Source organism: Microcebus murinus, chromosome 7 (assembly GCF_040939455.1).
Source record: "Microcebus murinus isolate Inina chromosome 7, M.murinus_Inina_mat1.0, whole genome shotgun sequence".
NCBI classification, from domain to species: domain Eukaryota; kingdom Metazoa; phylum Chordata; class Mammalia; order Primates; family Cheirogaleidae; genus Microcebus; species Microcebus murinus.
In genome coordinates, this window is record NC_134110.1 from 4,748,350 (window position 1) to 4,814,469 (window position 66,120).

Genomic DNA, 66,120 nt, shown 5'->3' on the forward strand with positions numbered 1-66,120 from the left:
CCCAGCAGGGCCTGGCCACGGTGAGCAGTTATGGCCACAAACTGATAGCAAGAGCACAGTAAGGTCCCTCCCTACCCCCACCAGCAACTCTTGGTGGTCCCTGAGGTCAGATAGATACGGGTTCAAATTCTGACTCCTACCCCTTCCTAAACATGTGACCTTGAGCACCTTATTGAAGCGCTCTAAGACTAAATGTTCTTATCTGTAACATGGGTAGTGCTTATTTTACAGGGTTGTTGGGAAGATTCTATAAGGCCTTGCACATAAAGCATTTAGCTTGGTGCTAGCGCATAGCAAGTTAGCCATGACAGTCACTCTCATTATCATTACTCTCAGCTTGACCACCTTACAAGTTATTGTTGACACAGGATTTCACTGCCCAAGTTTGCATTTGTGTTTATGATTGTGTTGGCATCAAGCAGTCCTTTTTAATTGCTGCTGGCTAACAAGAAAGGAACAGAGGCGGATTTAATGCGTAAATGATGCGTTGAAGCCAAGTGAAGGCCAAATGATGTAACAGCCCACTGTGCAAACAGAAGTATTGCAGTAATTCAAACAGAGAAAAGTGGGGGAGAATTGAGTCACTCCCTGCACATGGCAGCATCATACGTGTATCAAACTCATTGGAGATCCGATTTCACTGGTCAGCCCCATGGTGCTAAAAGCTGCAGTTTGGTTCCAAACTGCATCATCCTTCCCATTAAACTGATCTTGTTACTTTGAATTTCACTGGGTTTGTAGTTTTCTTAGTTTTGTTTATATTTATTATTACAGTTTTCTGATGTATAGATGTATTGCTAAGTGAAGAAAATTTTAATGTTATCTTTTGATAAAGGGAGTATAAAAATAGAGAAAAATGTCTGTGTGTGTGTATATATATATATATTTGCAAAAAAAAATGGAAGGATAAATCAGATCCTATAAAAGTTGGTACTTGGGTGTGGAAGAGACTACACAGAAGGGACAGAGGCAGATGCGAGATTGCTTTATGTGTACTTTTCTATGTAGTTTTACTCTTTTAATCCTGTGTTACCTGTTATCATCTTGGATTGATGATTGCATAGGCGCAATAAGAAGGAATATATACATAACAACACAAAAGTAACTCACATCAGCATTGGGGTGGGGGCTGCAGAGTCTGTTTCCCGTAAAAGGAATGTATGTGGCGCTGGCCGGGTGCGGTGGCTCACACCTGTAATGCTAGCTCTCTGGGAGGCTGAGGAGGGCGGATTGCTCAAGGTCAGGAGTTCGAAACCAGCCTGAGCAAGAGCGAGACCCCATCTCTACTAAAAATAGAAAAGAAATTAATTGGCCAACTAAAAATATATATACAAAAATTTAGCCGGGCATGGTGGCGCATGCCTGTAGTCCCAGCTACTCGGGAGGCTGAGGCAGGAGGATCACTTGAGCCCAGGAGTTTGAGGTTGCTGTGAGCTAGGCTGATGCCACGGCACTCACTCTAGCCTGGACAACAAAGTGAGACTCTTGTCTCAAAAAAAAAAAAACAAAAAAACCAGGAATGTACGTGGCTCTAATTAGAAGCCTACTGTCACTGTCACACGAGACAGAGCCCCATTGCTTCCCGGGAAAATGGTCTTCCTAGAACACTCTCTGGAAATTATTCCTTCCCTCCAAAAACGAGAAGTTCCCGAAGGTCGGTCGTGCCAGGACCCTGCGAGGATAGAACTCAGCAAGCACAATGAGGGGACCTTCGGAGGGAGGCAGCACAGCCACCTGTCCCCCATGTGGCTCGGCCACCAGGGGCCCCTTAGAGCGCACTGCCCACTCGCATGCCTGGAATGGGTTCTAGGTCCCCTCGGCCCCAAGCAGGCGCCAGGGCCCAGGGGCGCTGCAGCCGGCAAGGCCTGGCCAGCCTCGGTCAGCCTGGTCCGCTTGCCCCAGGAGGCCGCCCACACGTGTGTGTCATGATGCCAACAAGTCGGAAGTACCGCCTCAGAGAACTGTTTGCTGACCTCTGACCTCAGGGGAAAGAGGTCAAAGGAGCAGGCAGCTTGCAAAGTGGATACAAGGCCACGCCAAAGGCTGCACTGAGCGGGGACAGCCATGCAAGGAGCCTGGCGGCTCTCCCGCCTGGGAAAATCACCTAACAGCACCAAACAAAGAGCTGCAGTTAGAGCGGACACTCAGCCATGAAATTAGCCCCGAGTAGAGGGTCAGAGAGCCTCTCGGGCCAGCCAACTGCAAGGGCGTTCCTGCCTCAGGAGGAAGGAGGGTGTGACAGTCGCTGCCGCCGCGCCCGCGGGCCCCGCTATCACCCGGTGCGCCGGGCGCCGTCCTTACTCCACGTCTCGGAGGAAGCCCTGGGAGATTAAGGACTTTTCCCAGGGGCCTCCGAGAGGCTTTCAGAGCTGGATTTGAATCCGGGCCTGGGAGGGCCACCAGCCTGTGCCGCGCCCGGACACGTTTGTGAGGGGGAGGGCAGTCCAGTGCTTCGGCGGCACGAACGTTGCAGAACACCTCAGCAGGTGCCACTGCGAGAACGCAGGTGAAATAGCCTCGCGCAGGACAGAGCCAGATGTGAATCGCAGTGAGCCGCCCCGTGCCTGAGTGAGCCGGCATCCGGATCGGCCTCGCCCTCTCTCAGAGGCAGACAGCAGGGTGGTTTTAGCGTCTAGGCTTTCTACTCCCATGCCCCTGGTTCAAGTCCTGGGTTGTCTTCTTCCTGACTGACTTTGAGCAAGCTCTCTAGGCCTCAGTTCCCTAATCCATGAAATGGGGATGATAACAGTACCTGCCCCGGGGGTTGTCGTGAGCAGTAAACGAGGCGACCACTGGAAGGCACAGTGCCTGACCCCGTGAAGCCAACCAGCATTCTGGGAGTTTTTGCTATGAATTCAGAGCACCCTTTTGCTGCCAACCCCCTACTAAAGATGCCCACAGGGTGTGGTTTAGGGACAAGCTCCTGTACCCGCTTAAGTGGTTGGGTTGTGGGATTCCCAGGCCCGGCTGCACCCCAGCTCTTGTCCAGCGGGGTCACCCACCTCCCAGGCCTATGTGTGGTTCCCCGCCCCGCCCCCATCCCGCCTTCCCAGGCCTGCGCAGGAGCCCACAGACCTGCTCCCTGGTTTATGAAAGTCACCTGACTCGCTCAAGCCAGTCCCCCAACATGTCCCGCCAGGAGGGTCACCGGTGGTGCCTCCTGTGCAGGGCTGTGGGGGCTCCCACACTTACCCCTACATCTCTTGTTCCCGCGGTAATCAGAAGGACCTTTATTTATTTATTTATTTATTTTGGAGACAGAGAAGGACCTTTAGAAAGGGTAAATCAGTAAAGTCTCCAAAAACTGCCCATTGCACTGAGACTGGAACTCAACTTCCAGGCCCAGCCTGCCAAATGCTCCCTGATCTCGCCCTGACCCGCCCCCCCCCCCCCCCCCCCCCCCCGCCCTCTAGTCAACCTCCACCACCAAGGTTTTTCTTTTCTCCTATAACTTATCCCTGTGGACACCTCTCCCTGTGCTCACCTGCCTCGCTCAGGGGCATCTCGGGCTCCCTCCCTCCAGGCGCAGTGTGGGGCATGAGCCTGTCACCTGCGGCCTGGTCCTGCTCGGGCTCTGGTAGCGCTAGGCTCTCTGCTCCCAGGTGGACCCAGCGCCCTTTGGGGGACAGCACTGCACCTCCTCCAGGTATTAACTGACTTGTTCCCCAGCAATGTTTGTTTTAGGGATTAAAGGCAGTGAAGGGGACTATAATTCCCAGAATCATCTGTTCCTTTCCTGGCAGCCAGCACGACATTTGTTATTTTATTTCCCCAGCCCAGTGATGCTGTTCCAGACATGTTGGTTCGATGGCATCATCCAACGGAAGGGCTCTCTGGTGGCTATAGGACAGGCTCTCCCAGCTTCACAGACGAGGCCTCATCCCACCTTAACCCTCCGACCCCCCATCTCTACTAGAAATAGAAAAATTAGCAGGGCATGGTGGCGCATGCCTATAGTGCCAGGTCCTTGGGAGGCTGAGGCAGGAGGATCGCTTGAGCCCAGAAGTTTGAGGTTGTAGTAAGCTGTGATGATGCCACTGCACCCTACCCGTAGTGACAGAGTGAGACTCTGTCTCAAAAGAAAAAGAAATGGGCTACCCCATGCTATGGAAATTTTCAAAATAATGTTGTGCAAGCACTAAAGCCTTAAACAAATATATTTTTAAAATAGGCCGGTCGAGGTGGCTCACGCCTGTAATCCTAGCACTCTGGGAGGCCGAGGCGGGCGGATCACTCGAGGTCAGGAGTTCAAAACCAGCCTGAGCAAGAGCGAGACCCTGTCTCTACTATAAATAGAAAAGAAATTGATTGGCCCACTAATATATAGAGAAAAAAATTAGCCGGGCATAGTGGCACATGCCTGTAGTCACAGCTACTCGGGAGGCTGAGGCAGCAGGATTGCTTGAGCACAGGAGTTTGAGGTTGCTGTGAGCTAGGCTGACGCCACGTCACTCACTTTAGCCTGGGCAACAAAGTGAGACTCTGTTTAAAAAAAAAAAAAATAGCCTTATGAAAGTATCATTGCCACACTATAAACTGCGTGGACTTATTTATTTATTTATTTTTGAGACAGAGTCTCACTCTGTTGCCCAGGCTAGAGTGAGTGCCAGGGCGTCAGCCCAGCTCACAGCAACCTCAAACTCCTGGGCTCAAGCGATCCTCCTGCCTCAGCCTCCTGAGTGGCTGGGACTACAGGCATGCGCCACCATGCCCGGCTAATATTTTTCTATATATTTTTAGTTGGCCAATTAATTTCTATTTTTTTTAGTAGAGACGGGGTCTCACTCTTGATCAGGCTGGTTTCGAACTCCTGACCTTGAGCGATCCTCCCGCCTCGGCCTCCCAGAGTGCTAGGATTACAGGCGTGAGCCACCACGCCCAGCCTATTATTAACATTTCTGGTAGAGATGTCATCCAGTGTCATGAAGAGGCAGGATATGGTTGGCCCTGAACACTAACCGGCCCCACGGCTGCACGGCCGAGCTGGGCGTTTCAGGTTCAGGAGTCGTCTCCCTCCCTGCCAGCTGTCTCAGCGCAGAGTTCCCGGGGGACAACTCCGCCAGCCACCTCACACAGCAGCCACCGCTCCGTGACACCGCTCACCCTGCATCAGCAGTTCTCAATTAGGAGTGCTGCTGTCCCCCAAGGGACATTTGGCAGTGTCCGGAGATCTTTCTGGTTGTCATCGTGGGAGTGAGGGTGCTACTGGCATCTAGTGTTCAGAGCCTAGGGACGTGGCCGAACATCCCACAATACTCAGGGCGGTCCCCACAACACAGAAGTATCTGTCCCAAGCTGTCAATAGCGCTTAGGTTGAGAAACCCTGTTCCGGATGACAAACCGTTTGAAAAACTCCAGAAGTTAGGATGATTGGCTGTTTTTACTTTTCTGGATCAAGAGGAGAAGGAAGGGCAGCAGCGTATTGGAGCTGCAAGGCCACGGAGGTCACTAACTTGGGGAGATGCTGGTGGGCCTCAAGTATGAATACCTCCTTGTAGCGCTACCAGGCGTGTCTCTGGCTTCCTGCAGACGGGCTCTAAGGGGCGCAGCGTCCAGGAGCTGCTCAGTGACCGTCTGCCAGCCTAGACTGCACCCAGAGCATTTATTAGGTGCCTAATTGTGGGTGGCACCGGCTGGGCATGGAAGGCAAGGCAGAAGACACAGAGCTGGAGCTTGCAGAAGGAGGCCATTAAGCCAACAAGTGACTGCGAAGTGGCAAAGCCAGGTGGTAAAAGGTAAATGCAGACCCACCCCAATAAATGGGGAAGATGGGAAAGGCTGGCCATGCTGGGAGTTAGTCCCAGCGTGACCAGATATGTCACCACCAAATCACTTCTAGCTCCTCCCCCCACCCACAGACACCCTGTTTGCCCATCATATAAAGAAGGTTTTTCCAAAGTGGCTTAGCCAGAACTGGAAGGGCCCTGCCCTGTGATGGGATAGGAGCCCGGCTGTCGCGCCGGCAGCCGGCAGGGACGAAGCAGCGGTCAGGATGGACCCCAGGTGCTCTGGAGCTGGACGGTGAAGTACAGGTGTGCCTTATTTGATTCTGCTTGACTTACAGGTTGAATTATTTTATTACAAGAGTTATTGTAGACATTCCTGGAAAATGGAGGTAAGCAAAAAAAAAAAAAAAAATGGAAACAAATGGCTTTCAAATCTGACCCTTTCACAGAAAACACCAAGTAAATTCTGTTGTGCACCCTTCTATGCAAGTATGCATGTTGTGTAGACACTGAGTAAAACCAGGTGTGGTGCTGCTGCTGCAGGCTTTGAGATGCCTGAGGTGGCATGGAGCTCTGAGACGTCGGAGCACCCCAGGGGACGGTACAAGCGCCTGGGGGGGGGTGACCCCAAGGACCGTGGCTATTTGCAGGAGCCTTCTGGATTAGCCTCCAATCCAAGGGCAAAGAGAGGCCTGGAGGGCCGGACCCTCCTCCCGGAGCCCCGCTGGGTGGGTGGGACCCCCGTCCCAGGCCCTCCGCTCCCATCCACTGCCAGCCTCCTGTGACATGCCCACGTCCTACCAACTACTGCAGCAAGGTGATAAAGTGGGACTGCAGAGGACCTTGGGGGCTCCAAGGGCCCCAAGTCCTGAGGCCCGGGCTCCGGGGACAGCCTGGCGGTTGGAGCACCAAGAGGGGACCTGCCACAGGCCTCGCTGCACGAGATGAAGGCAGAGTCAGCGGCTGTGGCAAAATGGGCTTCTCTCCACGGGGCTCTCATGGAGGGTGGCTTCCAAGTTCTTTTTAGCAGAATCTTTATTTAAAATACAATCTTATATGAAACCCCACATAGGAAAGGGACGAAAGTTGAGAGGCGCTGGGTGAAGCAAGGACAGGAGCTCACCTGCCCAATCCCCCCGTTCCTCCCTGTCAGTGAGGCGCCTCTGAGCACACTGGGCTGGAGGGGCAAAGCTGCTCCAAAGGAAGAAACCGGAAAGTTCCTCTGGGTCTCGCTGGGTGACAGCTGTCTGGGAGGGCTTGCCCCTCCCCCGCCGAGGCCCGCTGAGGCCCCCCTTGGGGCCAGCCTCCAGGATGGGCGGGGGCCCCCCAGGCAGCTCTATTGCTTTTTGTCTGGGCTGACCTTTCTTCTAGGACAGAGGACATGTGGGAATGGCACTGGGGCCAGCCCTGTCCCTGTTTCCCCTCAATGGGGTTCTCTTGCTCACAGCCTGAGGAAGAGCTGTGACTCACTTCCTGCCTCAGTCTGACTTACAGGAGTGTCATTTCCCAACGTGGCTGGCACCGGTGGGGGCTGCCCCAGAGTGGCCCCTGCAACCTTAGCTCCCCGTGGGGGCAAGTCCCCTCTCAAGGAGGGGCCCACCAGACTTATCTCCCAGTTCAACTTTGAGGACCCCACATTGTTCCTCCAGTTTCCAGTTTCGCAGTGTTTGCAAGGGTGCCCAACAGTCCCCGATCCCATCTGCTGAAGACTGTCTCCATTTCACAGAGGGGCTCATTGAGGCTCTGAGAAATTAAGGGACTTGTTTAAGGTGGCACAGTTCAAAATATGGCCACAGGGATTTGAGCCTGTTTGCTGACTGACTTTTCACATGAGTTACCTCAGAAATATTATTTATGGCCGGGGGCGGTGGCTCACGCCTGTAATCCTAGCACTCTGGGAGGCCGAGGCGGGTGGATTGCTCCAGGTTAGGAGTTCGAAACCAGCCTGAGCAAGAGCGAGACCCCCGTCTCTACTATAAATAGAAAGAAATTAATTGGCCAACTAATATATATAGAAAAAATTAGCCGGGCATGATGGTGCATGCCTGTAGTCCCAGCTACTCGGGAGTCTGAGGCAGGAGGATGGCTTGAGCCCAGGAATTTGAGGTTGCTGTGAGTGAGGCTGGCGCCATGGCACACACTCTAGCCTGGGCAACAAAGTGAGACTCTGTGTCAAATATATATATATATATATATTATTTAACTTCCCTGGACCTCAGTTTCCTCCTCTGTAAGTTGCAGAGTAGTGCAGAAAAAGCACCCGAAGGAAAATGTACAGAACCCCCCCCTGGGGCTTGTGGTGAGGACGAAATGAGCTAACGCATGGAAAGAGCATGGAAAGAGTTTAGAGCGGTGCCTGGCTTATAAGAAGCCTTCAGTGGCGTTTCTGTTTTCGCTACCCGGGAACCTGGGTGTGACGGAGCCCGCAGACTTAGCCGCAAGATAACCCCGTGCTGCCGGGTCCTCTCTCCAGGAGCGGTGAGCGCTGGGCAGAGGTGGCTCTGCGACCTTGGAACAACCCAGCCTGGGAAGCTCTTGGCCACATTTCCCCTCTTCTCTTTCTCAGCCAAAGCAGGGTCTGCCTAAGCCGAGGCGCGCAGGGGTTCCCTAGGGCCCCTGGAGGGCGGCTCCCGCGGATATACTGCAAGGAGCTTGGATTCAGGCTCTGCCAAAACCCAGCCTCTGAGGCCTGCTAGCTGTGGGACTTCGGGCGAATTATTTAAACTTTGGGTGCCTCAGTTTCCTTATCTGTAAAATGGGATTAATACTGTCAGCCCGAAGGGATTATGTGGATTAAATAATGTACATAGGAGGAGATAATGTAAACTGACTGGCCAGGTGCCTGGCACGAGGCTGGTGTAAGAAAGCTAAAAAAATTACAAGGAGGCAGGCTGCTGCTGCTTCTATATCCATCCGTACAGATGCAAATTTGGTCGTGACTGCTCTTAACAGTAGGCCACGAGGAGGCTTGCCCTGCGCCCTGAAGTCCTTCCTCCACCCAGGAGCGGGGCACCCCAGGCCCGCCGTCCCCGGCGCTTAACCGGGTCACGCTCACACTCATGGCCCGGCGTGGGGACGCGGGGAGGAGAGGGCCCGTCCCGCAGGCCCTGGCCGAGGCTGCGCTCCGGCCGACTCCCCCAGCCCTTCCGTCCCACCGGCCCCGCGTGGGTCTCCCGGCCGCCTGCCCCGGGAGCTCGCGGCGGGCGCGCGGAGCCGAGCCGGGGCGGGCGCGCGGGCGGCCGGAGGGGTCGCCGGCCCCACTTCCTACCTGCCCCAAGCAGGAGCCGGAGGCAGCGGGCGCCCCAAGGCCGCGGAGCCGCCCGGGGCCGGGCGCGGCGGGGCGCGCGGCGCTCGCGGTCCGAGCGCGGCCGGGCGGCGGGCGGCATGGGCGGCATGGGCGGCATGGGCGGTGGGCGCCGGGCCGCGGTCGGGCGGCGGCGGTCGGGAGCGCGGAGGAGGCGCCGCGCGGGGGAGGGGCGCGGCGGCGGCGGAGGAGGAGGAGCCCGGCTGCCGCCGCCGCTGACAGCGGCCCGAGTAAACAAGCCGCGCCGCCGCGGCCCGGCCGCTGCCCCCGCCTGCCGGAGCCGGACCGGAGGCCGAGCCCTGCCGTGGTCGCCGGCCGGCCGAGGCCGCGCCGCCGCGCCTCCCCGCCTCCGCGCCGTGACGCCGGTGCCGGGCGCGGGGACCGCGAGCCCAGGCCCCGCCGCCGGGCTCTCCGCTCGGCCGAGGGCGCTGGAGCCGCCGCGGCGCTCGCCCGGAAAAGTTTCGCCGCCCGGGCTCCCCAGGGTAAGCGGCCAGGGCGCGGGGCCTGGGGCGGGCGGCGCGCCGGGCCGGGCCGAGGGCACCGCCGGGCCTCCGCCGGGGAGCGGGCTCCGCGGCCCGGGCGCCCGGCGGAGAGTCGGGGCGCTGGCGCCGGGACAGCCCTGACCCGCGTCCCGAGGGCCCGGCCGCCCGCCGGCGTCGGGAACTGGCTCCCGGCCGGGCCGAGGTGGAGCCGCGGGCGCGGGAAGGGCGCCCGCAGCCCACCTGAGCGCGCCGGGCCGCTCCGGCCCCGGCCCGGCCCGTGCCGGTACTTTTCCGCTCGGGGCCGGGGCGAGCCCTCTGACCTCAGGAAGCGCCTGCGGGCCCTGCTGGGGCGGGGTGGGCGAGAATTCCAGAGGCGCTGGGGGCTCCCGCCTCCCGCAGTCCCCGGGGCGCGGGCGCTCGCCCACTTCGCGGCCGGGAGGCCTCGTTCCGCCGCGGGCGAGGGAGGAGCGGCTGTGGGGGTCGTGGGGTTATTCCTGGCCGGGGCCTCTCCCCGCCCGCACACCTGTGCGGCACAGGACTCAGGTGGGGCCGCGGGCTCGGGCAGGCCGGCCCAGGTGGGTTCCGTGGCTGCCTTCTGCCGAGGCCTGGCCGAGGGCCCCGAGGCCCCCGTGGGGTGCCCGGACCGAGGGGCGGCCTGCTTGCCAGACAGGTCTGACGGCAGTCGCTAGCTCGCTCGCTCGTCTGGGCAGAACCTGCTTTCCCATGAGCCCCTACCTGCTTGCCCCTGGGGGTGCAGGCCCCCATCTACCGGAGAGTGTTGGGGTTCTCTTTCTGACTTGGGAAGTGCGGGGGACCCAGGCGATGCGGCCTAGTTGAGCCCTGGGCAGCTGCTGGCCAGGTGTGGACACCGCAAAAGAAATAGCCTGGCCCCGTCTCACCAAGAACAGCCCGAGTTTTAGTGTTTCCTATATGGAGCTTCCACCACAATATTTGATTTTCACAAAAGGATTCTGTGGCTTAAAAAAAAAGTTTGAAAACCGCTGGTCTAGCAGTTTTTACCAAGAAGGAAACTGAGGCCCAGGGAGAGGAAGTGAGTTGCGTAAGATCACCGCACCAAGCAGTATATGAGCAGGGCGCAGTCTTGGTTTCTCTGAGCCTCCCGGTGCCTGTAACAGGACCCGGCTCGGTGTCTGCTAGAGAGAGACCTTCCGTGTCCGAGCAGCCCTCCGGAGGCTTGCTCGGTGGCCGCGTCCCAGCCAGACATCTAGCGCCTGGAAAACAGCAGTCGGTCCCGGGGGTAGGTGCAGTCCGGGGCCCCGCAGTGGCTGTGTCGGGATTCTGGAGCTGGAGAGAGGGGCTTTGCCCAGGAGCACGGCCAGGAGGAGCACCCACGGCTCTCTGTGGCCAGGGCTGGAGCCGAATCCCGTGAGAAACAGGATCACAAGCAGCACAGCAAGCCTGTGGGTTTGAGACAAACTGGGGCTCCGAGGGTGAGTCAGAGTCTGGAGTGGGGGTGGGAAGAAGCCCATTCATTCATTGTTCTCGGTGCTTACTTTTTTGGGAGGGGTCCTCCCTCCATCCCGGATGCTGAGACAGAGCTGTCAGGGGCTCTCAAGGTCCTGAAAGCCATGTCCAGCCTGCACCGTGGCTGGGGACGTTGGGCAGAGGGAGGCTGGCCCTGTTTCTGGGGGGACTGTTGGGTTGTGCCTGAAGCCTGCTTGCTTTCTGGGTGCTGCAAGGTAATTAAATAGTTGGTTAATCACGTTTAACGCCTAGCAGCTGAGGCTCCATCCACGGTGTGCCGGAATCTGGGCTAGACCCAGATGAACCGAGCCTTGACTTGGGGGCCCCAGCAAGGCTTATGGCACTGTAGTCAGGGGTTTTACACGACATCTGGACCCAAGAGGCAGCTGTTGCGGTGGCAAGAATCCTGCTCTTATACGGCTTTGCCCCCTGGGTCCCACGTCCTCCGTTAGTGAGGGGTATGGTATCTCTCCACCCCCCTAGGGATGGGGCATCTGGCTGTCCAGCCATTGCCCAAGCCAGCTTTCTGGAACCAGCCACCAGGGTGTCACGGGACGGTGGCTCCCAGGCCTGCCCTGGTGCCCTGTGGATCTGCCCCTCGGTTGTGGAGGAGCTGCATGGTGGACGTCTCCTGCCATCAGCTGTCAGGTTATTTTGGTCTAAACTGAAAATACTCCAGGAATTGTGTGTGGAGTCCCCCCAGCCTGCAGGGTGGGATTGCAGGCAGCCAGGGACACCAGTCGTGGCCGAGGGCCGCCCCCGGAGAGGTGAGCCTGCCTGTCCAGCTCCCCAGGGTCTGCGTGAGCCGGGTTGCCTACGTCTTGCCATCCGGCAAAGTGTGGCCTCAGCCACAGGAGTGGTGGGGGCATCTGGGGCCCTGGGGACGCTGCTCAAGGAGCTTGGCACTGAGACAGGACACCCCCAGCGGCACCGCTGGGACCTCTCCCAGCTTCCCCCTGCCGAGGGGCTTGGCTTCTGGCTAGTCAGGGGCCCTATGTGGGGACAGTTATGTGGCCCTGGGCAGAGAGGTCCCGCAGTCTGTTTGCTGAAGGAGGAAAAACAACACGCGGACTATTGATTCAGCCTCACCTTGGCGCTCCTGGCTCAGCAGCCAGTGTTTGCCCTGGCTGCCCGGCTCGGATTACGCAAGGGTGGGCGTGGAGTGAGCCAGGGGGCTGTTGGGGGCCTCCAGGCCTGGCGGGTAGGGTGGGGCAGCCCAGCCCCAGCGTTCCCCAGGAAACAGGAGCCTGGGCCCCTGACTTCACTGATAGCTGCTGTCTCGGCCCTGGAGGGGTGAAGCCTGTGTGCTCCCCGTGCTCCCCGTTGGGGCATGGCCTGCAAAGCCTGGCCGCCGGGGACTGCCCGTCCTCCCGCGGCTGTGGGGCCACAAGCAGCTCCCTGTGGCTGAATCTGCTTCGCTGAACCAGGAAACCCTAGGGAGTCGTGTAGACACCATTCATTTGAAAAACTTTGAAAAGCCAACGCTTTATTCCTATGTAAAGTATACCTAGGTAATTTGGAGAACATACAATGACACAAAGAAGAAAATAACAATGACTCGTAATTCTCACCATCTTGAGAGAACCACTGTTAACATTTTAGCGCGTGTCCTTCCAGATTTTGTTTTGAGTTATGTATAAATATACATGTATAAATAGTTTTTAAAAAACAAAAAATGGGATTCTGTGTACACACTGCCTTATAGCGTATCTTTCTACTTTCATCACGGTGAATGTTTATTCATTTGTTTTTTTGTGATTTTTGAGTGGCTTAAGCCTTAACACTCTTCCTCCGACGTCTTGTGTCACACTTGTATTCTCCTGTGGAGAAAGGCCTGGGGCGTCTGGGGGGACCCCTCTAATCTGGTAGACCCTGGGGGCCTGAGTTTCTTCTTTCTTGTTTTCCCAGTGTCCCTCTCAGGCCTCGATGAGCCCTGGGGTGGGAGGGCAGCTCCAGTGCATGGCCGGGGGGTGCTGACTCTCTTCCCGTCTGTCTTCTTGCCCTCAGCCGCCAGCCCTCGCCCTCCCCAGCCCTGCCAGTCTCGGCCCCATGCCCCCGCCAGTTAACCCCGGGCCACGGGCAGTGAGCAGGCACGTGGAAGCTGAGGCCTTGTGACCAGGCCAAGGAGACAGGAGCTCCGGGGTCCCGGCCACCTGCCCCCCCCATGGAGCTGAGGCCCTGGTTGCTATGGGTGGTAGCAGCAGCAGGAGCCTTGGTCCTGCTGGCAGCCGAGGCCCGGGCCCAGAAGGTCTTCACCAACACGTGGGCCGTGCACATCCCTGGAGGCCCGGCAGTGGCTGACGGCGTGGCACGGAAGCATGGGTTCCTCAACCTGGGCCAGGTACGTGTTCTTACCTGGCCTGCCGGCCGAGACACAGGACTTTGCCAGCAAGTGGGGCCCAGACAAGACAGGGGCTCTGGCACCAGGGAGCAAGAACTGTTGGGCTTGTTTTCTCAGGGGCCTCTGTGTAGAAGGCATGTTCTGAGTGGCCGGTGGAATGGGGCAGTGGCTGGTCCTGTCCCTGGGCTTGTAGGGTAGGTCACTCAGACAACCAGCGTGCCCCAGTAATGGTGGGCCGTCTCCGTGCCCTGTGTATTCCTGCTGGGTCCCGGGCAGGGAGGACACGGTCCCTGCCATTGTGAGTCTCCCCTGCAGCCGTTGTCTGCCCCCGTCCCCCGCCCCCCTGGGGACTGACAGATGGAAAGCCCAGCTCAGTCGTCCTGCTCTATTGCAGATCTTCGGCGACTATTACCACTTCTGGCATCGAGCAGTGACAAAGCGGTCCCTGTCGCCTCACCGCCCGCGGCACAGCCGGCTGCAGAGGGAGCCTCAAGTGAGTGTGGCCCTGGCCCCCTGCTGCCGGCCGCCCACCCCTCTGCTCCCGGGAGCCCCTCTTGCGCCCACACGCCATCTTTCCCTCCCTCCCTCCCAGGTACAGTGGCTGGAGCAGCAGGTGGCAAAGCGGCGGACCAAACGGGACGTGTACCAGGAGCCCACGGACCCCAAGTTTCCCCAGCAGTGGTACCTGGTACGCGCCTCCTCCCCGCCACCCCCTGGGGGCTCCCGTGGGTGGGCGAGGCTGCCTCAGTGGCCTCTGATTCTCTTCCTGCCCTTCTGCTGGGCGCTGTCCCCAGCCCAGCCTGCTAAGCCTGGGGTGGCCGTCCCCGAGCTCCTCACACTGCCAGGCAGGCAGACAACCAGACGGCACTTCAGGGAGGGTGGAGAAGGCGGTGTGGGGGTGGTGAGGGGTCAGGGCGCCCCTAACCTCCGGACCACCGCGCCTCATGAGTGACGCGGACGGGTGTCTCCGTAGTCGGGCGTCACTCAGCGGGACCTGAATGTGAAGGAGGCCTGGGCCCAGGGCTACACGGGGCGCGGCATCGTGGTCTCCATCCTGGACGATGGCATCGAGAAGAACCACCCGGACTTGGCAGGCAATTATGTGAGGAGGCGGGGGAGGCGGCAGCAGTCCCTGGCGAGGGGTCGCTAGGGGCTGTCCTGTTCTGATAGTGAGGTCTGGCTGCCCCTGACGGTGGCCACGTCCTTTCCAGGACCCTGGGGCCAGTTTCGATGTCAACGACCAAGACCCTGACCCCCAGCCTCGGTACACGCAGATGAATGACAACAGGTAAGAAATGGCAGGTCCCTGGCCTCTGCCTCCCTCCTCCCTGCCACCAAGGAAACAGGGCTGAGCCTGGTGGGCTGAGCTCAGCAGCGGGCTGACGCTTCCTCCTTGGGCCTGGTCCACCTGGGGCTCCGAGGGAGGGTGTGGTCGGAGTGGAGCTGGCACCGGCCGGGGGGAGTGGGCGGGAGGGACTGTGCATGGGGGCATGGTCATTGTTGGGGGGGCACACAGATCCTTCCTGCTCCTCAGGCCACGTCTGCTGCCCCCTGTCCACCCCACTCATGCTATGCTCTTGGCCCCGGCAGGCACGGCACACGGTGTGCAGGCGAAGTGGCCGCAGTGGCCAACAACGGTGTCTGCGGCGTAGGCGTGGCCTACAATGCCCGCATTGGAGGTGGGTGTGGGCCTTGGCGTTCTGTCTTTGGGAGGGCCCTTCAGTGGGACTTTTCTCTGCCCGCTGGCCAGTGCCTGCCACTTTCCTGCCGTGGACCCTTTGACCACACAGATATTCCACACAGGGCTCTCGGTGACTCAGATAGCTGGACCCCCCCCCCCGTGCCGGCTGCCCGGTGGGGTGGAGGGGGTGCTTTCTCAGCAGGAGTCTCCCCACATCCTGACAACCGTCCTCAGTCCTCACATGGCAGGCCCTGGCCACCATGCTCCTTTGAGGACCGGAGTGTCTCCCTAGAGCAGACGTGTGGTTGGGGGCAGGAGGCGTTCTCCCCTCTCCCCTCTCGGGTCTGCCTGTGAGAGGCAGTGCGGACAGCTGGATGGGGGCTCAGGCCTCCCCAGCTCCCCGGGTGCGGGGCCGGGGGTGCTCGGGGAGGGGCCTGGCTGCCGCACCCACACGGCATCCTTCGCGGCCAGGGGTGCGCATGCTGGACGGCGAGGTCACGGACGCGGTGGAGGCACGCTCGCTGGGCCTGAACCCCAACCACATCCACATCTACAGCGCCAGCTGGGGCCCCGAGGACGACGGCAAGACGGTGGACGGGCCGGCGCGCCTGGCCGAGGAGGCCTTCTTCCGGGGCGTGAGCCAGGTGAGGCGGGGCCTGATCTGGCCCCGGGGCAGGCCGGTGCCGTCCTCTCTGTGGCTCTCTCCCTCGAATCTTTTGTTTCATTCCTGTGTTTAACTTTAATTTTGTAGGAAGCATGTTTAATAAAATATTAACAGACAGGAAAAGAGTGAAGACGATACAAATCACTCCTAGCCCCACTCCCCGGAGAGCTCCGCTCTGAGCGTGGTGGTGGTCCCGGTCTACTTCTTTGTGCACAGACATATTCGCAAACATCCCCGATCCGCCGGGGATGTCACAGGGGACCTGGGAAATAGGTCCCCAGAGAATGAGGCCCAGGCTGCCCAGTCTCCGGGCGCATCTTCCCGCTGGGCCTCCCCAAGGTGCGACCCCGAGTGACCCCAGCCCGCTCTGTCCACAGGGCCGAGGGGGGCTGGGCTCCATCTTTGTCTGGGCCTCGGGGAACGGGGGCCGGGAACATGACAGCTGCAACTGCGACGGCTACACCAACAGCATCTACACGCTGTCCATCAGCAGCGCCACGCAGCTCGGCAACGTGCCCTGGTACAGCGAGGCCTGCTCGTCCACCCTGGCCACGACCTACAGCAGCGGCAACCAGAACGAGAAGCAGATCGTGAGTCCTGGCCGGGTGTGGGCTGGGGAAGAGGGGCTGCCTGCCGGCTCTGCCCAGGACCCCCCTCCCCCCCGTGCACCCCATCAGCCTCCCGCTCGTCCCCCTGTGGCTGGGCGGTAGAGGCTCAGGCGTCGTGCGATGTGAGCTTTGGCTCTCTAAGGCTATTGGGGCCGTGGACCCATCTGCGAAGCCCTCGAGGCGTGCAGGCGCTCCCTAAAACGTGTGTTGCTCTCCACGGCCCCAGCCTCTGGCCGAGCCCACTTGTTGCTTGGGGGACCGAGGCCCAGAAGGGGCCAGGCCTTGGCCGGCTGGCAGCAGGTTAGCAAGGCAGCTGCTGGGACCGAGGCATCTGTGGTGCCCAGGGCCTGTAGGCTGGTTGGGGGGGCAGCCAGGTAGCCCCCCAGTCCCCTCCAGCCGTCACAGCCCCGAATACCATTGTCCCCCGGCAGGTGACCACTGACTTGCGGCAGAAGTGCACAGAGTCTCACACAGGCACCTCCGCCTCCGCCCCCTTGGCAGCTGGCATTATCGCTCTCACTCTGGAGGCCAAGTAAGTGGGGGGGGGGGGGTGGCCAAGGGGCAGCCCCGGCCCTACCGGCACTGTCTGCAGGACAGCCCTTCGTCTCCAGCTGCTCCCAAAAGGACTGAGCTTTGGCTTCTCCCTTCCTCCTTTGCAGTAAGAACCTCACCTGGCGGGACATGCAGCACCTGGTGGTACAGACCTCAAAGCCAGCCCACCTTAATGCCAACGACTGGGCCACCAACGGCGTGGGCCGGAAAGGTGAGGGCAGGGTGCCCTGTGGGCCGAGCTTGGAGGTAGGTGGGGGCGCTCTGTGCCTCCCGGCTGACCCCACCTCCCTGCCCCCACAGTGAGTCACTCGTATGGCTACGGGCTGCTGGACGCAGGAGCCATGGTGGCCCTGGCCCAGAACTGGACCACGGTGGCGCCCCAGCGGAAGTGCATCATCGACATCCTCTCTGAGCCGAAGTGAGGGCTGGCCCCGGGCCGGGAGGGGCCGGCGGGGCCTGAGAGTTGCAGGGGTGCCTGCCGGTCCCTCTGGGCCAGGCTGACGCTCCTGCTGCGCTCTGCACAGGGACATCGGGAAACGGCTGGAGGTGCGGAAGACGGTGACCGCGTGCCTGGGCGGGCCCAACCACATCACGCGGCTGGAGCACGCTCAGGCGCGCCTCACCCTGTCCTACAATCGCCGTGGCGACCTGGCCATCCACCTGGTCAGCCCCATGGGCACCCGTTCCACGCTGCTGGCCGCCAGGTGCTTGCCCTGTCCCTGCCCAGCTCCTGTCCCTGCGGCCCAGGTGCAGGCCTTCAGCCGCCCACACCCCAGCGGCTGTCCGGCACTACCGCACGGGGCACCACTGGCGTTCTGAGAGGGACAGCTTTTTCCCGTGGGGCCGTTGCATAGCGTAGAAATCCCCGGCTTCTACCTGTCTGGTGCCGGTGGTGTGCGTCCCCTCACGTAGCGCCCTCGTACCCTTCTGGAATGCCCTGGTTGAGAACATCTGGCCCCCGGGGAGCGGCCAGGCCCACAGGCGTTTCCAGCCCCGTGGGCTGGTGCTTGCCCATGTGCTGCGGGTGAAGCGTGCCCCGGCCCGGGGTCCCCCCACGGCCTCAGGTGGCTACATGTGCAAACCCCTCCCCAGGCCACACGACTACTCCGCGGATGGGTTTAATGACTGGGCCTTCATGACAACCCATTCCTGGGACGAGGATCCCTCTGGCGAGTGGGTCCTGGAGATCGAAAACACCAGCGAAGCCAACAACTATGGTACTGGGGGCGCAGGGTGTGAGCGGGGGACGAGGAGGAGAGCCGGGGTCCGGGATGCTGGGCACGGTGCCACGCCCTCTCACCCCCGCCTCCTCCCCTGCTCCGGAATAGGGACGCTGACCAAGTTCACCCTCGTGCTGTACGGCACGGCCCCCGAGGGGCTGCCGACGCCGCCCGAGAGCAGCGGCTGCAAGACTCTCACGTCCAGCCAGGCCTGCGTGGGTCAGTAGTGGGCGCTGCGGGCTGGGGCCTGGAGGCTGGGGGACGGAGGCTGCGTGTCCTGCAGCCTAGCTCTAGGAGGAACAGAGGTCTCAAGGGACTCGGGGGCCCTTGGGATGACCACAGTTCTGGGGCAGGGGCTCCCAGGGACTGGGGACTCTGCTTGGGGCTGCCACGGTCCTGGGGCTGGGGGCTCACGTGGGCCGGTGGCCGTGGTCTGCCCGGCTGACTTCCCTCTTTGCCGGCAGTCTGCGAGGAAGGCTTCTCCCTGCACCAGAAGAGCTGTGTCCAGCACTGCCCGCCGGGCTTCGCTCCCCAAGTCCTCGACACGCACTACAGCACCGAGAACGACGTGGAGACCATCCGGGCCAGCGTCTGTGCCCCCTGCCACCCCTCGTGTGCCACCTGCCAGGGGCCGGCCCCCACGGACTGCCTCAGCTGCCCCAGCCACGCCTCCCTGGACCCCGTGGAGCAGACCTGCTCCCGGCAAAGCCAGAGCAGCCGGGAGTCCCCGCCACAGCAGCAGCCGCCCCCCCGGCCACCCCTGGAGGTGGGGACGGAGCCGCGGCTGCGGGCAGGGCAGCTGCCCTCGCACCTGCCCGAGGTGGTGGCCGGCCTGGGCTGCGCCTTCATCGTGCTGGTCTTCGTCACTGTCTTCCTGGTCCTGCAGCTGCGCTCAGGCTTCAGCTTCCGGGGCGTGAAGGTGTACACCATGGACCGCGGCCTCATCTCCTACAAGGGGCTGCCGCCCGAGGCCTGGCAGGAGGAGTGCCCGTCCGACTCGGACGAGGACGAGGGCCGGGGCGAGAGGACCGCCTTCATCAAAGACCAGAGCGCCCTTTGACGGGCCCGCTGCCCGCCCCTCACGCCGATTCCCTCCTTGGGCACTTTTTAACTCACCAAAGTATTTTTTTATCTTGGGACTGGGTTCGGACCCCAGTTGGGAGGCAAGAGGGGCAGACGCTGCTTCCCGCCCTACCTTGCGGCCACCTGGCTGCCTGAGGTAGGGCCCAGGACCAGCTGGGGGGTGGGAGGTTCTCACCCCCCACCCACGTGGAGAAAGGAGTGAAACCTTTAGGGCAGCTTCCGAGGCCCAGGCCCCCGCCAGAGCCGCCGCCGCAGAGTGGAGAGGGGCCGCCCTTCCTTCCCGGGATCCCTGACCCAGGCTGCAGCTCTCGCCCCCTCCTGTTCCTCTAAAGCAATAATGGTCCCCATCCAGGCAGCAGGGAGGCTGGCCTAGGAGGTATCTGACGGAAGAGGCCACCTCTCCAAGGGCTTTTGCGTCCCTGACCCTGTCCCCCACTTCTGGTGAGCCTCGGCGGAAGCAGTGATCATAGGAAGGGACCAAGGCCAGGCAGGTGCTTCCAGGCGTGCACGCGTGTGCGTGTCCCGTGCCTGCCGCTGCGCTCCGTGCCTCCCATGCTCGGCCGGCCCCGCCGGGGCTGAAGCTCCGGCTGAGCCCACGCTGGCGTCCTGACCACCCTCCCCTCTCGTGCACCCTTCCCTCCCGCCAGGGCCCAAGTCCCTGTTTTCTGAGCCCGGGGCTGCCTGGGCTGTCGGCACTCACAGTCCTGGAGCCCCTGGGTGGGTGGTGGGGAGGGACGGTGGCCCAGCCGGGCTCTCCCGCCTCCCACCCGATGCTGCTTTCCCCTGTGGGGATCTCAGGGGCTGTTTGAGGATATATTTTCACTTTGTGATTATTTCACTTTAGATGCTGATGATTTTGTGTTCTTTTTTTTTTTTTTTTGTATTTTTAACGGGGGTAGCAGCTGGACCACCCACCTTCTCACACCCACCACCCACCCTGCTCCTCCCTGGCTGCCCCGGCCGAGGTGTAGGGGCTGCAGCGAGTTGCCGAGGAGTGAGGGGCAGCTGAGCCCCGAGTCTGTCCTGAAGCGGTGGCCAGGCGGGCGGGCTCGAGGAAAGGGGCCACGGTGGGAGGGGCAGAGTGACATCCGTGTTTCATGTGGGGCTCATCGTGCCAAGGGCTCATGGGTCACTGGCTCTCCAAGTGCCAGGGGTGGGCAGGGGGTGGCACCGAGCCCCTCCAACACTGTGCCCTGGTGGAGAAGGCGCTGACCCGCCACGCCCCACACGTGCCCTCTCCGACGTGCCTTTTGCACCCCTCCTGTTAGGACAATCAGTCCCCTCCCATCCGGGAGTCCCCTTTTCTTTCTCCCCCCTCACCGTCCTGGTCTCTAGCCACCTGCCCAGGGGTGCCCCCTCCTCGCCCATCCCCCACCCTCGTGGCCAGCCCAGCTGGTTTTGTAAGATACTGGGTTGGTGCACGATGATTTTTTTTTTTCTTGTAATTTAAACAGGCCCAGTATTGTTGGTTCTATTTAATGGACACGAGATAATGTTAGAGGTTTTAAAGTGATTAAACGTGCAGACTATGCAAACCAAGTCTGGTTTCCAGTGTGGTGATCTTGTTCTTCCCCAGCACCGCTGACTGCGTCCCGGCCAGGGGGTGGGGGCCGGTTGGGCCTGCGTGGTGTCCTGCCTGCCTGCCTGCGTGTGGGCCCTCGGGAGGCCCAAGTTGAGGGGCTCTGGGGTCTCCTGCAGGGAGGGGTCGCCAGCCCCAGCGGAGGAGACAAGTCCCAGGGCCTGGAGCCAGTGACCCCCCCTCGCTGGGCCCCGGGAGCCCGTCCTGGTTTCCCGCGGGGGGAGAGTATCTGGGCCTGTGTCCTAGTTACTCAGTGTCTTCCTGAGTGAAGTGACCTGGCCACCTTAGGGCTGAGACCTGGGCTGGGGCCTGACTTCTGCTGGGGGGGCCTGAGTCCCACGGGGGAAAGTCCACACCTCTCCACTCCCTGGCTCTGCCCCTTGACTGCCCCGCGTCTCCCTGGGGACAGGAAGCCCCTGACTGGGGGTAGGGGTCAAGCCTCTCTTCTTTGGGATATTTACTTGGAGATTTTACTCAAGTGGAGGCTGGCGCCTGCACTGCCTTCGGGGAATCCAGTGAAGTGGGGAGGACCCGGCTAGGCTTCCCCTTCCTCTTCTGGGGTGGCCTGGCCTGGGGCTAGGATTGCCCCCCACCCCCAGCCCCTTGACGCTCTGAGTGGTCCTGGGCTGGACACCTGCCTGGGGGCTCACCCTGCGCCCACCCCCAGCCCCACCCCATGTTTCCGGGGCGCCACCGGCCCTGGGGAGCGCAGGGTGCAGGCTGCTCCCGGCAGGGCCATTCTTTCCCGGCGCCCTCCTCCCTTCCGTTTCCGTGGCCGCTGTTGGCTGGCTGGCCAGAGACTGCGGCCCAGTGCTGAGCAGGGGGGCCGGCAGGCGTCTGGGGCGCCAGGCCGCTGCCGCCCGCCCCTTCCCCTCCGCAGGCCCGCCCCGGGGCCGGGGCCAACTGAAACCGCTGGAGGAGGAAGAGCGGAATCAGGAACTGGCCGGGGTCAGCACGGGCCTGAGTGGGTCCCAGGCGCCCCAGGAGCAGCTGCTGGTGCGGGTAACTTCAGCCTCACGGCGCACGAGGCAGAGGGAAGCTTAGGGACGGGTGGCGGGCAGGAGCCGGCCAGGCGCTCCCAGAGCCGGGGTCCCAACCGGGTGGGGCAGGGCCTCAGAAGGGCGGAGCGGGCCACAGTGGCCGGCCTCTGGCAGTGGCCGCCTGGGCCTCCAGCTGGAGCAGGCTTGGCCCTGTCTAGGACCTGGGCACGCGCCCCTGTAAGGGGTGTTGGGCCGGAGGGCCTGGGCAGGGAGGCTCCAGGTTGGTTCCCATTGCAGGACTGGGAAGGGGACCCCTTCCCAGGGAAGTAGCGAGGGCCAGTGCCAGGCCGGCGGCTGCTGTGGAGCCAGGCTGCATTTCAGTGGAGCACACCCCCATGCCTATCTGCGCTCCTCCTCGTCCCGCAGCCCCCAGCCTCCGTGCCCCACCCCTCCGTCTCCAGCTGCTGCCTTGTCCCCACGGATGGCATCTTCTCTGTCCCTAGGACGGCACCATGGGCTTCTCTTCCGAGCTGTGCAGCCCCCAGGGCCATGGGGCGGTGCAACAGATGCAGGAGGCCGAGCTTCGCCTGCTGGAGGGCATGAGGAAGTGGATGGCCCAGCGAGTCAAGAGTGACAGGGAGTATGCAGGACTGCTGCACCACATGTCCCTGCAGGACAGCGGGGCCCAGGCTCGGGGCATCCCCGACAGCCCCATCAGCCAGGTGAGCTTCTGCCGGGTTCCCTCTGGCACCAGGTACACCTGCCCTCCCTCTCCCTGTCCCGCAGCCCCGAAGAGGGGTTGGAGATTTGTCAGGCCCAGGCTTGGGAGCCATGGTCCCCACCCCCCTGACCTCCCCACCCTGGGCCGCAGTCCTGGGCCGAGATCACCGGCCAGACGGAGGGCCTGAGCCGGCTGCTGCGGCAGCACGCGGAAGACCTGAACGCGGGGCCCCTGAGCAAGCTGAGCCTGCTGATCCGGGAGCGGCAGCAGCTGCGCAAGACCTACAGCGAGCAGTGGCAGCAGCTGCAGCAGGAGCTCACCAAGGTGGGTGGGCAGCGCTGGGGCTTCGGCCCTTTCTGTCTGAATGTGGAGCCGCTTTGCACAAGAGCTCCTGGATTCACTGGGGAAGTGGAAGTCCCCGACCGCAGGCCTGGCCCCAGGAAGACCCGCTCCAACTTGCTGCAGCTTCCGCCCCTGCTCTCCCCACTCAGGCTGGCCTGCAGTGGGGCCTGGTCCCCGTGCACGTCCCCGTGCACGTCTGTGGCTGGGCACAGTGCGGGGACTGCCAGGATGCGTGGGTCCGGACTCGCCTCCGCGCTGTGCCGTCTGGGTCTGAGGGACAGTGAGAGGAGCGAGGGCCGGTCCGTTTGCCCTCCCCCCGGGGACCCAGAGACAGGGCGGCAGCGTGGCCCCCATGGCCAAGGACACAGGCTGTGAAGTGGGCCTGTCCAGGTTTGACTCCCACCCAGCCCCCCAGTCTGGAGGCGGTGGGATTTGGAGCCGGCTGTTTATCCGGGCACTCGGTCCCCCATGCAGGGTGGTCAGCCTCCCGGCATCTCCCTCCTTCCCCCAGCGCAGCCCGCCTTGCCGTGGACCCACAGCGGCCCCTGGTGGCCAGCGGCCCCTCCCCTCTCCCCGGGAGACCGTCCGCTTCCAGGTCTGCTCAGCTGTACAGTTTTGCTGGGGCTCGGCCAGGCCCCTTTGCTTTCATAGCGTCTGTGGCCACAGCGGCCGAGGTGAATGATTGCAACAGAGACCCTGTGGTCTACAAGCCTAAAATGTTTGCTTATTATCTGACCCTTTAAGAAGAAGACTGATCTAGTTGATGCCCTTAGCTCAGTTACAGATGGGGAAACTGAGGTTCAGAAGAGAGGGGTGGAGCTTGCCAGCACACAGCACAGAAACACTGGGATGAGAACTCTGGTCTCAGGCTGCCACCTATCGTTCCTGCAGCCAGGAACACGATTTGCAGGACCCAGAGCAAATGAAAACACGGGACCTTCCTTGGTAAAGGATTAGTAAAATTTCAAGACAGCGACAGTGGAGCCTAAAGCCGGGCCCTCCTACGTGTGGAGCCCTGAGCAGCTACGCAGGCTGCCCACGCCCGGAGCTGGCCCTTCCTACCACCAGGACACCACTCTCAGGCCAAGAAGGGACAGGTGTAGCCTGCCCAGCCCACCTTTTCCCTGAGCTTCCCCCAGGGGCCTGTCTTTAACCAGCTCCTCTGCCCGGAACCTCAGCGGCAGCTTCCCCACAAGCGGCCGGGCCCTCCCTGGAGAGCGGGCTTGGGCGCGCTGCCTGCCCAGCCAGCGGGGCCTGCCCAGGCTTCACCTCGGGCAGGAATCTCCCATCCTTGGGGACCGCTGTCCCACACGGGCCTGCCCTCTCTCCCCAGGCCCACAGCCAGGACATCGAGAAGCTGAAGAGCCAGTACCGAGCCCTGGCGCGGGACAGCGCCCAGGCCAGGCGCAAGTACCAGGAGGCCAGCAAAGGTCTGCGGCTTCCCTCGCTGGCCCGGGGGCGGGGGCTGCCCAGGCCTCCGTGCTGTCACCCACACCCCTCGCCTCCCCCGACAGACAAGGACCGCGACAAGGCCAAGGACAAGTACGTGCGCAGCCTGTGGAAGCTGTTTGCCCACCACAACCGCTACGTGCTGGGCGTGCGGGCCGCGCAGCTGCACCACCGGCACCACCACCAGCTGCTGCTGCCCGGCCTGCTGCAGTCGCTGCAGGACCTGCACGAGGAGATGGCGAGCATCCTGTAAGCCCGCCCGCCCCGCAGCAGCCCTGCGCCCTGCCGCCGGGCCCAGGGGCAGGTCCCGGAAAATTCAGTGCTATAAAAGTGAAGCCCATGTAGTCACATGAGCACGGGAGCTGGGCCAGGGAACCAGGGCCGGTCAGTGTACGTGGAGCTGCGTTATTCCAGGGTCCCGCCAGGGTTTGATCGCATCCGCTGAGCACTGCCCTAGGCTCTGGGTCACAGTAGGGCACGACGGAGACAAACCGTCTGTCCGTTGGTGGAGAAAGGAAAAGAAGTCAGTGAGTGAAGCAGGGAACACAGCAGAAGAGTAATTGCTATGGGGAAAAATCCGGCGAGAGAAGGAGATCGGGAGTAGGTGACAGGTGTACACAGTGGTCTGGGACAGCCTCTGTGAGCAGGGGAAGTTCGCAGAGATTGCTGAGAGAGGTCCGGGAGTGAGCCAGGGGGCTATCTGGAGAACGGCCGTTCCAGAAAGAACAGCAGGTGCATAGACGCTGAGCGCAGGCTGCTGGGTGATGGAGGGTCCAACGGGCCGTCACAAGGACCGTGGCTCTGAGTGAGCAAGAGGAGTGACGTGATCTGACCTCTGTTCTAATAAGGTCACTCTGGCCGCTGTGCTGAGAATAGGCTTCGGGGGCGAGGACGGGAGCAGAGGGGCAGCCAGCAGGCTCTGCCACTACCCAGACCAGAGATCGTGGCCGCCCAGGCCAGGGAGGTAGTGAGGGGGTGAGACATGATCGGGTCCTGGGCATGTTTCCAAGGCAGAGCCGATGGGTTTGCCCATGGGCTGGAAAGGGAGCATGAGATGGAGGAGTCGGGGAGGACTCCAGGGGTTTGCATGGAGCACCTGGAAGATGGGGTCGCCATTAACTCGTGTGGAGAAGGCTGTGGGAGGAAGAATTTTTGGAGACAAGAGTTCATTTTCGGCCGGGCGCTGTGGCTCACGCCTGTAATCCTAGCTCTTGGGAGGCCGAGGCGGGCGGATTGCTCAAGGTCAGGAGTTCAAAACCAGCCTGAGCAAGAGCGAGACCCCGTCTCTACTATAAATAGAAAGAAATTAATTGGCCAACTGATATATATATAAAAAAATTAGCCGGGCATGGTGGCGCATGCCTGTAGTCCCAGCTACTCGGGAGGCTGAGGCAGAAGGATCACTCCAGCCCAGGAGTTTGAGGTTGCTGTGAGCTAGGCTGACGCCACGGCACTCACTCTAGCCTGGACAACAAAGCGAGACTCTGTCTCAAAAAAAAAAAAAAAAAAAAAAGAGTTCATTTTCAACCAGCAGAGTTGGGGTGGCTGAGGTGTTCACCGGGACGTTCTGAGCGGGTGAATGAATACGAGAGCCAGCACAGGGGAGGTGCTGGGACTGGGAGGTGTAGACGGGGTTGCGATCGATGGCTCCCATGGCAGGGCCCGAGCGCCAGCTGTTGGGCTGGCCGCGGGGCAGGATGGTCGTAGCTCGCGTTACCACTGAGAGCGCCTCCTGTGCGTCAGACACCACACGCGAGATCCTGCTGGGTCCTCATGGCAGCTCCCGGCACCCCCGTCATACGTGTCAGGGCTCTAGTTTGCCTAAAGTCCCATGGCTAGTACGGTCAGCCCCAGCACTGACTCCAAACCCAGTGTCCCCGGCCCAAACTGCCCAGCCTGAGGCCCCCCTGACTGGGTCCCACCTGGGGGCAGGAAGGAGATCCTGCAGGAGTACCTGGAGCTCAGCAGTCTGGTGCAGGACGAGGTGGTGGCCATTCACCGCGCCATGGCTGCAGCCGCCGCCAGCGTCCAGCCCGAGGCCGAGTACCAAGGCTTCCTGCGACAGTACGGGTAAGCCTGTCCTTGCTCCCACGGGGGTCCAGGGCCTCTGGCCTGTTCGCTCACAGGGCACTGCCGCCCACAGGTCCGCACCTGACGTCCCACCCTGCGTCACCTTCGACGAGTCTCTGCTTGAGGAAGGCGAGGCGCTGGAGCCCGGGGAGCTGCAGCTGAACGAGCTGACGGTGGAGAGCGTGCAGCACACGTGTGTGGGGCGCGGCGGGCACGGGGCTCCCGCGGGGCCTGGGGCTGTGTGGGCAGGGCCGGGCGGTGGACGCCCCCGCACGGAGCCGCGGCCAGGCGGCTGGGCCTGCTTGGCTCTGCAGGGATGCCTCTGGGGGGCTGGGCTCTGACCTTGCCCTTCCCTCGGGTACAGGCTGACCTCGGTGACCGACGAACTGGCTGTGGCCTCCCAGTCGGTGCTCAGCCGGCAGGAGCTGGTCACTCAGCTGCAGCGCGAGCTCCAGAACGAAGAGCAGAACACCCCCCCGCGGGGGCGGTGAGTGGGGGCCCCCCCAGCAGCGTCCTGGCCGCCCTCCCCGCTGCAGGCTGGGCCCCTCTCACCCTCCTCCGCCTGGCCCTGCCCGCAGGGTGCAGCTGCTGGGCAAGAGGCAGGCACTGCTGGAGGCGCTGCAGGGGCTGCAGGTGGCACTGTGCAGCCAGGCCAAGCTGCAGGCCCAGCACGAGCTGCTGCAGGCCAAGGTGGCGCAGCTGGGCCCCGGCGAGGCCCCGCCGGTGCTGCTGCTGCAGGACGACCGCCACTCCACCTCCTCCTCGGTGAGCCGCCCACCCGCCGCCACTGCCTGCCAGCCAGGCCTGCCAGCCGGGCTCTGCTCCTCATTTTCGCCCTCCCCCTCCCAAGCCCGGTCACCCGCTGACGTCTGTCCCTGGCCTCAGGAGCAGGAGCGAGAAGGGGGAAGGACACCCACACTGGAGATCCTTAAGAGCCACATCTCTGGAATCTTCCGCCCCAAGTTCTCGGTGAGTGGTGCCCAGCTGGGGCCTGCAGCCCTGCCCAGCCCTCTGAGTCGGTGCTCAGCCGGCAGGAGCTGGTCACTCAGCAGCGGTGCAAGCGCCAGACCCGGCCAGGCCAGGGGGCTCAGAGATGCTCTCCCCGGACTCCCCACCGTGGTGTTTGGGTTTAGTCCCTGGGGGTGCCCCGGAGAGGAGGCTGTGCCCAGGCCACTTTTATTGGGCAGTCCCTCTCTTCCCTGGGATCCCAGGCTGCAGTCGTCCCCAGGCCCTGCCAGCACTGTGTGCTGCAGAAACCAGCAGCCTTGGTCCCCCATGGCTCTCCCTGTTCCGGGCGTGGTCGGGGCCTGTGGCCTGGAGGACGAGGCACCAGCTTGGTTTGGGGCCACCCAGACTGGGCTTCCCATCCCAGCTCTGGCCAGCGTGATCCTGGGCCAGTCCACCACCCCTCCAGGGGCCTGTGGACGGCTCTCCGTGCTACTCGGTGGCTGCGAGGACTAGGGGCATATGGGGGGCGGGGGAGAGACCCCGGCTGGCCCAGTGCCTCCCCCGGCAGCTGGCTGAGTGTTCCCTCCTTGGGCCTCCCGGGCCCTGCCCAGCTCCCCCCACCGCTGCAGCTCGTTCCTGAGGTGCAGAAGCCCCTGCACGAGCAGCTGTGGTACCACGGGGCCATCCCGCGGGCGGAGGTGGCCGAGCTGCTGACTCACTCTGGGGACTTCCTGGTGCGGGAGAGCCAGGGCAAGCAGGAGTACGTGCTGTCGGTGCTGTGGGACGGCCTGCCCCGGCACTTCATCATCCAGTCCTCCGACGTGAGTGGGCCTCGCCCGAGCCTTTCCGGCCCCGCCCCGCCCTTGCCCTCCCCACGGGGAATGACCCCGCCAGAGTAGGGAGGAGCCGCTGCACCTTCCACGCCCCCCTAGCGGGGCTGGAAGGGGCCACAGAGACCACCCAGTCCCTGCACCAAAATAGGGGCTCAAGTGTACGTCCTCCACCGAGGAGGAGGCAGTAGGATGTCGTGCGCCCTCAGACGGTGCCTTTTCTAGAGGTCCTTCCGCCCCTGGTCCTGTCGGGCAGGCGCTCTCTCCCCGGCTGGGCTCCCCGTCTTCTCCCAGGGCTCAGGCCCCGCAGATGGAGGCCACTGACCCCGGGGCCCCTGCCTCCTGCAGAACCTGTTCCGGCTGGAAGGGGATGGCTTCCCCAGCATTCCGCTGCTCATCGACCACCTGCTGTGCTCCCAGCAGCCCCTCACCAAGAAGAGTGGCGTCGTCCTGCACAGGGCCGTGCCCAAGGTGAGCGGGCAGCCCGGCCCATGCACTTGTGTGGGGGGTGCACAGGCCAGGCCCGCCCAGGATCAGAGCAGAAAGGGCTTTCCCGGTCCCCAGGCCACAGGCAGGGGATGAAGTCAGCCTCACTCCCCAGGTGGCCAGCCCCTTCTAGGTGTGGCCTGTGAAAGCCACAGGCTAGGCTGGTGCTCAGGGCACCTGCCTGGTCCCGAAGCCATCGGAGTGTGCTCCTGATACGGTCCCACCCCACGGGACAGACCGACACGCCGCAGCTGCAGCACGTCCAGCCCTTTCTTCACTGGCTTCTGACCCTCCTCTCCCCCAGGACAAGTGGGTGCTGAACCACGAGGACCTGGTGCTGGGCGAGCAGATCGGGCGGGTGAGTGTGCCTCTGCCCAGCCTGGCTCTGCCAGCCCCTCCCCACTGCGCTCCCCGCCGGCCGCTTCCCTCCAGCCCACACCCTGACTCACACCCGAGACCCCTCCCAGACACCTGTCGGCCTCCTTGCCTCATCTGATTCCGCGCCCCCAACACCCTGCCCAGCCACCGCCACGCACCGTCCTGCAGGAACGGGACGATGCCCGCCCTGCCAACGCCCAGTGGAGGCTCTCCCTGACACCCGGGGCCTGCCCCCCAGGGGGCTCGTGTGTGCGCGCACATGTGTGCACGTGTGTGCGTGTGTGTGCGTGTGCGTGCAGGGAGACATGGGGATTGCAAGTGATAAAACACCTGCTTGGGAAAGAGGTCACTTTCCTAAAACTCAGAATGCTTTTCAAGGCCAGAGGAAAGTGATTTTTGTGTTTTCCATGTCACTCTTGTCAGTGAAGGTGGAACATAGGAGGTGGCTCTCCCTGCGTCCCCATGTGCAGCCTGCCAGTTCCCCAGTGTGGGGCACACTGCCAGAGAGCTGGGGCGCAGGGGTGGGGCAAGTGTGCTCGTGGGGCCGATGCCAGGGGTGTGGGGGTGGGGGCAAGTGTGCTCATGGGGGCCGAGGGCAGGGGTGTGGGGTGGGAGCAACTGTGCTCATGGGGGCCGAGGGCAGGGGTGTGGGGTGGGAGCAAGTGTGCTCGTGGGGCCGAGGGCAGGGGTGTGGGGTGGGAGCAAGTGTGCTCGTGGAGGCCTAGGGCAGGAGTGTGAGGGTGGGGCAAGTGTGCTCGTGGGGGCCGAGGGCAGGGGTGTGGGGTGGGGCAAGTGTGCTCGTGGGGGCGAGGGCAGGGGTGTGGGGTGGGGCAAGTGTGCTCGTGGGGGCGAGGGCAAGGGTGTGGGGTGGGGCAAGTGTGCTCGTGGGGGCGAGGGCAGGGGTGTGGGGTGGGGCAAGTGTACTCATGGGGGCTGAGGGCAGGGGTGTGGGGTGGGGCAAGTGTACTCATGGGGGCTGAGGGCAGGGGTGTGGGGGTGGGGCAAGTGTGCTCGTGGGGGCGAGGGCAGGGGTGTGGGGTGGGGCAAGTGTGCTCGTGGGGGGACAGCAGGGCAGCTGGGGACAGGGCAGGCTGTGCCCTGGGCAAGGAAGGGATCGCGGCGAGCTTTGGCAGGAGCAGGGCCCTTTCAGGGGAACTTCGGCGAGGTGTTCAGCGGGCGCCTGCGGGCCGACAACAGTCTGGTGGCGGTGAAGTCCTGCCGGGAGACGCTCCCCCCGGAACTCAAGGCCAGGTTCCTGCAGGAAGCAAGGTGGGTGGGAGAGTGCCCGGCACCACGGGCTTCCCCTGTCTCGGCCGGCGTGAAGCACTTGGCTTCCGTGGTGTGGTCTGATCCCGAGGGCGCCGGTGGGTAGCACCCCGACAGTGTAGGGGCCTCCGCACCCCAGCACCCCGCCCAAGGTCACATGCCCAGGTGTGCGGGCTGCAGAGACCAAGCCCTTCCCCGTGGTGGCCCTTCTCCCGTTCTCCCGAGCTCCGGGGTCCCGGCGGGGGCGGGCGGATGGCTGAGTCGCGGCACCCCTCAGGATCCTGAAGCAGTACAGTCACCCCAACATCGTGCGTCTCATTGGCGTCTGCACCCAGAAGCAGCCCATCTACATCGTCATGGAGCTGGTGCAGGGTGAGCAGGGTGCGGCCTCCAGGGCGGGCCAGCCTGGCGGGGGGCAGCCCCCCACGGAGGCTCAGTGCCGCTCCTCCGCCACCCCCAGGGGGCGACTTCCTGACCTTCCTGCGGACAGAGGGGGCCCGCCTCCGCGTGAAGACCCTGCTGCAGCTGGTGGGCGACGCGGCGGCCGGCATGGAGTACCTGGAGAGCAAGTGCTGCATCCACCGGTGAGCGGGCGCCCAGGTGCCCTGGCCGCTAGGCTTCAGCTCCAGGCTGGGGCTGGCCTCTCCCCACAGGACAGGCACGCCTGGGGTGTGGGGCCGCCTTTGTTGGTGGCTTCACGTAGGGGCTTAGCCCAGACTGTGGCCGCATGAGCCCCCTGCCCTGCCTCGCCCAGGGACCTGGCTGCTCGGAACTGCCTGGTGACCGAGAAGAACGTCCTGAAGATCAGTGACTTCGGCATGTCCCGGGAGGAAGCTGATGGGGTCTACGCAGCCTCGGGGGGCCTCAGACAAGTGCCCGTGAAGTGGACCGCCCCCGAGGCCCTGAACTATGGTACCTGCTCACCGCCCACCCGGGGCCGCGGGGCGGAGGCTGGCGCGGGTCCTGCCACCCACTCACGTGCCCGCGCCCCGCCGCTCTGCAGGCCGCTACTCCTCCGAGAGCGACGTGTGGAGCTTCGGCATCTTGCTCTGGGAGACCTTCAGCCTGGGCGCCTCCCCCTACCCCAACCTCAGCAACCAGCAGACTCGGGAGTTCGTGGAAAACGGTGAGCCGCCGCGCCGCAGTGCGTGGCCTTGCCCTCGCCCGGCTGCGCCAGCGGGCCCCCTCCCGTACCCCCACCGTGCAGGGCAGGGTAAAGAGTAAGAGGAGGCCGGGCGTGGTGGCTGACACCTGTAATCCTAGCACTCTGGGAGGCCGAGGCGGGCGGATTGCTCCAGGTCAGGAGTTCAAAACCAGCCTGAGCAAGAGCGAGATCCCCGTCTCTACTATAAATAGAAATTAATTGGCCAACTAATATAAATAGAAAAAGAATTAGCGGGGCATGGTGGCGCATGCCTGTAGTCCCAGCTACTCGGGAGGCTGAGGCAGCAGGATTGCTTGAGCCCAGGAGTTTGAGGTTGCTGTGAGCTAGGCTGACGCCACGTCACTCACTCTAGCCTGGGCAACAAAGCGAGACTCTGTCTCAAAAAAAAAATAAATAAGAGTAAGAGCAGTTCCGTAGCTACCTCCTGTTATGTTGTTACGTGCTGGGCCATGCGTTATTTCTTTAGCTCCTCACAACGTGTGACATGGGGATTAACGGATCCCTTTTACAGATGGAAAAGCTGAGGCTCGCAGAGGTCACCGACTAGCACACGGTGGGATGGGGTTAGAAGCCGGGCCTCTGTGTCCCTGTGTCCCTGGGAGAAAGAGTGGCTGCTGAGGAACCAGCTCCCATTCACGCAGCTCCCATTGCTCATAGTCCGCACCCAGGGGCTGCCAGAGGCCCTCACACCCTCCTCATGCCCGGTGCACTGTGCCTGTCCCCGCAGGGGGCCGCCTGCCCTGCCCCGAGCTGTGCCCCGACGCCGTGTTCAGGCTCATGGAGCAGTGCTGGGCCTACGAGCCTGGGCAGCGGCCCAACTTCAGCACCGTCTGCCAGGAGCTGCACAGCATCCGAAAGCGGCACCGGTGAGGCCGGGACGCCTGTCTCCAGCCACCGGCCTCAGCGCACCTCCTGCGCGGCTCCAGTTCACACGCCGACGGCCCGGACCTGGCGGTCCTGGACCCCAGCTGCCAGCGGGGTGTGGCTCCCCGTCAGCTCTGCACCCCTGCCCCGCCAGGGCCTCCTCCACCGGGCAGAAATAATAAAACACTTGTGTGCGTTGAACGCTCTCGGCACGTGCGCTCCTCTGGAGGGCAGGACGGTGGCTGCGGGGAAGGACGGGGACAGGTGGCATTCACGGGGCAGAGCCGACATGGTTTGGGAGCAGCTGGGTGTGAGGCGTGGGGAAGGAGCGAGAGGGATCGGGATGAGACACAGGCTATGACCAGATGGCTGTGGCAGTCCCTGAAATAGGATCACAGGAAGAGGATCAGAGCCGCGGGAGGATGGCGACTTTGGAGGTGTTGCTCTGGAGGGGCCATGGGGACAAAAATGTGGGTGAAGAGTCTGGAAGCCCAGATGGAGGCAAAGGCTGGTGACAGAGGCGTGAAAGTCAAAGGCTTATGAGTGTTAGAGGCTGGCTGGCACTGCGGCTGTGCATGACAGTCACGCAGAGTTCAGGAGGCGGCGAGAAGGGAGGGAAGGTTGGAGTCCCCCTCGCAGGGGACCCACACGGCCCAAGAGGAAGAAAAGGCTTCCCAGGAGTTCGTCTCTCAAGGTGGGTGTACTGGGCACTGGGTGGCAGATCGGGGTCCCCCAAACCCCTCCCTGGGGTGAGGGCCCCACAAAACAGAAGCTGTGAAGGATTTGTGATACAGAAGAACAAAGCAGCAAGAACCTTGCGGTAAAATGGCCACCCCTCTAGAAAATTCAGGAAATAGTTGGCATCTATTTTCAAAGAGACGAAAGAGAGCCCTGTGACTTGCTGAAACAAGGGGAAGTCAAGCCGGAGTGTGATTAGTGCAGATACTAAGAAGTGAACCGTGTCTTCCGTGGAAGTGGTAGGAAACAGGTTGCAGAACTTCTGCTTCTGGGTGGGGTGTGGGCGGTCTCTGCAGGCCACCGGGGCCATTGCGACAGCTAGGAAAAAACAGATAAGATGAAAGTCATCTTGGCCAGGCAGGAGGATTGCTCAAGGTTAGGAGTTCAAGACCAGCCTGAGCAAGAGCGAAACCCCATCTGTACTAAAAATAGAAATAAATTAGCTGCACAACTAAAAATACATAGAAAAAATTAGCCGGGCATGGTGGCGCATGCCTATAGTCCCAGCTACTCGGGAGGCTGAGGCAGGAGGATCGCTGGCGCCCAGGAGTTTGAGGTTGCTGTGAGCTAGGCTGATACCACTGCACTCTAGCCCAGGCAACAGAGCAAGATTGTGTCTCAAAAAAAAAAAAAAAAGAAAGAAAGGATGAAATCATCTTATTTTTAAAGACAATGGAAAGTGGTAGAAGAAATAAAGACCAGATGAACCAAAATTACAAGGAGGAAAGAGCCCTTCCGAGTTGCACTAGTGACACTGGGCTGCCGTCTTCCCCGTGGCGTTTGCTGAGTTGGGATGTTGCTGAGGAGCAGACTTGGCCCAAGCAGAAAGACTCTGTTGGGGAAAGCGAAACGGACAGGTTTTGGTGGTCGCAAGGACTGCGCTAAGGATCCAGAACTGAAGGAGCCCAAAGTGCAGAGCAAGTTTTCCCCGTGGAACGTTTGCTGAGTTCTGAGGCAGTGCAGGAGGCTGGAAGGGGCCGGCCTGGGAGGCCAAGTCCACTGCTTTGCAGTGTAGGGAGGCCTGGGACGAACGGCTGGTGTCCCCCTTTCCATCGAGATATTATTAATAGCAATGGCCAGGTTTTGAGCCTGTGCGGGTTGGGAGACTAAAGAGCTCCTTTTAAATCTCTGAAACACAGAACTTTAAAAGCTTTAAAGAGACAGAGACTGGCTAGGCTTTCAATCCAAAATCCAAGAGGGCTGTTCCAAAGGGACAGGGACAATCAGGGGAGGACAAGGTTTTACCAGACTGTAACTCTGTCCCTTCGCAGCTCAATATTTGACTCCATCAAGGTGACTAGCTCCTCTGGGAGCCCTCTCTGGCAGGTGGGGGTGGGGGAATAACACAATCTGGAGCCCCTGTCCTTCTTTTGTATCCAATATGTGACACACAAAAATTAAAAATCACAAAGCATGCAAAAAATGGAGAAAAACGGGCCCAATACACATGAGAAAAAAATAAACAATAGAAGCAGACCTGCAGATGACCCAGATGTTGGAGATGGCAGACAAGGCCTTTAAAATAACTGATTAAAATGTTAAATAGAGACAAAGAGAATTTTAGCAGAGTTGAATCTATTAAGAAAGCAGGCCGGGCGTGGTGGCTCACGCCTGTAATCCTAGCACTCTGGGAGGCCAAGGCGGGCTGATTGTTCGAGGTCAGGAGTTCGAAACCAGCCTGACCAAGAGCGAGACCCGTCTCTACTATAAATAGAAATAAATTAATTGGCCAACTAATATATATAGGAAAAATTATCCGGGCATGGTGGCACATGCCTGCAGTCCCAGCTACTCAGGAGGCTGAGGCAGAGGGATTTCTTGAGCCCAGGAGTTTGAGGTTGCTGTGAGCTAGGCTGACGCCACGGCACTCACTCTAGCCTGGGCAACAAAGCAAGACTCTGTCTCAAAAAAAAAAAAAAAAAAAAAGAAAGAAAGCATATTGACCTGAAAAAATATCTCTGAAATTACAAACCCATTGGATGGGTTTCATAGAAATTGATAGACCTAAAGGATAAAATCACAACCATAGTTAGAGACTAGACATATCTGTGGATTAGTGGACTTGGATTAGTGGCCATGGAGATGGATTAATCAGAGGTAACTAAATGGAAGTACAGACAAAAAGATAATGGAAAGAATGGCGTCTAAGAAACATGTGGGACCCTACTATAGGAGTAGTTGACGTTACAGAGGGAGAGGAAAGAGAAGTTAGGGCCAGAACAAACTGGAAATGACCCAAATGTCTACCCAGCAATAAAAAAAAAGAACAAGCCGTTGATACATGCACCAATATTGAGGAATCTCAAAGAATTGGTTTTTTTGTTTTTATTTATTTATTTATTTTTATTTATTTATTTTTTGAGACAGAGTCTCACTTTGTTGCCCATGCTAGAGTGAGTGCCATGGCGTCAGCCTAGTTCACAGCAACCTCAAACTCCTGGGCTCAAGCAATCCTCCTGCCTCAGCCTCCTGAGTAGCTGGGACTGCAGGCATGAACCACCATGCCCAGATAATTTTTTTTTGTATATATAGTTTTAGCTGGCCAATTAATTTCTTTCTATTTTTAGTAGAGATGGGGTCTCACTCTTGCTCAGGCTGGTTTCGAAATCCTGACCTTGAGCAATCCGCCCGCCTCAGCCTCCCAGAATGCTAGTATTACAGGCGTGAGCCACCGTGCCCGGCCTCAAAGAATTGGTATGCAACAAAGTCAGAGGTGAAAGAGTGCTTACTTAGGATTCCATTTTTATGAAGTTCAAGAACAGGCAAAACCAAGCTATAGTTAAAGCAGTGGAAGTCCCTCCTTAGAGTCAGCTGCAGGCCATAAAACTACTTGGCTATAATTTAGAGTTGGCTCCTTCGCTGCAGAGTGACCTGCTACCATGCCTCCTGTCACCTGGTCCCTCCAGTTCAGTGTCATCCTGCCGAACTGGGGTGCAAGAAGCTGCTAGTGACACCACAGAAGCATGGCTCATCCAACCAGCAGACCATGCTGGTCCTTCTTGCTTTTGCTCTCTGTAAGTCAAGCTGCGTGGATCCATCTGGGCTTGCCGTCCCCTTACCACCTGAGTCAATGAAAGTGTGGCGGGCCTGCATAGTGGCTGCAGTAGGGGTCCTGTGGCTCTGTTAGCCACCAAGCTGTGCTTAGGGACAGCTTAGCCAGTTGACCAATTTGTCCATGTGGGGCTGATTAGGTCACAATCCCTTTTTAGAGAAGAGACAGGACCCTGTGGGCTGCCTGGCCGAGGATGGGCTAGCACTCTGGCAGGCAGGTGTGGCCCTAGCATCTCCTGAGTGTCCACTTAGTGCTGATGTATTTGCTGACAGCAGAGACGAGTGGGCTTAGGCCACGGTCCCTGATCCCCAACGAGCTCTGTGAGTGTTTAGAGTTAGAAATGAAAGAAGGAGGGTCTTGTAGGACTAAAGAAAGCTTCTGTGGCTATTGCTCACCTATTGTGACTGCAAATAGAACACTATCTGGTGACCAACCGCAATGACTCACTTAGAAATTTTGTGAGATCCACTCTTGCTTCTTTGCAAGCAAGAAAGGAGGGAAGCGAGAGAGAGATTTGGGCCAAAGTCCAGCGACACCACGGAAGCACAGCTCATCTAACCGGCGGCTGGGCGTGCTGTGCACGTTCTGCTGGCGAGAAGGAGTGGAGACCCCTCGGTTGTTTAGTGACTGACCGCACGCCCCAGCTGCCTTGGCTACACCCACGCTGACCAAGGACATGGATGTAGAGGAGGAAAGAACAAAGATAAACCAGAGCGGTTCAAGCATCACGCATTGTGCGGATGTATCAAAATATCACATGTAGGGCTGGGAGCGGTGGCTCACGCCTGTAATCCCAGCACTCTGGGAGGCCGAGGCGGGAGGATTGCTCAAGGTCAGGAGTTCGAAACCAGCCTGAGCGAGAGTGAGACCCCCGTCTCTACCAAAAAAATAGAAAGAAATTAATTGGTCAACTAAAAATACATAGAAAAAATTAGCCAGGCATGGTGGCGCATGCCTGTAGTCCCAGCTACTCAAGAGGCTGAGGCAGAAGGATTGCTCGAGCCCAAGAGTTGGAGGTTGCTGTGAGCTAGGCTGACGCCACGGCACCCTAGCCCGGGCAACAGAGTGAGACTCTTGTCTCAAAAAAAAAAAAAAAATTATCACATGTACTCATAAACATAGACATTATCATGTGCCTGTGAAAACAAAGGTAAATCAGGACTTGTTGCGATGGGCTTCACAGCTGTAAGGAAGCAGTGGCCTGCCTGAGATGAATTCCTGTCACCTGGTGAGCACTTTGCACAGCGCCGGGAGACCCTATCACTTGCTTTCAGTCTGCTGCGACCTCAGCCTGGATTCAGAACGGAGCTCACGAGCCCCCAGAGGATGAATTGGTCACCCAAAGTCAGGCTGCAGCTTTGGTCAGCGTAGCAGGCTGGGGAGGGAAAGTGGCTCTTCTCCGCCGCCCTGGGGACCGTTTCTGGGAGGCGCCTCGGCGGCTGGGCAATAGGTTTCCCAGAACGGAGGCTGGGCAAGGCCCAGACGGCACACTCCCTACGGGCCAGCACGGACCGGAGAAACCAGCCGACAGGCCGTGTGGACCTGGCCGCTATGCCAGTAAGTCCCCAAAGTGACAGTGATGGTCCGCCCATGAAGGAAAATTCTCTCTTGTTACAGGACTCTGGGAAGGTTATGGGACTTAAATATTTGGGTGATAACGGGGCCAGCTTTGGCCTTTCCTCTGGGCAGTCAGGAGGGACACCAAGAGAGCCTCGACTTCCCAGCTGAGGTTCACGCTGCCGGTGCCAGTGTCTGACCCAGCACTTTGAGCCCTGTCCCTCAGCCCTTCACAGGGAGACAGGACTGGAGTGGAGGCTTAGTTCCCTCCATCTGCAGGGAAGACCAGAGGCCCCTGCAGTGGCCAAGATGTGCTGGGGAACCGGCAGCAGCCACGGCTGCCGGCCCTCGGCTGTCCGAGGCAAAGGCCGCTGTCACACGGACACGTGCCCACGGCATGGCTGAAAGCTCACTCTTCCTAGATTTGCAAATAACTCTGAAATTGGACGATGGATGGATACAGTTTCTGGGTGGGCCCGTTTGAGCCAATACACACCCAAGTGGTTGTAACTAAGACTGCTGAATGCATTGTGGGAGGAGGCGTTTTAAGCATGTGTAATGCTCCTCTCCACTGCATGGGATGTTCCCAACGGGGAAATGTCTGAATCAGGATAGTGACAATTAGGAAAGGGACAAATGGTCACCTCTCCAGACCTAGCTAAGTGGTTACTGTGAAGCAATACGGGACAGGGGCTGGGAGAGGGAACCGCTATCTTGGTCAAGGAGCCAGTGGAGACGGTGCTGAAAGAAACGCTATCTCCTATGACAGCCCGGGGTGGCCAGTAACACAAGGCTAATGGCCTGTGGCACTTCATGGATTGTCACAAATCCTGGAGCTCACCGCACAGACACCCTCAGGCAGCTGGTGTGCGGTGGTGGGTTTTGCTGATGCCTTTGTTACCATTCTGCTACATCCAGAGGGTGAAAATATGTTGGCCTTTATTGGCTTGGGTTACAGGGCTGTCACAGGGCCACCCACACTGCCCTGTGCTTTGCCAAGACAGAGAATCCTGCAATGCCATCACAAGTGTCTTGGTATTATTATATTGATAACGTCCAATTAGAAAAGCTAAGTAGTGCAGACTGTCCTAGCTAGGATAGCTCAAAACCTACCCAAATTCACCCTGACATGATGCAAGGCCACCTAAGCAAAGGGCTTAGGAACTGTGTGGGCTGATGCCCAGAGGACAGTTCCTGAGCCTGTCAAAGCGCCGGCAAACCAACAGGAGGCAAGACAGCTGACGGGCACGTTTGAGCATTGGAGACAGCTCGTATTAACACTGCACCAGAATTTTCTCCCCGGCCCACTGAATAAGGGCACTGGAAAGGCAGCCACATGTGAGTGGGGCCCCGAACAACAGCAGATCATAGAAACTGCCCTCTCACTCAGCCTGTTAGTCCCATTGAGCCTTTTGAATGGAAAGTCTTGGGGACTGACGGTGGCACAGACTGGAACCTGGGCAGGAAGGATGTTGCCCTGAGCAAAGGGGACCCCCTGGTTTGAAAACAGACAGGACTTGCCTGACAACTTCATGCCATAGACCTTGTTTGAGTGGCAGTTAATGACTTGTTGCTGGGTGCTGGTCATGGAGACACGAGGGTGTGTTTATACCCTGACATCCTCATCTGGGGATTGGGCTGGAGTGAACACGCCAGTGAAGTGGGCACTGCCCAACAAGCATCGTCGTTAGAGAGAAATTACTCCAAGAAAGGAGTAAGCCAGGCACCAGTGGAATCTCTTGCCTGCAGGGAGAGGTGGCCAGGCACCAGGTGTGGCTAACCCAGAGGCAGAGTCTATGCCAGCACCTTGGGGTTCTCGGGGTTCTCAGCACACTGAGGTCCCTGAGGATCTGGACCTGGTTCAAGGATGGATCTGCTGATTTGATGGCCAGCAGGGTACACTGAGTGCTGTGGCTGCCCAGCCACAAGAAGATGGTTTTTTTGTTTTTTTTGAGACAGAGTCTCACTTTGTTGCCCAGGCTAGAGTGAGTGCCGTGGCGTCAGCCTAGCTCACAGCAACCTCAAAGTCCTGGGCTCAAGCAATCCTACTGCCTCAGCCTCCCGAGTAGCTGGGACTACAAGCATGCGCCACCATGCCCAGCTAATTTTTTCTGTATATATTAGTTGGCCAATTAATGTCTTTCTATTTATAGCAGAGATGGGGTCTTGCTCTTGGTCAGGATGGTTTTGAACTCCTGAAATTGAACGATCCACCTGCCTCGGCCTCCCAGAGTGCTAGGATTACAGGCATGAGCCACCACACCCAGCCAAGAAGATGGTTTAAAATGATGCACAGAATAGGGAACCCCAGCCCCTGGGCAGGATTGCGGGCTGTGGTGCGTGGCCTGGAAAACACCTCTCCCAATGCACGTTGCTGCATTTCCTCCGACTCACGGGCAGTAGCCATGGGCTGGCAGTCCCGGGCCCAGCAGCAGGACAACTGGATAATCAACCCCAACACCTACTGCATTATGGCGATAGATGGAGTGGGACACATTCCAATGGGGATGCCCACGGAAGAGGACTCTTTGACCATGACCATCAGTGAAACCAGCAACCTGGTCAGAACCACACTGCCCAGGTGAAAATCACTGCCACCTGGATACGCCATCACGCAGCACACAGCACTTCCTCCAGGGCTAGGTGCGAAACAAGGTCTAGTGATCCAAGCACGTGAGCCCAAAGAAGCCTGCCTAATGTGCCAGGAGTTGCACAGTTGAGTAGCTGCTCAGTTGAGTAGCAAAGGGAGCTCCGAGCACAAAGTCTGACTCCAGGGCACCTAACCTGGCTGGTCCTGATGAATAGACTATATGGGCCTCCTATTTTCTTCTTGAGGACACCACTGAATGTTGACAGCAATTGACAGCTTTTTCCGTGTATGGCACAGCGATTCCCATCTGCACAGTGTGTGGGCCATGCTATTCAAGGACTCCTAAGTGGACTATGTTGTGTATTTGGGGTCTCCAAATCCACATCCAATCGGGACAAGGATGATGCCTTTGTAACCAAGAGTCCCCAGCAGTGGGGAACTAGCTGGGGCTGTCACTGCAATGCTCCATATCACCAACAGGTGGTGGTGTCAACAAAAGATGGAACAGACTCCTGCAACTATAAACTATAGAAGGTGAGTGGACAGCCAACGGTCAGCTTCTGAAGGAACACACACTTAGTGTGAATTCTGAATGTGGCAGTTCCCAGGAAGGGGAGTTCTCGTTTGCATAGAATGTTTAACTAGAAGGTCGGGATGGGGAGAAGAGGCCCCACGGACGGCAAGAGACCCGAACCACTTGTTTAATCCTTCCCTCTCTTCCCTTTTCCCTCCCATGCCCACCTCCAGGAAGTTAGGCTACTGGAAACTACAGTGGTGTAGACGAGCTGGGGATTGGAGATTCTAACCTGGTGCTTCTCTCACTGCCCCACCAAACACAAACCAGTATAGACGCTGCAGCGTGAGTGGGGATAGACAGTCGTACTGCCCTGGGCTTCATGTTGGCCAGTCAAGGAAGTGTATGTGTGATTGCCAACACCTCCCGCTGCACTTGAATCAATGAATCAGGAAAGATGGAGCGGTCTCTCTCTTCATTTGGAGAGGAAGCAGGGTGGGGCTAAGGTCAATTCCCAGTGGCATTTGGGACACAGCTGGCTGGGTTCCCACAGGGAGCCTGGCTGTGGCCTGTCTTCCAAGCGGGCCTGCACATCCTGCTGGAGCCATGGTTGTGGTCACTGTCATGTAATGTTCTTTAAGGCAGATAGAAAGGATTTGATCCAAGCTCCCGTTAGTACAATTAATTGGGCTATCTGATAAGGTGGCCTAGGATCCTGAAAATTGGTCTTAGCTGCACATATGAAAGGTTTGGTGGCAGGAGGGGGTGGAGTTGTAGGGGACAGCTATGACACAGCACCGTGACGGCCTTGCACAGCTCCCTGCAGACCACACAGGCAAGACCGGACTGTAGTCTGACCCTAGTCTTGGCAGAATGCACTGCGATTCCTCCTGGAGCAAGGGGAGACCGGCCGCCTACAGAGGAGCCTCTACCTCGTGGGACATTGCCACAGGGCCATTTCCCAGCCCTCTCCCCACTTTCAGCTGAGTGCAGGGCTTTCCACCTGGCCCCTGCCCCCCTTAGAGTCAGCTGCAGGCCATAAAACTGCTTGGCCATAATTTAGAGTTGGCCCCTTAGCTGCAGAGTGGCCTACTACCATGTCTCCTGTCACCTGGTCCCTCCAATTCAGTGTCATCCTGTGGAACTGGGGTGCAAGAAGCTAACACCATGCTGGTCTTGCTTTTGCTGTGTAAGTAATAAGCTATGCAATCCATTTCAGCTTGCTGTGTCCTGATTGGCTGAATCCATAGAAGTGTGGCAGGCCCACCTAGTGGCTACAGTAGCAATCCTTGTGGCCCTGTGCTTAGCAACTGCTTGGCCACTTGACAGAAAGGAAACTTTTTTTTTTTTTTGAGACAGAGTCTCACTCTGTTGTCCAGGCTAGAGTACGGTGGCATCAGCCTAGCTCACAGCAACCTCAAATTCCTGGGCTCAAGCAATCCTCCTGCCTCAGCCTCCCGAGTAGCTGGGACTATAGGCATACTCCACCATGCCCAGCTAAGTTTTTAAATATTTTTAGTTGGCCAATTAATTTCTTTCTGTTTTTAGTAGAGATGGGGTCTCGCTCTTGCTCAGGCTGGTCTCAAACTCCTGAGCTCAAAGGATCCGCCCACCTCAGCCTCCCAGAGTGCTAGGATTACAGGCGTGAGCCACCGCGCCCTGCCGAGAGGAAATTTTGGGTAGATGGGGATGTCCTATGTTTTGATCTCGGTGATGATTATATTTGTGTATACATTTGTCAAAACTCATCAAGCTGTACACTTAAGATTTGTGCCACATACTGTATGTTATACCTCCAGTTTTAAAAAAGAACCATCAGGGCGACTTCCGGGGCCCCGCTCTTGGGGCCCCAGAACCTCGTCCAAAAAAAAAAAAAAAAAAAAAAGAAAAAGAAAAAAGAATAAAAAAGAACCATCAGAGAACAAACAAAAGTTCTTGGAAATTAAGATCATATCCAAAATTATTAACAGACTTTCAATAGAAGGATTGGAATGTAAATCTCCCAGAACACAGGCAATACATGAAAAGATGCAGAGGATGCTGAACTCAGTCTAGATCCAACGCCTTCATGGCAGGGATTGGCCAGTACACAAAGCTGGAAAGCTATTACTGCTGGCAATAAAACAAATGGGGGTTAAATAATGGGATGGCATTTTGAATCTGGCTAATAAACAGAAAAATTGTTTAAGCAATATTCAGTGGTTTGTTATTGATGGTGTAAACTGGTGCAAGTTTGGGGGGAGCAATAGAATGCCAAGTGTCATCAGCCGTATGGGTCCTTCTCTTTTGCCCAGGGAACCTCACTGCTGCAAATTCATCCCAAATTAATGTCTTTATCTGTTTGGGCAGTTATAACAAAGTGCCACAGAGTGGGTAGTGTATCAAGAACAGAAATTTATTTCTCACAGCTCTGGAGGCTGGGAAGTCCAAGATCCCGGCACGCGCAGACTCGGTGTCCCCCGAGGGACCACTTTGGGGTTCACAGATGGCACCTTCCAGCCGAGTTCCCACTCGGTGGAAGGGGCTGACTGGTTATTTTTTGAGGGCGCTAATCCCATTCGTGAGGGCTCTGCCCTCCTAATCCAATCACTTCCCAAAGGCACACCACCTCGTATCACTTGACGGGTCAGGAGTTCAACATATGAATTTTGGGGGTGCACAGATGATATAAGATAAAAATTGCAAAAGAAGACAAACGGGGAGTTCATGGAGATGTTCATTGCAGTATCGTTTATTATGCTGCAAGATGATAAACAACCTAGATGCCCAGTAAAAGGAGAACCACCAAGAAAGGTGTATGTCCTGTTCCCCGTGTGGTCGGAAACAGAGCAGAGCCAGGGCACCCTTGGCGGAGACGCGTCAGTGCACACAGCTGCGGCCGGCGGGGTGGGGGGATGGGGGGGCCTGGCCGGGCGAGGCTGCGGGAAGCGCACCCCGCTGTCCGGCTGGTGCAGAGGCGGGGAACCTACCGCCTCTGTCTGGTGGCGAGCTTACTCTAGCGGACTCGGAAGAAATCAAGTTGCGTGTCCCTCCCGGAGGCCCCGCAGCGCGCCAGGGCCCGGCCCGCGGCTGCGCGCTGCGGCCCCGCGTCGTCCGGCATCCGGCACCGGGTCTGCGGGCAGCGGGCCGGCGCGGGCGCGGGGAGGCCCGGCCGGGCGGGCCGCGGCGGCCCAGCTCCCGCCATCTCCGCGGGGCGCACGCAGGCGGCGGCGGGGCCGGGCGGGCCGGCGGGGCCGGGCGACGCGGGGGCGCGGCACGGCTGTCCCCGCCCCGCACGCTGCTCTGCCGGGCGGCCGGGAGGGGCGGCGGAGCGCGCGGGGCGGGCGCGGCGGAGCGCGCGGGCGGTTCTGGCCGGGCGGGAGCGCGGCTGCGGCGCGGAGCCGGGGGCGACGGGTGGGCGGGCGCCCGCCTTCGCCTGCGTCGCGGCCTGCGCGCGGGCCGTCGCCCCCGGGCATGCGAGGCGGCAGCTCGGCCGGTGGGCCCGGAGCGGCGCTGAGGCCGGCGGCGGACGGTAACGGGCCTGGCGGGCGCGGGGAGGGCTCCGGCTGCCCGGCCCGGGTCGGGCTTGGACGGCAGGAGCGCGAGCGGCGCTGCGGGTCCGGGAGGCGCTGGAGGGCCCGGAGGCTGGGACCGGCCGCCGTAGTTAGGGTCCCCGGGGCCGCAGAGTCGGGGAGGGTCGGGGGACCGGGGTGGGGGTTGGGCCGGCGGAGAGGCGGCCGAAGAGCCGGCGCAGGTGCCTGCCCTCCTGTGAGGTCCAACTCTCTCTCCCCAGCTCTACCCACTTTGGCCTGGACCCAATCTCCAAGGGCTAAAAATATTGCCCGGAGGCTCCTGAGCGGAATCAGATCGCGCTAAGTAGGGCACAGCGGAGAGGCGACAAAGCTCCTGGGCCCCAGGGCCCGCGGAGCAGACTCTGGAGCGCGGTCCCGCCCACGGGCGCATCAGCGCTGGCCCCTGCCGGCAGGTGAGCGGCCCCGGGCGCCGGTCTTCTGAAGTCGCCCCACGACCGAGCAGCTGTGCCCGCCCGGGCGTCTCCCTGCCCAGGGGACCCTCAGTGTCACCGCAGGCTTTCCAGGGGTCCCTCGATGCCCTACGAACCACAGCTGGAAGTTTCCCGCTGCAGGAATCACTGTACTAACAGGTAGAGAATGTAGGACTCGCTTTATGTTAGAAACATAGTAACTCTCTTCTTCTTTTTATAAAAAAGAAATTCATTCTGTATCTCTTACTGAGAGAGGATCTGTGCCAGGCTGTTTTATGTGAGCACCAGTCTGACCCAACAGGGCAGGGAGAAAGGCTTTCTTGTCAGTCTCTTTGGGCCCTGCCTGCACCTTTAAATCAAACAAAATAGCGGCCTTTGATTCATCTGAAAGCAGACACACAGCCAAGGAGCCTGAACAGGCACCGCCTGTAGGCCGGGAGCTCAGGTCAGCAGGTTGTGTTGGCGAAGTCTGGAGTCAGAGCTGGGGCTCTGTTATCCCGACCCCCACTTTTTTGTGGTGGGGATAGCATCAGCTAGGGGGAGTATCATCTGTACCCTAGGGGCAGAGCTGCCACCAGGACCAGGCAGGGACCAGCCCTAGACGTGAGTCTTGGCCAGGATAATAAGATCAAGGTTGGGTCAGGAGCCACAGCTAGTGCTGGGATCTGAGGCTTGGAAGTTTGCTTTTTACTGGAGTCAGGCAAATAGGTCTTCCTCAGGAGCAGCCCCGGGGAAGGCACCGGGGCCTGTGGCGGGAAGACCACCAGAGGGACCGCGCTCGCTGACACTGCAGACGCTGTCCTTCCTGCCAGGTGTGTGTGGAGGCCAGCATGAAGCTGAAGAAGCAGGTGACGGTGTGTGGGGCTGCCATCTTCTGCGTGGCCGTCTTCTCCCTCTACCTTATGCTGGACCGAGTGCAGCACGATCCCACCCGACACCAGAACGGTGGGAACTTCCCCCGGGTGAGTCACGCCCGGCTGCTGGTTTCCCGCATCCGGGCTCAGGTTATAACCCTGCTGGAGAGTCCTGTCCTCGCAGGACAGGAACGACCCTTCCCAGTCGGCAGGTTTTTCAGAAACCCAAAGCTAAAAACAGTGACGGCAAGAAGAAAGAAAAAAAAATGGCAGTGTGTATCGCCGCTCTGTCCTCCTGAGTTCTTGGCAGACATTGCTAATTGATTGCAGCATTCTTTCCCATTAAGCCCTGATGCAATCCTCAGCCCGGCGCTCCAGGCAGGCGACCCAGGTTGTTGAGAGTAGGTATGTGACATGGAAGCTTTGCCATCCACGAGCTAGAGAGCGGGTTCCCGTCCTCAGTGGTGACGTGCACACCTCCCCTTATCTGGCCAGCACCGTCCGAGCCTGTAGACTCACGGTCTGGCTTCGACTGAGGAGGGAAGGATCACAGTCAAGTCTCAGGTGGTGGACCCCAAGCAGGGACCCGTCCCTGTGGCATTAGGAGCTGTGGGTGACAGCTTTCTGGTCTTTCGGCAGAGCCAAATTTCTGTGCTGCAGAACCGCATCGAGCAGCTGGAGCAGCTGTTGGAGGAGAACCATGAGATTATCAGCCACATCAAAGACTCCGTGCTGGAGCTGACAGCCAACGCGGAGGGCCCGCCCGCCCTGCTGCCCTACTACACAGTCAACGGCTCCTGGGTCGTGCCACCAGAGCCCCGGCCCAGCTTCCTCTCCATCTCCCCTCAGGACTGCCAGTTTGCTTTGGGGGGCCGGGGCCAGAAGCCAGAGCTGCAGGTAAGAGCCAGAGCTGGCAGGGGCCCGCGTGGCTGTGGGTGGGGCGCTGAGCTGCCTTCCTGCCTGGCAGATGCTCGCCGTGTCAGAGGAGCTGCCATTTGACAACGTGGACGGCGGCGTGTGGAGGCAGGGCTTTGACATCTCCTACGGCCCGCACGACTGGGACGCCGAAGACCTGCAGGTGTTCGTGGTACCCCACTCTCACAATGACCCAGGTGAGGGTCCTGCCGGCCCTTGGGAGCTCGGGTGTGAGTGGGCTTTCTGATGGTCGGCGTAAGGGGGGACAGTTGGAGAAGACGGGGGTGTCCTCAGGGGACCCTGCGTTGGCTCCCCAGGCTGGATCAAGACCTTCGATAAGTACTACACGGAGCAGACCCAGCACATCCTCAACAGCATGGTGTCCAAGCTGCAGGAGGACCCGAGGCGGCGCTTCCTCTGGGCGGAAGTCTCCTTCTTCGCCAAGTGGTGGGACAACATCAACGCCCAAAAGAGAGCGGCAGTCCGAAGGCCAGTGCCAGTCGGGGAGGCACGGGAGGGCTGCCGTCTGAGCCTGAGGCTGTGCGGGCAGGTGTTGGGTGGGTGCCAGGGTGGCAGGAGGGGGCACAGGGAACCACGGCAGAGATGAGGAGTGACGGCCGAGGGGGAGAAGGCGAGAGCTGATTTGAAGGTCGCCGGCGTTAGAGAAATCACAGTTGTCTGAGCATAAGCAAAGAGGAAGCGCGGGGCTTCCCCTTGGAGGCACGGGTGGAGGGCTGGAGACAGTAGGGCCGGGAGAGGAGGGCCACGTGTGTTCTCTTGGTCTTGGGTTCGGGTGGACTGGCTCCGAGAGGCCCTGACATCTTCTGGTGGTCAGGACTGGGCAAAGGGTCCCCGCCCCACAATGAGTGTGCGTCCTTAACCGCAGGCTGGTGGGAAACGGGCAGCTGGAGATTGCCACAGGAGGCTGGGTGATGCCGGACGAGGCCAACTCCCACTACTTCGCGCTGATTGACCAGCTCATCGAAGGACACCAGTGGTTGGAGAGAAACCTTGGTAAGTCCGGGCCCAGAGTGTCATGGCGGGACACCGTACAGCATGGGCACTGGCAGGGAGTGGTTGCATTCCAGACCGATTCGACCAGTGCGGCAGGTGCGACAGCATCTGTCCACGGCCTGTGAAGCGTTCAGGGCCTCTCTGGCTCCCGTGCCCTGCCCAGGTGCAGCCCCACGCTCTGGCTGGGCAGTGGACCCCTTTGGACACAGCTCCACCATGCCTTACCTGCTCCGCCGTGCCAACCTGACCAGCATGCTGATCCAGAGGGTGCACTATGCCATCAAGAAGCACTTTGCTGCCACCCACAGCCTGGAGTTCATGTGGAGGCAGACATGGGGTAAGGCCAGGTAGGGTGGCGGGGTTACCGCAGCGTGGTCTTCCCCGGGGAAGAGCAGGGATATCAGAAACAGGACCCCCACTGCCCTTCAGAGCAGGCCCACAGGCGCTGGCACGGGCTGCCACAGGTGGTCTCGCCACTTCTGGCCTCGGGGTAGGGGAGGATCACACGGACCTCTGGCATTGGAGGGGCTGCCGTCTGTGCCGGGGGCCTCAGCCTGGCCTGTGTGCACCCCCTGGAGGAGCTGTGGGCTCCAGGGTCCCCCCGTGTTCTGCCCCCGGCCTGCACGTCCTCTCCAGCCTTGAGTCCGGCCACAGCCTCGCCGCCCGCCAGGGCTGCCTTGGCCCAAGCAGGTCCTGACGTCCCCGCGCCCAGCTCCAGGGGCTGCGGAGCTGCTGGAGGCTGACGTGCGGTGCGTCTTCTGCAGACCCGGACTCCAGCACAGACATCTTCTGCCACATGATGCCCTTCTACAGCTACGACGTCCCTCACACCTGCGGTCCCGATCCCAAGATCTGCTGCCAGTTTGATTTCAAACGCCTGCCCGGTGGGCGCATCAACTGCCCTTGGAAGGTGCCCCCCCGGGCCATCACAGAGGCCAACGTGGCAGAGAGGTATCTGCCGCCAGCCCCGGGCTGGACGCGGTGTCTCGGTCTTGCTCCACAGGGGACCTGCCACTCGGGGGTTGCGTGGTGCAGGCCACGTTTAGGAAATGCAGGGCGGGCTCGGGTGGTGAGTTCAGGCCTGTAGCAGCTGCGGCGGTGGCTCCTTACTAAGTCTCCTTGAAGACCCAGAGTGGCTCTCGGCAGCCACCTTTCCCAGAATGCCTTTGTTTTTCGAAATGAGTATGTCTTCCGATGGCCTGACAGATTGCCCGGGCCAGTTGCATAACTCAGAAGTGAATGATTCTCAAATTAGGACTAGTTCCTTGCAAATGTGAGATTAAATGTGCCTTCACTTAGCCCAGGTGTTCTGACTTGGCTGTGAGTTGGCCGGGACCCTCAGCGTGCAGTGGGCCTGGAACCCCGTTCAGATCCGCCTGTGGCCCCAGCAGACGGCCTCCAGCCTCTGGGAAAACGGACTGTTCCTTTTGAGGGGCCCCTAAAGATGTCACTCTTGCTGAAATCTGCCCCCCGGGGAAAGTGCTGGCTAAGAGTAAACGGCAGTTGAGCCAGAGCCTCGGCTAGAACAAGTAGAACTGGTTTTCGTGTTGCCATGCTCTGATTTCCATGATGTCCAAGAGGTGAAACATGTGACCAAAAGGGAAAGAAAGTGGTCTTTTGTTTCCAGAAATCTAAATGCTGATTCCAGGCAAGAATCTAGGCTATTTGGGCCTCATTGTTCTGAGAGCAGCCGCTGTGATGAGGGAGGCTAGCCCAGCCTTACAGAGAACAGGCCGGGAGAGAGAAGTTAATTTTCTCCTTCGAAAGTCTTAGGAGACTGGCGAATTGGGGAAAGTGGCATTGAATTAGGGACAGAGTCCTCTCCTGAGAACACAGTAGAAAAGTGTAAGCTAGGCCAGCGCCGTTAAGAAGATTAGTGACTGGGCCGGTTAATAGGCTGGTCTAAAGACAGGAAGGGGCTTCTAATTATGTGCTACGGGCCTCTATTTTTCTGTTGACTTTGCCAATAATTCGAATGAAAAAGAAAATAATTTCTGTTTATATATAGTTTCCATTATGTGCCAGGCACTGATCTAAGTGCTTGATAAATACTTGTTTATTTTTGTTTGTTTGTTTGTTTTTTGTGACAGAGTCTCTCTTTGTTGCCCAGGCTAGAGTGAGTGCCGTGGCGTCAGCCTAGCTCACAGCAACCTCAAACTCCTGGGCTCAAGCAATCCTCCTGCCTCAGCCTCCCGAGTAGCTGGGATTACAGGCATGGGCCACCATGCCCGGCTAGTTTTTTTCTATGTATATTAGTTGGCCAATTGATTTCTTTGTATTTATAGTAGAGATGGGATCTCGCTCTTGCTCAGGCTGGTTTTGAACTCCTGACCTGGAGCAATCCGCCCACCTCAGCCTCCCAGAGGGCTAGGATTACAGGCGTGAGCCACCGCACCCAGCCCATTTCATTTTAATTCTCGTAACATTCTGTGGGTACATGCTGATGCCATCCTCATTTTACCGGAAACTGAGCTCAGAGAGGTTAAGTTACTTGCCCAAGGCCACCCAGCTAGTACGTGCAGAGCTGGTGCTGGGGTCACGTGGCTCTGGAGTCCAGGCTGTTCTGTGCTGTGTGTGCAGCGCCAGTCACTGGTGGGCAGAATGACGCTGGAGTATCAGAACCACGATCCCAGACAGGTTGGGATGTGGATCAAATCTAACCACGTGAGATTTATTAGATATAAACGCAAGGTTCTTCCCTTAGCTTCAGAAAACCGAGCATGAAAGTTCAGGGCAATAGAAGGCACCTTGCTGAGCCACATGCGCAGAGAACAGGGCGACTGGCAGGTACACCTCGGGGTGACAGCGGGGCTGCCGCAGTGCCTGGGCACACGCACGCTGCTCCCATGGCGGTGCCGGCCTCCCCCCAGGGGGTGCGATTCTGTCTTCCCTTTGGGGGTTGGCCTGTTCTGGACCCCCGTGTCCAGCGCTAGTCCCTGACTCAGGGACAGTGGCCGCAGAGCCACCGGCCAGCGGATTCTAAATTGTCATGTAGGGACTAGACAGAGGAGCAGAAAGCTCAGGAGGACGACAGCGCGTCCCCAACGTGTCTGAGGATGACTACGGGGAAGAGGACTGGTTGGTTCCATGTGGTGTCAGAGGGCACAAGCGGGGGTCAGGGGTTGGAAGCTGTCGGTCACAGCCTAGCACAAGAAAGAACTCTGGTTGTCGGAACTGTCCGGAGGACACTGGGCTCCCCGGGGCCGGGTTTCCTATCTCGGGAGGGCCCCCCTGCAGGCTGAACGACTCCCCCATACGGCGGTTTCAATTGGCTCTTGGAGTGTCTCTGCTTGGTGACCTGTTATGGCGGGGACTTCAGGGTGGCCGTGTCTTCTCCTGCCCCAGGGCGGCCCTGCTCCTGGACCAGTACCGGAAGAAGTCCCGGCTGTTCCGAAGCAACGTCCTCCTGGTGCCGCTCGGCGATGACTTCCGGTACGACAAGCCCCAGGAGTGGGATGCCCAGTTCTTCAACTACCAGCGGCTCTTTGACTTCTTCAACAGCAGGCCTGACCTCCACGTGCAGGTGGGGGCGGCTCCTGCCCGGGGCCTCCGCGGGGCTGCGGCCCGGCCCATTGCTCCCGTGCCCAGCTCCAAAGCGGAGGGTCCCTCCAGCTCTTGCGCAGGGCCCCTGTCGGGTCGGAATTCACTCCCGGGTCCCCCCCCCCCCCGCTTCTCTGCTAGGTCTGGAAGGGTGGGGTGTGCAGTGCCCACCCTCGCCCCAGCTGCAGCACCGGTGGCCAGAATCCCCGGGAAGTTCTGGAACTGATGGCAGGGGGTCGTTGGGGTTCCCACAGGCCCAGTTTGGCACCCTCTCTGACTATTTTGACGCTCTGTACAAGAGGACCGGGGTGGAGCCAGGGGCCCGGCCTCCAGGCTTTCCTGTGCTGAGTGGGGATTTCTTCTCCTACGCGGACCGGGAGGATCACTACTGGACAGGCTACTACACTTCCCGGCCTTTCTACAAGAGCTTGGACCGGGTCCTGGAGGCCCACCTGCGGTGAGATGGGCCTTTGAGTCAGAGTCGGCCTTTGGGGTGGGGGGGGGGAGATGGCAGGGCGGCCAGATGGGCGGGCCGGGGGGAGCGGCGGGGTGGGAGCTCACCGCGCTCTCCGGGCAGGGGGGCAGAGATCCTGTACAGCCTGGCCGTGGCGCACGCCCGCCGCGCCGGGCTGGCGGGGCAGTACCCGCTGTCCGACTTCACCCTCCTGACGGAAGCTCGGCGCACCCTGGGGCTCTTCCAGCACCACGACGCCATCACCGGCACCGCCAAGGAGACCGTGGTGATGGACTACGGGGTCAGGTGGGGCCTCCTCTCCCCGTCAGCTCCACAGCCCCCGCCGCCCAGAGGAAGGACATGGCGGGTGGGCAGGCCTGCGCGGCCCCCGCTCACTTTCTCCCGTCCCCCCCCCCCACTCAGGCTCCTGCGCTCGCTTGTCAGCCTGAAGCAGGTCATCGTCAACGCGGCTCACTATCTGGTGCTGGGGGACAAGGAGGCCTACCACTTTGACCCCGAGGTGCCCTTCCTCCAAATGGTGAGGCCCCCGCACCTGCCTAGGGGCCCCCTGGCATGTCAGGTCCCAGCCCAAGAGCTGCAGAAGGAGGGTGCCGCTCCTCTTCCCCACCCCCGCCCCCGGGGCGAGTCCTGTGCTCAGGGCAGCTGGTGGCCACGTCCAGCACAGGCCGGGGGGTGGGGTGGGGGCGAGAAGGCCGAGCCCCATGGTGACTCTTCCCTTCCGGCCCGCTGGGTCCCAGGATGACACCCGCTCAAGTCACGACGCCCTGCCGGAGCGCACGGTGATCCAGCTGGACTCCTCACCCAGGTGAGCCGGCGGGCCAGGCCGGGCGCAGAGAGGCAAAGCCGCCCGCCGGCTCTCCGCCCCTCCGGCCCCCAGTGTCGGGGACACGGCAGGACCCGTGCCCTGGCCACCGTACCTGCTTCCCCCGCCCGGGAGCCGCGGCCTCCTGGGTCAGCCTGCCCTCTGCGCACAGGTTTGTGGTGCTGTTCAACCCGCTGGAACAGGAGCGGCTCAGCGTGGTGTCCCTGCTGGTCAACTCGCCCCACGTGCGCGTCCTTTCGGAGGACGGCCAGCCCCTGGCCGTGCAGATCAGTGCGCGCTGGAGCTCTGCCACCGAGGTGGTCCCCGGCGTCTACCAGGTGAGGCGGAGCTCGGCAGGTGGGCCTGGGCCCCGGCCCTCTGTGCCCGTCTTTGGCCCCGCCCGCCCGGGACTCCACTGTGCCCACCAAGCCCAGCTTCCCGCCCTCCTGCCGGTGGCCCTGCTCACTCCCCAGGTGAGGGCGGGCGTCCTGGGGAGAGATTGCCCAGAGGAAGGTCACTCCTGGGATTGGAGGGTGTCCCTGAGAGCAAGGAGAAGGTTGGTCTGGTAACGACAGTAGCAAAAGTAGCAGTTATAATGCCCTGTCTGTCATTCAACACTCATTGAAAGCTTAATGTGTGGTGCCACTTCATAGTTTTTCTTTTCTTTTTTTTTTTTATAAAAGGCGGGGGTCGGGGGCAGAGTAAGGTTCCATTTCCTTTTCTTTTATTTTTTTTTTGAGTCAGAGTCTCACTCTGTCACCCTGGGTGGAGTGCAGTGGCATCGTCATAGCTCACTGCGGCCTCAAACTCCTGGGCTCAAGTGATCCTCCTGCCTCAGCCTCCCGAGTAGCTCGGACTACAGGTGCACACCACCATGCCCGGCTAATTTTTCTATTTTTTGTAAAGACGAGGTCTCGCTCTTGCTCAGGCTGGTCTCAGACTCCTGAGCTCAAGCGATCCTCCCGCCTCGGCCTCCCACAGTGCGAGGATTACAGGCGTGAGCCACAGCGCCCGGCCATAGTTTTTCGAATATCCTTCGAGAGTCATAAATTTAGTCTGATGAGGACGAAGGGGCAAGTAATCCCACCCCCACCGTCAGGAGGGGACAGAGGTCCCGCGTCAGCAAGCAAGTGCCTGGGCCCCAGAATCCCAGGCCCGCGTCCAGGAGTGAAGCCCAGGCGTGGCACCTGCCTCCTCACCCCCCACCCCTGTGCCCGCAGGTGTCTGTGCCCATCCGCCTGCCGGCCCTGGGCCTGGGTGTGCTGCAGCTGCACCTGGGCCTGGACGGGCACCGCACGCTGCCCTCCTCCGTGCGCGTCTACCTGCACGGCCGGCAGCTGCCCGTCAGCAGGCACGAGGCCTTCCCGCTGCGCGTCCTCGACTCGGGCACCAGCGACTTCGCGCTCAGCAACCGATACATGCAGGTCTGGTTCTCAGGCCGCACTGGGCTCCTCAAGGTAAAGGCCAGGGGCCGGAGCAGCGGGCGTCGGTGGGGCGGGGCAGCGCTGCCCCTGACTGACCGGCCGTGGGCCGTCGGGGCTCCGAGCCGGCGGCGCGGGGAAGCCGGCGCGGCTCCTTGGGGAAGTCCGCCGCGCCCTCCCAGGAGGCAGGCCTGACACGCCGCTGTGGGGCCAGGGGTCAGGGCTGTGTTTCTTGGCAGAGCATCCGAAGGGTGGACGAGGAGCAGGAGCAGCGGGTGGACATGGCGTTCCTCGTCTACGGCACCCGCACGTCCAAAGACAAGAGCGGAGCCTACCTCTTCCTGCCCGACGGCGAGGCCAAGGTACCCTAGAGGCACCTCAGAAGACCCGGCAGGCCCTGGGGGTCTCAGCACGGAGAAGGCGGGGGAGGGAGCACAGGCCTTTGTCCCGCCTCGGTGGCCTCTGGGGGGCGGGGGGCTGGGCCCCCTCTCAGCCCAGGGTGGGGCCAGAGCTCGCTGGGAATGAGGACTCCTCTTGCCCAAGCCTGGGCCGGCCCCGCCCTGCGTGGCTCTCTTGCCGTGGGTTCAGCAGCCACCTGCCCTTCCCCCAGCCCTACGTCCCCAAGGAGCCCCCCGTGCTGCGTGTCACCGAAGGCCCTTTCTTCTCGGAGGTGGTTGCGTACTACGAGCACGTTCACCAGGTGGTCCGGCTTTACAACCTGCCAGGTGAGCCCTGCGGACGAGGAGGGATTCCGAAAGGAGGTGTGGGCTCCACAGGCTGTGATACCTTCCTCCTCTGCCCCTTGTCCGTGTGCGCATCTGTTCCCAGCATGTGTGTCCTTTCCGACAGGGAGGCTTAATTCTCCTGGAGGAAGGGCCGTGCAAAACTGCCCTGGGAATGCCCCAGGAGGGTGGGCGAAGCCTCGCCCCAGCCCGGCTCGAGTCCTCCCGGCCCCGTCCCTCGGGCTGTGGCTTGTTCTCACACCTCACGTTGTCCCTGTGCCCAGGGGTGGAGGGGCTGTCTCTGGACATGTCGTCCCTGGTGGACATCCGGGACTACGTCAACAAGGAGCTGGCCCTGCGCATCCACACAGACATCGACAGCCAGGGCACCTTCTTCACAGACCTCAATGGCTTTCAGGTGACCCTGGGCTGGGGCCAGGGAGACCCCGCAGAGCAGAACTTGGGCTGTGTCGTTCGCCTGGTTTGCCTCCGCTGCGGGCGCTGGGGGTGGTCCGCCCTGATGGGAAAAAGGAATCGAGGCGAGAGCGATCGGGGACTCCTTCAGACTGGGGACCCCTCGGGGCCCAAGTGGCGCCCACGTGCCCTTGACCTGCTGGCCTTGCCCCGCAGGTGCAGCCCCGGCGGTACCTGAAGAAGCTGCCGCTGCAAGCCAACTTCTACCCCATGCCGGTCATGGCCTACGTCCAGGACGCGCGGTGGCGGCTCACGCTGCACGCTGCGCAGGCCCTGGGCGTGTCCAGCCTCGGAGACGGTGAGTGGGAGAGCAGCGCCGCCGCGGGTGTGGGGCAGGAGGACAAACCACCCCCTCCGCCTCGCCCCTGTCCTGCCTGCGTCGCCGCCACGCTGGCAGAAGGGGCAGGCCATTCCCGGGCCCCATGGTCACCCCAGGGCACAGTGGGAGGCGGCAGTCGCTGCCGTCCTGGCCCCAGTGGAGGCAGAGGGTAGTGAGTGTCTTGTCGGATCCTCTCAAGAAGCATCAGGTAGCCAGGCGCGGTGGCTCACGCCTGTAATCCTAGCACTCTGGGAGGCCGAGGTGGGAGGATCGCTCGAGGTCAGGAGTTCAAAACCAGCCTGAGCAAGAGCGAGACCCCGTCTCTACTATAAATAGAAAGAAATTAATTGGCAAACTAATAAATATAGACAAAATCAGCCGGGCATGGTGGCGCATGCCTATATTCCCAGCTACTCGGGAGGCTGAGGCAGGAGGATCGCCTGAGCCCAGGAGTTTGAGGTTGCTGTGAGCTAGGCTGACGCCACGACACTCACTCTAGCCTGGGCAACAAAGCAAGACTCTGTCACAAAAAAAAAAAATTATCAGGTGCCGAATGGTGATTCTCAGCTAAGGCGTGCAACCCTCGCCTGGCCAGGGATGACAGTAGGGACGGTTTGAAAGTGTGCTCAATGTTATAATGAAATGTTTAGGAATGGAGAAAAATTCACATGGTTTTCCTAGTAATGGTCATTAAACGAGAGGGTGACAAAACAAGAGCATAAGGAGCACCGGCCTGGGGTCGGAACTGGCTGCCTGGGCCGCTCCAGGCGGGTCCCACAGCCTTCAGGGCAAAATGAGCAGTTTGGACTTGGCAGCCTCTGAGGCTTGAGATCCTCTGTCCCTGGGACAGAGCCTGGTCAAGGCCGTGCGTGTGGCCTGGTGGCTGGTGTGGGGGCCAGACTCGCTGCAGAGCCAGGGTGGGGTGTGGCCCTGCCAGGAGCAGCCTGTCCACCCCTTGACCCCTGTGCCAGGGACCCGTGTTAGGGTTTGGGACATCTTCCTGTGATTGCTCAGGGTAAAAGACAGCCACTGGGGAAGTCAGAGTGAGGGCTGGAGAAGGGGAGGGGAGGGGAGGGCATCTGGCCTATAACGTGTGGGAGACGGGGTGTGGCCCCCAAGAGCCTGCAGAAAAGGTGCTGGGAAAATCCTCCCCCCAACATCTGCCAGCTGTGCAGCCGGCCCCGTCCCCCCCCCCCCACTCTCAGCGAGAAAGCAGAGGCGGTCCTCTGCCCAGGTGCCACCTACCCGGTGTCTGCCTGCCTTGCCATGCGGCTGTCCTAGCCGCAGCCCTGCTCCGGAGACGGGGCAGCGGAGCTGCAGTCCGGCCTGCCGGGTGCTCTGGCTGCCTCGGGAGAACGGGCGGGAGAGCATGTGTTTGCGTCGTGATAAAATCTGCCCTTGGCCGGGCGCGGTGGCTCTCGCCTGTAATCCTAGCACTTTGGGAGGCTGAGGCGGGTGGATTGCTCAAGGTCAGGAGTTCAAAATCTGCCCAACTGGTGAAAACCTGCCCGATGAGGGAGTCCGCAGCAACACTCTATGGCTGCTTATTTCGGCGTTTTGTTTGCTCGTTCATTTACTTTCATGTAGCCAGTGTCAGTATAGTTTCCTGCCTGGGTGCCTGGGCCCAGTCCCCACTCCCGAGCACCAGAGCTTGGGGTGGTGAACTGTGGGGTCAGCATGCCCCTCGGGGCTTCCGTGTCCTCATCTGTAAAACAAGGGCGCGGGCCGCCCTTCCCGCAGCTCCGGGATCCCGTGACGTCTTTCCCTCCCCCCTGACTCAGCTCCTTGCCCGTCTCACTGTGCTTGTCCCCTAGGGCCTGGTGGGGCTTCTCCTTGCCAAGGTCGGGGCCTGCCTGGGGCTGGGGTGGCAGGCCGGGCTCACAGTGCGCTCCCGCAGGCCAGCTGGAGGTGATCCTGGACCGGCGACTGATGCAGGATGACAACCGGGGCCTAGGCCAGGGGCTCAAGGACAACAAGAGGACCTGCAACCGGTTCCGCCTGCTGCTGGAACGGCGAGCCGTGGGCAGCGAGGTAGGACCTGGGCCTGGCACCCAGGGAGCCAGGTCACACCAGTCCCTGGGGGTGGCCCTGGGGGTTGCAGCCTAGGACTTGAGCGTGGCTGGAGGTGAGCAAGGATGGAGAGAGCAGGGGGACAGTGTGGTGTTTGCCAACCCATGTTCTACAGCCTGGCACCTCCGTCCCGCAGCAGCACCCTGTCCCCTCCCGTTCATCCCCCACCTTCTTCTGGGCCACCCTCCCCTGCCTGCCTCTGGCCCAGGCGTTTGCTGACCCTCCAGTCCAGCGCCGCCCGTCTCGTGGCTTTTTCTCCAAACTGGCAGCCACACGTTAGGAGCTTGATCTTCCCCAGCGGCAAGAGCAGTGACTCAGAGGCGAGGGTCAGCGGCAGGACTGGCGACTGGCATGAGCTAGCTGTCCCCGCCGCCGGAGTCCGAGATGACAGAGACTGCTGCCCAGTGCCCTGGGTCTGTGGCTCAGTCACTCGTTCCTCAGATCCGTGCTGAGCATCAGCTCGGCTGGAGGCCTAGAGGGACGTGCGGATCACACTCGGCCGGCAGAGCCGCAGCACCACTGGGCCTGAGAGCCAGGCTGGCTCTGGGGCTGTGGTGTCAAGCTTGAACCCACAGGATGGCTCGGGGCGCTTTCTCCATCAGAGCCGGTGCCCCACGGTGCCGCCCTCCCTGCACGGTGACCCGCCTCGGTGTGGCGAGGGGCGTGGCTGCTGGGAGTGTGTTGCCCGTGACAGTGTCCTGCAAGCAGAAAAACAGAAAATAGGGAAGAAATGGCCTAGTGAAATCGCCCCTTTCTGAGTTGGGCAAGGTGGGAAGGGTCGGGGGACCAGTGCCTGGAGCCAGGCACCCCCTGTGTCCAGACTCCCAGGAAAACTCTCTCCAAAGGAACCGGCCTGAACGTGCTTCTGTCCCGCCTCACCCCCACACCTTCCTCAGGCTGGCCCCGCTCCCTCACCGACACCTCGGGCCACTCTTGCAGGTGCAAGACGGCCGCTCCGTCAGCTATCCGTCCCTCCTCAGCCACCTGACCTCCGTGCACCTGAACAGCCCGGCGCTGGCCCTGCCCGTAGCCAGGCAGCCGCCCCCAGGCCCCGGCCTGCGCTCCTTCCACCCTCTGGCTTCCTCGCTGCCCTGCGACTTCCACCTGCTCAACCTGCGCTCACTCCAGGCGGAGGTGAGTGCCCGCCCGCCCGGCCCCGCCCTGTCCCAGCGCCGCTCTGAGGGGCTCCACCCCTCCGCTGACCGCGTCCTGATGTCTGTCATCCAGGATGACACCCTGCCCTCGGCGGAGACCGCACTCCTCCTGCACCGCAAGGGTTTCGACTGTGGCCTCGAGGCCAAGAACTTGGGCTTCAACTGCACCACAAGCCAAGGCAAGGTGAGCAGGAGCGGGAGCCCGGCCAGCCCGGCCTGAGCCTGGGCGGCAGGAGGGAGAAGCGAGCGTCCCTCCCTGGCGTTCCGGAGAGAAAGGGAGGAGGCTGTTGACGCGCGTTTTCAAAGATGCTGAGCCCCGGCGGGGGCAGGTCCACACAAGGCGTGGCACAGCTCGAGAACTTTCGTCCTGAGTGGGGACCCGAATCAAGCGAATTGGGAGGAGCAGAAAGAAAAAGCCAGTACTCGTTCCAGCGGCACTGACGCAGGCCGCCGCGTGCCGGACCCTCTACGGGGCTCCCGTGGTCCCCAGGGGAACCAAGACGTGGTCCCAGTTCGCAAAGAGCTCACAGCTCATGGACACGGTTCCTACTCTGGGGTCCCTGGACGGGCTTGGGGGTCGAGCGGAGCTCGGCCGTCCCCGAGACTGGACGCAGGTGCAGTGGGGAGAGGCGCGAGTTGCTTCTGAGAGGGCCGCAGCTTCTGCCGGGTCCTCAGAGAGGTGACAAGTGACGTAGAGCTGTGCCACTTTGTGTCTCGGCGCCTGGTACAGCCCACACCCTCTCTCCTGTCCACAGGTGGCCCTGGGGAGCCTTTTCCACGGCCTGGACGTGGCGTTCCTGCAGCCCACCTCGCTGACGTTGCTGTACCCGCTGGCCTCGCCCTCCAACAGCACCGACGTCTACGTGGGGCCCATGGAGATCGCCGCCTTCCGCCTCCGCCTGGGCTAGGGCTTCTCGTGGCCTGACGAGACCGCCTCTCACCGTCCCGATCCGCCTCCCAGAACTGGGACAGACTGGGCGCGCCCTCGTCCTCTGTTTATTGCCGCTGCTGTGTTCGGGGCCGCCCGCAAGCCCAGCGGCCGGCAGACGGGGCAGCCAGCGAGGTCGGGGAGGGAAGGCCCCTGGGCAGAGCAGCCGGCGCCAGACCCAGCGGCCGGTGGTGAGTGGCCACCAGCGGGGCACAGGCCCAAGCGCCCGTCCTTTTCCCAAGGGCACGCGGGAGACGCCGAGGCACACAGAGGAGGTGAGGGGGGCTGGGCACGTAACCGCCAGCGCACGCCAGTGTGGCAGGGGCTGGCTCTGGGGGAATCCTGTGTTCTGTGGAGACCGCGTGTGTGGTGTGACCAGGAGGAGAGCGACTCTGGGGAGAGAGGGGCGGGGACCCAGAGTAAGCGGTGGGTGGAGGAGTTGAAGGAATCCGTGCTTCTCCGCATAGTCTGAAGGCCTTGCTGCTCTCTGTGATGGCTCCACCTGGCCCACATGCCCCGGCTCGGGGCTGCAGGGTGGCAGGGAGGACTCACTAGAGACTGTCACGGCCAGAGGTCATAGGACACTTCAGGTATCAAAACCCCTATAGGCCAAGCTGGGTGCGTGGCCTATGTGTTGCCTTGTGGGAGGGTGGCGGGGGCGTGGGGTCCTTCGCCCTACCTGACCCCGCCCCGCCCCTGTACTCTGTCCACCACCCTTCCCAAGAGCTCCTGCCCGCCACGGGGCGTGGCCCTACTTCCTCCACCCGGAGAGAAAGTGAATCCTCCGAGCCCCATGTGCTCGGGCAGCTCGAGAAGGCTTTCGGCACCACCACGCCTGGCCGTCGGGCCTTCGAAGGTCCGTCCTTCCGCAGAAACCCTCGATTCGGGGCCAGGGCACAGGGACGTGAGACCACGTCAGGAGGCGGCACGGCTGCCCGAGAGCCCGCAGCGCAGCCTCGATTAACAGAGACACATTCGCGATAGTCTCTGCAAGACGCGGTAAAGCTACTCGGCGAAATTTAAAATCCATCCCTTGTTAAAACTCTTAGTAAGTTAAGACTAGAGAGAGACATCCTAATCTAGATGAAGGTCTCTCTCAGAAATGAAGGTGCTGGCATTCTGAAGAGTCAGTTCCCAGCAAAGTCAGAGAGCAGCCAAGGGCAGCTGTCACTCGGCAACGTCCTGGCCTTGCCAGCCCCTCGATGAGGCCAGATGAGGGAGACCAGGAAGAAATAGCGTTGTCGCCGTTTGTAGACAATAACAGCGCCTACCTTGAAACTCTGAATCAAGCGAAGACCTATTGAGAGTGTTCTGGAAGCTCACCCAGGGATACTACACATCACGTCTGTGTGAGGATCTCGGTTCTCCCCACATCAGCCGATAAATTCGCTGTAATTCCAGCGAGATTGGATACTTTTTGGAATTTGCCAGGTCCTGACGTTCACTTGGGAGAGTAAATGTGTGAGGCTACTCGGACGGTCCTGAATGGTGAGTTGGGTGGCGCTGCGGTGGGGAAGAGGCGCTCGAGCTGCCGGCTGCCTTTCCCGAAGGACTCTCGCCCTGCCGTGAACTCTGCTCGGTGTGACGGGAAGCGGGTCAGACAGACGCTGGGACAGACGGAGAGTCCAGAAACAGACCCAGGGACACAGGCGATTAGGATATGGCAGGAGGACTATTTTAAATGGGGGGAAAGAAGGATTATTTAGTTAATAGTACTTTGAGACAACTAGCTATCTATTAAAGTAAGTTAAAGCTCTACCTCACAGTTTCTGAAAAAATTAGTTCCGGAGGGAAAAAACAAAAAAATAAAACTACAAAATTACTCAAGAAAATATATATTTATACCACCGGTGTGGGAAGGTCTTTTCTAAACAACATTGAAAGCTAAAGGATGATAAGGGAAAAGATAAACATTTTACCACCAAAGTGTTGAGGCCAGGTGTGGTGGCTCACGCCTATAATACTGACACTTTGGGAGGCTGAGGTGGGGACTGCTTAAGGCCAGGAGTTTGAGACCAGCCTGGGCAACATAGCAAGACCCTGTTTCTAAAAAATATTTTTAAAGATTAGCCAGGTGTGATGGTGTGTGCCCGTACCCCTAGCTACTTGAGAGGCTGATGCAGGAAGATCACTTGAGCCTGGGAGTGTGAGGCTGCAGTGACCTATGATCATGCCACTGTACTCCAGCCTGGGTGACAGAGCAAGATCCTGTCTCAAAAAAAAGAGAAAGCTTCATGACATTGGATTTGGCAATGATTTTTGGCATGTGACACTAAAAGCACAGGCAACAAAAGAAAAAATTATACCAAGTAGACTACAACAAAGGCATCTTTTGTGCATCCAAGGACACAACAGAGTGAAAAGGCAACTCACGAAATGGGAGAAAATACTTACAAATCATATATCTGATAAGTGGTTAATATCAGAATATATGAAGAACTCATTTAACTCAACAACCAAAAGCCCAACCCAATTAGAAAATGGGCAATAAGACAGACATTTCTCCCAAGAAGATATACAAATAGTCAATAACCATGTGAAAAGATGCTCAACATCACTACTCATTAGGGAAATGCAAATCAAAACCACGAGACTCCAATTCACATTATAGGAGAGCTATAATGAAAAAAAAATTACAGGCAGTGGCTCACGCCTGCAATCCTAGCACTTTGGGAGGCTGAGGCCAGAGGATTGCTTGACCCCAGGAGCTTGAGGTTGCAGTGAGCTGTGATGACACCACTGCACTCTGGCCCTGGCAACAGAGCAAGACCAAGTGGTTTGTTGGCGTGGCATCTTTACACTAGTGGCTAGTCTCATTGTTTATACAGTTGCTTGCACACAGCATCACTTTCGTCTTAACTTTTTTATTCGATTTTGAGAGTCTGTGTTTTCCCTTATGACCACGCCTCCAAAGCAAAAATTTCCTGCACAGCCAGGTGAGCCTGCAGGGAACAGAGAGGTAATTACAATGGAAGTGAAAGTAGGAGTGATTAAGCATCCATAGAAAGGCCAGACTCTGTCATTCATTGGGAAGGCATTAGGCTTCAGTCACTCAACCATTCCAACAATTATAAAGGATAATGTGAAAATAATGGAACATGTGAAAGGCAGTACTCCAGTGAAAGCATCAATTTTTACTAAGGCCAGGCGCGGTGGCTCACGCCTGTAATCCTAGCACTCTGGGAGGCTGAGGTGGGAGGATCGCTCAAGGTCAGGAGTTCGAAACCAGCCTGAGCAAGAGCGAGACCCTGTCTCTACTAAAAATAGAAATAAATTAATTGGCCAACTAAAAATATATCTATAAAAATTAGCTAGCACATGCCTTGTAGTCCCAGCTATTCAGGAGGCTGAGGCAGGAGGATTGCTTGAGCCCCGGAGTCTGAGGTTGCTATGAGCTAGGCTGATGCCACAGCACTCTAGCCCGGGCAACAGAGTAAGACTCTGTCTCAAAAATAATAATAATAATAATTTTTACTAAGCAGCATAGAGGATTAATTACTGACATGGAAAGGTTACTATTGATTTGGTTAGAAGATCAAAATAAGCTAGCATTCCTATTAGCCTAGGAATTAAAAGAGCACAATAGTTTCTGTAACATACTATTACAGGACCGGGTTATTATTATTACAGTATCACTGTATTATTCTTACCACATATCACCCATTATAGCATTATTATTAGTACCATTTATGTGCTGTTTATCAAGGATCCAAGTTACATATCCAACCTAAAGGCATTCTCAGGAATATATCTCACCCATAATCTGGGTACCAGCTGTATTTACAAGTATGGACATTGACTAGAAATAGACACCTTACATGAATGACAGAAGATGTTAATGCCTTGGAAGGGGACATTGAAAACAGGAGGTGGCTCATGCCTGTAATCCTAGCACTTTGGGAGGCCAAGGCGGAAGGATCGTTTGAGCTCAGGAGTTCAAAACCAGCCTGAGCAAGAGCAAGACCCCATCTCTACTAAAAAAATAGAAACTAGCTGTACAACTAAAAATATATAGAAAAAATTAGCCAGGCATGGTGGCACATGCCTGTAGTCCCAGCTACTTGGGAGGCTGATGCTTGAGCCCAGGACTTTGAGGTTGCTGTGAGCTAGGCTGAAGCCATGGCACTCTGGCCCGGGCAACAGAGTGAGACTCTGTTGTCAAACAAACAAAAACAGGATGGTGATCCAGAGGACTTTATCTTTAGCATTTATATGTGGTAGGGGAGCCAGAGATCACCTCCAAAGCCCCTTTAGCTCTCTTGGGCTCTCTAGCTGGATCTAGAAACCAAATTGACACCAGGCAGATTAACAAAAGTATACACATCTTACTAGTTTTACATGTATATGGTAAACTTCATAGAGTGAAGTCCAGAGAAGTGGCCAAAGCAAGATGCTTTTATACTTTTTAGACAAAGAATGATAAATTTGCAAAGACATTTCAAGACAAAGGGGATCTGACCAGGGGCAGTAAATTCCTAGAAGAGTCACTAGGAGATATATGGTGTAAAACTCGAGGAAAGAAAGGGTTACTCCTATAAGTATATTTATTCAGGTCCACTGCAGTTCCCAATTCCTAGTCTCTGGTAATAAGGATTATTTTCTTGCCCTGGTACAGGTAGGGTACCCCTTCCAGGGGAGTCCTTATGGCTTGCTGCATTCAGGAAAAACCAGGTCAGCTAACCGTTTCTCCAGTGTTTTCAACTCAAAATAATCAATGTAGCAATTCAGCATATGTTGGGAAGAAATATCCTTCACTTCTTTTATTAAAGGGTTCAAATACACAGCCGGGCGTGGTGGCTCAGCCCTGTAATCCTAGCACTCTGGGAGGCTGAGGCAGGAGCATCACTTGAGCCCAGGAGTTTGTGGTCCCAGTGAGCTATGATCATGACACAGCACTCCAACCTGGGTGACAAAGGGGGGCCTTGTCTCAAAACCAAAATTCCCCAAAACGTACTATAACCTGGGGATTACATTGAACTTTGTTCATCCGTTTATCTGGGACCATCCTGAAACTCATTTTCTTTCAAAGTCACTTTTTTGTTGCCCTTCACCTATTTTTTTTTTGTAGAGCTCCGCACTGGGACTTTCATTTGGACAAATAACTGTCGTGGTTCAACACGAACTGGCCTTTGACCTAACAATTTCCTTGTGTCCCAGATGATCGCCTTTCAAGGCGGTTTTAAGAAGCCGCAGCTGCTCAAGAGCGACTAAAAAAACCACTACCCGGCAATCCCTCCCGCCGACCCGGAGCAAAGTTCAGCAGCCGGCTGAGACTCCGCCTACCGCCTGGCTCCGACCGCCCCGGGGCCACTTCCGGGAAGTTCCTGTCGCTTAGCAACTGGAGGAATGCGCAATGTGGTAGGGCAGAGCTAGGATTGCGAAAAATCAGTTTGCACTGTGGTTTGGGGAATGGGGGGACCGCGGTCCCACACTGGCCCAGTCATGTTGCTGCTGAGGGTCTCCCATGCCCAGCAAGGGTTGCCAGTAAGCAGGTGGCACACTTCCAGTGCACCTGTCATCCCTTCCAACGCACCTGTCATCCCTTCCAACTTTCTTGACCAGTAGGGCTGTTATTTTTTGAGCACCTATATGTCAGGCTCTATCATGCACATCACCTAATCTAACCCTGGTAATCGCACAACCCATCTCACTGATAAGGGAACCAGGCTCGGAGGGGTTGAGTCTCTCAACCTGAGGGAGGTGACTCAGGGACACACAATTGGAATCCTGCTCTGCTGAAAGACAAGCATGCAGTCTACTGGTCCACCATTCAGGAGGCCAGGGAAGGAGCAGCAGTAACTTAAACCTTTACCCCAAATTCTTTTATTTTCCATAATGACTTAGAAACTAGTATTAATACAAGTCCAAGTCCCTGAGGGGCCAGAGACCCCATCATGCAAACAGCAAACAGACCCAAGACTGGGGAAAGGCAGTGAGTGCAATAGAAATGGATGGGGTGCATCTGATTCCCACATCTGGGGCTCAGCTTGGTTGGCAGGTGGCCTTCAGCGTGAGAAAACACAGGTGTTTTGGGCCTCTGATATCTGGGTTAAAGGAAAAAGGGAGGGAGCTCCGGAGGCACAGAAAATCCTGTCCCGCCTGGGGACGGCTGGAGTTGTGCCACCCATGGCTCCCAGCACTCTCAGAGTGCTAGCCCCCGCTCCTTGAACAGATGCTTTAGAGCCTCTTCCAGTTGCCGGTTTGTTCCCTGAAGCCCCTTCACTACCTGCGCTGCCCACTCGAAGTATTCCTGGACTCGATGTTCTGACCATCCTGCATAGGAGTGAACAGAAACCTACTCATGTGATGTCAAGGACAGCACTGCCTTTTGCCCACTTCCTGGGGGCTTGCTGCAGGGCCGCCAGATGAGTTCCTGATGGAATGATCCGTGCTGGAAACTTCCCCTTGGTCCAGCTATTGTATTTTTGCCTTACGAAAGAAGATCAAAGAGTGGTCTAGTAGGATTAATTTGGGGAATTAACAACAACGCCCGGGCTTTTTCAGAAGTGACCAACCTGTGTCTTCAGAAGGGGACACCCCTCCCCTTTCCCTCAGAGCGGGTAGGAGAGCATACCCTCGGGGGTGCAGCGATTCAGGTCCCTCAGATTGTACAGCTTGTCTGCCAGCTTCACCAGTTTAGCCCCGGGGCTGCTGTGAGGCGCCTGTTCCACCTGCAGCCGCTTCCTCTCCATCTTGGGCAGGGTCTTGTCGTCTGTCACCTCCTCCACCAGGCGCCGCACTTGGGCCCCAAAGTGCAGCTCCACCTCATCCAGGG

At 59.4% G+C, this 66,120-nt stretch overlaps 4 protein-coding genes across 13 annotated transcripts in view; 3 read left to right on the forward strand and 1 right to left on the reverse strand.

Moving 5' to 3' along the window:
• Nucleotides 1-5,026: 5,026 nt before the first annotated feature.
• Nucleotides 5,027-20,685, forward strand: FURIN (furin, paired basic amino acid cleaving enzyme). Of its 3 annotated transcripts, none has more exons than XM_076004730.1 (16): nucleotides 5,027-6,032; nucleotides 13,005-13,338; nucleotides 13,733-13,831; nucleotides 13,931-14,026; nucleotides 14,312-14,440; nucleotides 14,550-14,626; nucleotides 14,929-15,017; nucleotides 15,491-15,663; nucleotides 16,061-16,273; nucleotides 16,723-16,823; nucleotides 16,951-17,054; nucleotides 17,144-17,261; nucleotides 17,368-17,547; nucleotides 17,936-18,060; nucleotides 18,172-18,282; nucleotides 18,528-20,685. In XM_076004730.1, the coding sequence occupies exons 2-16, from the start codon at nucleotides 13,162-13,164 to the stop codon at nucleotides 19,121-19,123; spliced, it is 2,388 nt and encodes a 795-aa protein (XP_075860845.1). In that variant the 5' UTR covers nucleotides 5,027-6,032; nucleotides 13,005-13,161; the 3' UTR covers nucleotides 19,124-20,685. The 3 variants fall into 3 exon arrangements, with proteins under 3 accessions (XP_075860845.1, XP_012618739.1, XP_012618738.1); XM_012763285.3 differs by lacking the exon at nucleotides 5,027-6,032 and adding an exon at nucleotides 9,273-9,512; XM_012763284.3 differs by lacking the exon at nucleotides 5,027-6,032 and adding an exon at nucleotides 9,757-10,963.
• Nucleotides 20,686-21,610: 925 nt separating this feature from the next.
• On the forward strand, nucleotides 21,611-32,425 carry FES (FES proto-oncogene, tyrosine kinase). Of its 3 annotated transcripts, none has more exons than XM_012763280.3 (19): nucleotides 21,611-21,727; nucleotides 22,209-22,427; nucleotides 22,577-22,750; nucleotides 24,102-24,198; nucleotides 24,283-24,466; nucleotides 26,150-26,287; nucleotides 26,361-26,480; nucleotides 26,652-26,774; nucleotides 26,866-27,052; nucleotides 27,173-27,256; nucleotides 27,847-28,056; nucleotides 28,414-28,536; nucleotides 28,856-28,909; nucleotides 30,080-30,198; nucleotides 30,473-30,567; nucleotides 30,656-30,779; nucleotides 30,950-31,107; nucleotides 31,199-31,321; nucleotides 32,088-32,425. In XM_012763280.3, exons 2-19 carry the CDS (start codon nucleotides 22,218-22,220, stop codon nucleotides 32,228-32,230), a joined length of 2,466 nt encoding a protein of 821 aa, XP_012618734.2. In that variant the 5' UTR covers nucleotides 21,611-21,727; nucleotides 22,209-22,217; the 3' UTR covers nucleotides 32,231-32,425. The 3 variants fall into 3 exon arrangements, with proteins under 3 accessions (XP_012618734.2, XP_012618736.2, XP_012618735.2); XM_012763281.3 differs by having other exon boundaries at nucleotides 21,614-21,721; XM_012763282.3 differs by lacking the exon at nucleotides 22,577-22,750.
• Nucleotides 32,426-43,988: 11,563 nt separating this feature from the next.
• On the forward strand, nucleotides 43,989-61,189 carry MAN2A2 (mannosidase alpha class 2A member 2). 3 transcript variants are annotated; one of them, XM_076004731.1, is made up of 24 exons: nucleotides 43,989-44,186; nucleotides 44,448-44,816; nucleotides 45,470-45,619; nucleotides 46,151-46,408; nucleotides 46,479-46,623; nucleotides 46,744-46,915; nucleotides 47,313-47,440; nucleotides 47,604-47,777; nucleotides 48,205-48,391; nucleotides 50,786-50,963; nucleotides 51,235-51,437; nucleotides 51,558-51,740; nucleotides 51,858-51,972; nucleotides 52,193-52,260; nucleotides 52,430-52,595; nucleotides 53,478-53,714; nucleotides 53,918-54,040; nucleotides 54,289-54,403; nucleotides 54,685-54,818; nucleotides 55,031-55,172; nucleotides 57,091-57,224; nucleotides 58,203-58,397; nucleotides 58,491-58,601; nucleotides 59,173-61,189. In XM_076004731.1, exons 3-24 carry the CDS (start codon nucleotides 45,488-45,490, stop codon nucleotides 59,323-59,325), a joined length of 3,453 nt encoding a protein of 1,150 aa, XP_075860846.1. In that variant the 5' UTR covers nucleotides 43,989-44,186; nucleotides 44,448-44,816; nucleotides 45,470-45,487; the 3' UTR covers nucleotides 59,326-61,189. The 3 variants fall into 3 exon arrangements, with proteins under 3 accessions (XP_075860846.1, XP_075860848.1, XP_075860847.1); XM_076004733.1 differs by having other exon boundaries at nucleotides 46,172-46,408; XM_076004732.1 differs by having other exon boundaries at nucleotides 44,448-44,639.
• Nucleotides 61,190-64,077: 2,888 nt separating this feature from the next.
• The window catches only part of HDDC3 (HD domain containing 3), a 2,718-nt gene continuing 675 nt past the window's right edge, over nucleotides 64,078-66,120 (reverse strand). Inside the window, exons 3-4 of one of the 4 annotated variants that reach the window (XM_076004736.1) lie at nucleotides 65,920-66,120; nucleotides 64,078-64,247 (exon numbers count right to left, since the gene is read on the reverse strand). The exon at nucleotides 65,920-66,120 is cut by the window's right edge and continues 40 nt beyond it. In XM_076004736.1, coding sequence (XP_075860851.1) covers nucleotides 64,228-64,247; nucleotides 65,920-66,120 — 221 coding nt within the window. In that variant the 3' untranslated portion in view covers nucleotides 64,078-64,227. Of the gene's footprint in view, nucleotides 64,248-65,145; nucleotides 65,775-65,919 lie in introns of those variants that run through there. The other 3 variants (XM_076004734.1, XM_012763290.3, XM_076004735.1) reach the window with 3 other exon arrangements.

Coding starts and splice junctions, on each gene's coding strand:
- FES (XM_012763280.3), top strand. CDS start 22,218: ATGGGCTTCTCTTCCGAGCTGTGCAGCCCCCAGGGCCATGGGGCGGTG. Junction 26,481..26,651: donor GTGGAGAGCGTGCAGCACAC/GTGTGTGGGGCG, acceptor CCTCGGGTACAG/GCTGACCTCGGTGACCGACG. Junction 28,910..30,079: donor TGGGCGAGCAGATCGGGCGG/GTGAGTGTGCCT, acceptor GGGCCCTTTCAG/GGGAACTTCGGCGAGGTGTT.
- FURIN (XM_076004730.1), top strand. CDS start 13,162: ATGGAGCTGAGGCCCTGGTTGCTATGGGTGGTAGCAGCAGCAGGAGCC. Junction 17,055..17,143: donor CAACGGCGTGGGCCGGAAAG/GTGAGGGCAGGG, acceptor CTGCCCCCACAG/TGAGTCACTCGTATGGCTAC. Junction 17,548..17,935: donor TCCACGCTGCTGGCCGCCAG/GTGCTTGCCCTG, acceptor ACCCCTCCCCAG/GCCACACGACTACTCCGCGG.
- MAN2A2 (XM_076004731.1), top strand. CDS start 45,488: ATGAAGCTGAAGAAGCAGGTGACGGTGTGTGGGGCTGCCATCTTCTGC. Junction 51,741..51,857: donor GTGATGGACTACGGGGTCAG/GTGGGGCCTCCT, acceptor CCCCCCACTCAG/GCTCCTGCGCTCGCTTGTCA. Junction 54,819..55,030: donor CAGACCTCAATGGCTTTCAG/GTGACCCTGGGC, acceptor CTTGCCCCGCAG/GTGCAGCCCCGGCGGTACCT.